At 43.3% G+C, this 72,089-nt stretch overlaps 1 protein-coding gene across 1 annotated transcript; it reads left to right on the top strand.

Moving 5' to 3' along the window:
- The first annotated feature begins 30,647 nt into the window (after window positions 1–30,647).
- Window positions 30,648–56,012, top strand: VGLL3 (vestigial like family member 3). The gene is made up of 3 exons (XM_066598528.1): window positions 30,648–30,943; window positions 47,714–47,960; window positions 55,210–56,012. The coding sequence occupies exons 1-3, from the start codon at window positions 30,842–30,844 to the stop codon at window positions 55,737–55,739; spliced, it is 879 nt and encodes a 292-aa protein (XP_066454625.1). The 5' UTR covers window positions 30,648–30,841; the 3' UTR covers window positions 55,740–56,012.
- The last annotated feature ends 16,077 nt before the right edge of the window (window positions 56,013–72,089 follow it).

The following is a 72,089-nucleotide window of genomic DNA, read 5'->3' as shown; positions in this document are numbered from 1 at the left end:
CGACATATGTTCGTGTAAATTCAGCCTTAAGTCCAGCTGATGTACGTGACCATCTGAGCCATTGGTTTCCAATGTATCCGTTCAGATGGGCGAATATACGGTGCGTAAAAACGACGAGCCATAAAAAATGGAACATACGCGACCGAAATATGCACCGACGCATGTACATTGAGCAAAAAAGATAGTTCTGGAACTATCTTTTGGCCAATATACGCCGGCGGTTCCCATAGACTCCTATGGGAGCAGGGCAAAAACAGGGAGGGGGAGGCTGCGAAAAGCTTACAGGTGCCTCTATGTAGGCATTAGAAGTCATTCAGAGAATTTTCCGTGGTACAACATATTTTTTTGCTAAAAACCACGCTCACTGTTGTGTGAATAGGACAGAAAACGCTAATTATCCTGGCAGAAAAAAAGTCCTTTCACGCAATTTTATGGCATCGGCGAAAAAACGTAAAAACGCCTATGCTCGTGTGAAAAAGCCCTAAGGCCAAAAACAGATATATGTCCATCCAGTTCAGCCTATTACCAGCCTATGTTGAGGAAGGAAAAATAAAAACCAATGAGGTAGAAGCCAATTTTCCCCATTTAAGGGAAAAAAAATTCCTTCCCGTCTCCAATCTGCCAATCAGAATAATCCCCGGATCATCAACCCTTACGAAGTTATTAATGATTCTAACATAATATAATGTATCGCTCAAGAAAGCGCCCATGCAAGAGAAAGGAGTGGTGTAGAAGCTAAAGAAAGACATTATTAAGGGGCTGTAACAGCAAAGCTATGCAACCGGCCCGCTGATATGAGGACATGACAGGCACTCTTTAACAGCATGCAGACGGCAAACATTGCTCCTTTTTTAAGACTCTATGCAATTAACATAGTATTTAAAGGGCTTGTCTGAGATTTTTACTATTGATGACTAGAGATGAGCGAGCGTACTCGCTAAGGCAAACTACTCAAGCGAGTAGTGCCTTATGCGAGTACCTGCTCGCTTGTCTCAAAAGATTCAGGTGGAGGCGGGGGAGAGCGGTGAGTTGCGGGAGTGAGAGGGGGGTGGGCGGGGGAGAGTGAGAGAGAGATCTCCCCCCTTCCTCCTTGCTCTTCCCCGCCGCAAATCTTTTCAGACGAGCGGGCAGGTACTCACATAAGGCACTACTCGCTCGAGTAGTTTGCCTTAGCGAGTACGCTCGCTCATCTCTATTGATGACCTCATCATAGCTCATCAATAGTTGACCAGCAAGGATCTGCTGCTCAAGATCCCTTTCAGTCAGCTGATCCCCAGGGCAGCTGTCAGTATGAATAGTACTAGAAACAGATAATGCTGTGAAAATTGCAGCAGCCCAATTTGTACTACAGGCACAGCTTCAATGGGAGCTGTGCCTGCACTACCAAACCAGGCCACTGCAATACCCACAGCACTATCTGCTTCCATTGCTATCTGTACTGAGAGCTGCCTTGGGGATCAGCTGACTGTAAGGGATCTTGAGCAGCAGATCCTTGCTGGTCAACTATTGATGAGCTATGATGAGGTCCATTGACTTGAATAAAAATTCTGCATCTGAAATAATGAGCGCTGGCCACTGCACAGCAATGGAGCAGCGGCTCAACTCTGATGCCAGTGTATCCTGACTGTGACAGTGGGTGCTGTCTGGAAAACCCTTGTAAGGTATAGTGGGATACATGCTGATTTCAATGGTGTGTCACTAATAACAATCTTTTCAGCTGTTTTCAAAAGAGGCCAATACATAACCCAACAGGAGTCCAGTGATGTTTATTGATATTCACGTTAATGATATTCATGACTTTCCCCTTCCAGCTGTGAATTGAAGGGTCTCTCCATATGTAAGACCTGTTAAGGCCCATTTAGACACAACGATTATCACTCAGCAGATGACTTTTGAGCAATAAGCGTTGTGTGCCTTTAAGCGCAAGGTGATCGCTGAAACATTGAGCGATCACTTTGCGCTCTGAGCGAAAGATGCAGAAAACAAGCGAGGCCACTTGTCTTCTGCATCCAGCTGTACCCCAGGCGCTCCAAGCGGGGTATGCAGAACACAGCTGCACCGCTGTGTTCTGCATACCCCGGCTGTTCACGGAGCGCTCAGCTGGTATACAGATGTGCGCTCCGTGTGGAGAATGAAGAACACAACTGGACCGCTCTGTTTTTTATACCTCACCTGTGTTCAGGGAGCCGGATACAGCTGAAACAATAGTATCAGCTGTATCCCGCTGTGAACTCCTGATAAGGTTGATTGTTCTCTTTAGGCACGCTGAAAGACAACGATCAGTGACAAGTTAATGAAATCTGCACAATGTCAGCGCAGTTACACTCAACGATTATCGCTCAAAAGCCGGCTTTTGAGCGAATTTTGAGTGATAATTCTTGTGTCTAAATGAGCCTTAAGTCAGCAGCCGGGGTGGGGGAGGATGGGGCATGCATACACTCATATAAGTGAATGCCATCAGCCTCCTCTTGGGCTATGAGCTGCACACTTTCAAAAACCAGCTAAATAATGAACTTGACATCACAAGCCGGAGAAGAGGCAGTGGTGGTCAGCCAAGCACTGCAGCCTCTTGAATAACCTGGTATTATCATATCCATAACGAACTGTACAATACCCCAGGCGCTCCGAGCGGGGTATGAAGGGGTATGAAGAACACAGCGGTGCAGCTGTGTTCTGCATACCCCAGGTGCTCCGAGCGGGGTATGCAGAACACAGCTGCACCGCTGTGTTCTTCATACCCCGGCTGTTCACGGAGCGCTCAGCTGGTATACAGATGTGCGCTCCATGCGCTCCGCTTAAGTCAGCAGCCGGGGTGGAGGAAGGGTGGGGCATGCATACACTCATGTAAGTGAATGCCATCAGCCTCCTCTTGGGCTATGAGCTGCACACTTTCAAAAACCAGCTAAATAATGAACTTGACATCACAAGCCGGAGAAGAGGCCGTGGTGGTCAGCCAAGCACTGCAGCCTCTTGAATAACCTGGTATTATCATATCCATAACGAACTGTACAATAAATTGAACACATTCTTTATACTGCATGGCAAAGACTGTAAAACAAAAAAAAATCAACCTTAGGGCTTATTCAGACGACCGTATATCGGCTGGGTTTTCACGCCGAGCCGATATACGGTGTTTTTGTCTGCAGGGGGGAGGATGGAAGAGCCAGGAGCAGGAACTGAGCTCCCGCCCCTTCCCCACCCTCTCTCCGCCTCTTCCCCACCCTCTCTCCGCCCCTCACTACTATTTGCAATGGGAGGGGCAGGAGAGGGGCGGAGCTAAGTGGTGGAACTTAGCTCTGCCCCCGCCCCACCTCCTCGCATTGCAAATAGTGAGAGGGGGCAGGAGCTCAGTTCCTGCTCCTGGCTCTTCCATCCTCCTCCCTCTGCAGACAAGGACACTGTATATCGGCTCCGTGTGAAAACCCAGCTGATATACGGTCATCTGAATAAGCCCTAAAAAACAGAGGCAAAATGCCTCTTTTATTTGCTTCTCAAAAAGAATATGTACCCCAAAATGGTACCAATAAAAACTACAGTTAAATATGCAAAAAATAAAGCCCTCACAGAGCTCTGTCCATGGAAAAATAAAAAAGTTATGGGACTTAATGCAGCAACATAGAAAAAGATTTAGGAAAAAAAGGGTTTTTATTTTGCCAAAGTGACAAAACATAAAAAAAAATTATAATAATTTTGATATAGTCGTAATCGTACCGACCTGCAGAAAACATGTTTCCTGTCATTTATGTTTTATAATTAAGGACTTATTCACATGGACATATATTGTCCGGGTCTCCACACCCGGCATATATATGTTGCCCCTCTCTGCAAGGGGAGGAGACGGGCGGAAGTAATGCCACTCTTTCCAATGAGAGGGGTGTGACAGGGCAGAGTTAAGCTCCGCCCATCCCACACTCCTATTGCAACCAGTGGTGAGAGGAGAAGAGGGGACAGAAGCTCAGCACACTAGCTCCCGCCCTGTTCCGCCTCCTCCTCTTGCACAGTGCCAGCGTATATCGGCCCAGGCGTGAAAACCCAGCTGATATACGTCCCTGTGAATAAGCCCTAATGCTGTATGAAAAGAAAAAAAAAGCAATGGCAGAATTGATGTGTTTTCTTTACCTGCTCTAAAAAATAACGTTACTAAAAGTATTACAAAACGTTATATTCACCCAGAAATGGGACCAATAAAAACTACCGCTCGCCATGCAAAAAACAAGCTCTGCACTGGCCATGTTGACGGACAAATAAAAGTTATGGCTTTTGAAAAGTGAAGATGAAAATCATGCGAAAATCGTAGCATCTTTTGGGCCAAAATAAGCCGTGTCCCTAAGCGGTATAATAATAATGTTACCATCTTGTGATTTCTGAGTAAGCCCTTAAAATCCACCGTGAACAGCCTGGGGGACGGTGATTACTCCACAATAATCGGAAATCAAATTAACCACAAAACATACTACTTAACACTCCTACACTGAAGTGCACTTAACAGGCAGAGATTGCGGTGTGTTGTGCCTTGTGAATGGGAGTAATGCAGAGCTCTTAGCTGCTGATCTATACGCCAGGACGATCAAAGAAGAAACATCCAATATTCTCCTTCTAAAAACAACTACGGAACTTAGAGCAAACCTGTCGCTAAATGGGTACACTATGATGTGCCCATCTATTTCATGTCCTTAACTAGAGGTTTTCCATGAGTGCTGCCCCTAAATAACTCTCAAAATGGGGACCTAATTGTCCATTTGAAAAAGCGGTTGTCCACGATGTTAAAGGGGTTGTCCCGCGCCGAGACGGGTTTTTTTTTTATTCAATAGGCCCCCTGTTCGGCGCGAGACAAACCCAATGCATGTGTTAAAAAAAAAACCGTTTAGTACTTACCCGAATCCCCGCGCTGCGGCGACTTCTTCCTTACCTTACCAAGATGGCCACCGGGATCTTCACCCACGATGCACCGCGGGTCTTCTCCCATGGTGCACCGTGGGCTCTGTGCGGTCCATTGCCGATTCCAGCCTCCTGATTGGCTGGAATCGGCACACGTGACGGGGCGGAGCTACGAGGACCAGCTCTCCGGCACGAGCGGCCCCATTCACCAGGGAGAAGACCGGACTGCGCAAGCGCGTCTAATCGAGCGATTAGACGCTGAAATTAGACGGAACCATGGAGACGGGGACGCTAGCAACGGAACAGGTAAGTGAATAACTTCTGTATGGCTCATAATTAATGCACAATGTACATTACAAAGTGCATTAATATGGCCATACAGAAGTGTATAACCCCACTTGCTTTCGCGGGACAACCCCTTTAACTCTTGATGACCTACCCTCAGAATCCCTTCTGCTCAACTGGTCCCTATGGCAGCTCTCAGTACAGACAGAGATAGAAGCAGATAGTGCTGTTGGTATTGCAGTGGCCTGGTTTGCTATTGCAGGCACAGCTCCCATTGAACTCAATGGGGACTGTGCCTGTAGTATCAAACTGGGCTGCTGTAATGTTTCAGAGTACTATCTGTTTGCAGCACTGTACATACTGAAAAATGGTTCATAGAACATAGTTTGATCAAAACGTGTGGGCCCATCTGTCATGTTCAGGCAAAACTTATTGGATGGGCCCTTAACTCTAAAATACACCTATCTCTGGTTCAGAGGCCTCCAATAGACCCAAAGAAAGCAGGATACCAGGTGTAACAGAGTAGCTTACAGGAACACTTTTGACACTTTCAGAATAGTTTTGTTTGCTTTTTCAGCAGAAAACAGAGAATAAATAGCACAAAATTATAGGTCTGTCTGTCTGCTTACATAAATCCACTGACTATCAATGCTGAGCCTCCCAACAAAACTCACCACCAAAGCCTAAGGCCTCTTTCACATGGGCAACAAAATTGCAAGATTTTGTAGTGATGCCATAGTACTACAAATCACATATATGTGAAGCCCATGCTTTTCAATGGGCTCTTTCACATGATGTTTTGTAGCCTGAAAGAACACATTGGAAACCATGGGCTTCACATACATGTGTTTTGTAATCTCATGATTTTGTAGCCCGTGTGAAAGAGACCTAACTGACAGTTTCTCTCAAGTCCCAGGAGCAAACAGAGGCACTATATTGTGAGCTATCTGCTCTTTTAAAGACCTGTTTCACACGGGCGACATAATTTTGCCATGAAAAAATCACTACAATATCCCATCGTTGGTTCGTGCGATATCGCTGCAGTTTCTCACGGCGCTGCATGCAAGGATTTTTAGGGTGGGGCTTGAAATATAAGCCCTACCCGAAAAAAAGTCCTAGCTGCATAAAATAATTAAAAAAAAAAAAGAATACATCATCTCTCATCTCCCTATGTGTCTCTGCTGAAGCTCCGGGAGACGTGCTTGAAGTCTCCTGCAGAGCTTCCTGGTCGGGACTTTGAAAATCCCCGCCTTTAGGAAGCTCTGCCTCTTATTGGTTCTCAATAGCTGGCTCTGATTGGCTGAGCCGTGTGGTTTTCAGAGGGAGGGCACTCCCTCTGGGATGTCATCAGCCCTATGCCATGAAATTATGGACTGCTGATGGATTGCATAATAGCTAAAAATATATAAGTAATACACTGCAGTACAGAAGTACTGCAGTATATTAACTGAGCTTCAAATTCTTTGCAGGGACTTCAAAAAAGGCACTTTTCACCTTTTTTGTTATAAACATATAAACAAAAAAAAACACTGTTGGTATTGTTAGATTTGAAATGAATCATACAATAAATTGAACACACTTTTTATCCTGCAAGCCAAAAGCTATTAAAAACAAGTAAATAAAGGAACCAGAATGGTTTTTTTTCTTTTCTGGTTCATTTCATCTCAATAAAAGTGATCAATAATAGAGATGAGCGAGCATACTCGCTAAGGCAAACTACTTGAGCGAGTAGTGCCTTATGTGAGTACTTACCTCTCTAAAGATTTGGGTGCCGGTGGGGGGCGGGGAGCGGCGGGGGAGAGTGGGAAGAAACGGGCGGGAGCTCTTTCTCTCACTCTATCCCCCCCGCTCACTCCCGCAACTCTCCCCTGGCTGGCACCCGAATCTTCTGAGACGAGCGGGCAGGTACTCGAATAAGGCACTACTCGCTCAAGTAGTTTGCCTTAGTGAGTATGCTCGCTCATCTCTAATCAAAAAGTTACCAAAATAATAGACATAAAAACTAAAGCTCGTCAACGCAAAAAACATGACCTCACAGAGCTCCATTGATGGAAAATGAAAAAAAAAAATGAGTCTTTAAATGTAGAGATGCATAAAAAAATACATGTAAAAGTTAAATTAGTAAAAGTTCTACAATTCAATATGTGTGCCCCAAAATGATATAAAAAAACTACAGCTTGCAATGTAACGAACAACGCATTTTCAAAAACTGTGTGGGGCCTAATGTGAGGGGAAGGCTACGCTCAACCTGCCACATTTACCATAATGTCCTCCAAAAACTGGTCTACATATAGTAGAAACCCCCTACTCCAGGCCAGATGATTAAAATGTATTAAAAAGGCTCTTAGCCCAGCGCAAAGTTGACTTAGGCCATCATATGACATGCCAATTTAGGTAAATGTATCCCAATGTGTCTTCTGACACTGAGCACAGTTAGCAGAGGGTAGAACAGGCCAACCTCCCTCATTTCTACTGTTCTGGAGTGGCTTTGGTTGGTTTTATTATGGAGGTTGTGTGGCTGTCGATGCTATTACAGAATTGATGCTGTCTCCATTATGAGGCTTTACGAATGATAATGTGATGAGGTCACAGTGGCTTTCACTGTTACGGGGCAACTGTGACCAGATCTGTGATGGCACACCGTGCCTGTGTCTGTTATGGAGGCACTGTGGCTCAAATATGATGGAAGCTCTGTAGCTGGATCTCTGATGGAGATAGTATAGCCAAACTTATAGGGGCAGTTGACATCCAAAAAGGGCTGATTGGAAAATAAAAAACACAGTCTAGCTATATGGAAAAGGTTATTAGTCACCTTCTCCCCGCAGTTCACAACACAATAAAATGACACGTAGATGCCAGTTGAGACTTTCTTCTGTAGAAAGGCGGGTGGTCGTTTTGTACTTTTCATGGCGCTATGTTAGATAGTCTTTCTAACCTTGAATAGGGCCAGCTAAGTGTACAGATGTAGCACAATTTCGCTTGACTCTTAACAAGTTATGATAACTTTCTGCATCACAGTTTATTTGTGCTTTCAATTGCCTTTCAATGGCTTTTACTGTGTTAGGATAATATACCAATAGCTTCTCAATGGCTTTGGATAATATAACTTGTTGCAGAATGTTATCACAGTCAAGTTAAACTTTGCTATATTTGTGTGGTTGCAGTACCACTTTTGCCCATCAGGTGGTGATAACATTCTGTGACTACCTAAATATGAGCGCCTTATACAATCTTCTATTGGGTTCTGAGCAAGATTTTTCGAAAAACGAAATTTACTGGACTGTGACATGTGATAATATTACAGCATTATGTCACAATGTATTAGCTCCTGACCGAAGCAGTCCCAGAACAGTCCCATCTAGGCACTATATTATACTTAAGCAGGTATATGTTATATTCCATTAGTACTTTATTCTCTGCTTCATAAATTCCGAATTTCAATACAGGGAAGCTTCAATTGTGAAACCATCGGGGTCTCTAAAGGGGGATTGGCCATTGAATCCACCAGGAAAGACCCAGAGCCAGATCTGGTCCTGGAGCCAATGACGGGGCAAAATTAAGTGCACTAAATAAAATAACAGTTATACTCACCTGTGTTGCTCCTTCCATTCCTGGCCTCTGGCCCGCACTGTTCACTTGCTGAGCTCTGGGTAGAGTGATTATGTGACAAGCACACATGAGGATGGGGTCTGTGAGGGGCATTATTACTGACTATGGGCCTATCAGGGGATTGTTACTGAATATTGGTCTATGAAGGACATTATCACTGAGTGGGGGCCTATGAGGGGATTATTACTCTATTGGGGAACTTTTACTGTTTTTGGGACACTGAAAGTGGTACGTACTGTGTTAGGCCTACAGAGCTTGAAAAAGTGGATACTATAACTGTGTGGGCCACCACAGGTGGCATTATTACTATCTGGAGCACTATGGATAATGAGATTATGTAGATTTCTGGAAAACAAAGCCAGTTGGCTGGAAAATTAAGGAGTCAAAGATGTCTGTCAATTCCGTAGAGACAAATTGTGTTCAGAAAAAGTCGTCATGATGGTCTGGGCTAGATGGAGAAGATAAAGTCCATAACTCCAGACAGTAACAGTGTCAACTGTGATCACTGGATGTAATGGTGCTATAATTATTTATACAGTCTGGACAGCACCTGTTTAGAGCTGGTATCTAGCAATATATGGTCACTGTGTAGGGGGGTAATAATGGTCTTTGTATAGTCTTTTGTTCAGTAACATTATGGTGGTATTATGTAGTCGCAATCTGGGGGTATTATTTGTCCCTCATTGGTGTTCTTACTAATCTTTGTAGTGGTCTTTATTCAGTGACAGTATGTTGGTATTATGTTGTCATGATCCGGCGGTATTATTTGGCCCTCATATAGTGTTGCTATTAGTAATACTGATCTTTGCAGTGGTCTTTATTCAGTAACTCTATGAGGGTATTAGTCACTGTGGTGGTTATACGTGTTCAAAGTCTGGTGGAATTATTTGGCCCTTATACAGTGTTATTATTGGTAATGTGGGTCTTGGGTTTTGTTCAGTGACAGTGGAGGTGATTATACAGGTCATGAAGATTAGGGCCTGCCGGCGCCGTAAAAACGCGTGAATGGGCGTACAAATCTAACGTTTGTGTTCCTGTTCAGACAGCACGGGCCTGGCGCATATATACCGAGCCAGCGTTGCCGTTGGGTAGGGGGAGACAGTTTAGCTCTGCCAATCTGTCTCCCCCTTTCCTTCCCTTCGCCCGCTCTCAGCAAGGGGAGGAGGTAGGAAGAGATGGAAGCTAGTGTGCTAAGCCCCCTCTACACCCTTTGCCGGCAGCCAACAATGGGAGGAGGTGGGATGCGGTGGGAGCTTAGCAACTGGCTGCGCCTCATCCCACATCCTTCCATTGCAAACAGCTGGCAAGGGGAGGAGAGGAGGAGAGAAGGGGGAGGGAGTTTAGCAGTCACGTTGCTAGACTCCCTCCCACCTCCCTTCTCCGGCAGCCGTCATTGGCTCCCATAGGAGTCTATGGCAGCGGCCGTAATCTGGCCGAGAAAGATAATTCCAGGACTATCTTTCCTGGCCGGCGTAAAAACGCCTGGTGCTATATTGGCCAGCTGGGTGCTTTTACGCTGCGGGAATACGCCTGTGTGCTCTGATGCATTGGAATCCAATGCATCAGATGGTAGCGGATATCGGTCGACAGTGAAAATGGGGCCCAATTTGCGTTCGTGTGAATCCAGCCTAAGGGCGCCCACCCACTGGCGTTTTTTTTACTGCGAAATTCGCAGTTTTTTTTTTTCTGCAGGGGGTCTATGGGACTTGTAATGTAAAAATCGCGATCGCGCAAAATCGCGATTTACCGCGATACCGCGATTTTGCGCGATCGCGATTTTAGCTTTGCATGTCCCATAGCCCAAAGACCCCTGCAGAAAAAAAAAAACGCTGCGAATTTCGCAGTAAAAAAACGCTAGTGGGTGGGCACCCTTACAGTGATATCGTGTATTTAAGTGTTTTTTTCCTTCACTCTTACAAAATAAACCAAAAATCTTTTTTTTAAAGTTACAATTTTTCTTTAGAATACATTTTATTAAAGGAGATGTCCCGCGGCAGCAAGTGGGTCTATACACTTCTGTATGGCCATAATAATGCACTTTGTAATGTACATTGTGCATTAATTATGAGCCATACAGAAGTTATAAAAAGTTTTATACTTACCTGCTCCGTTGCTGGCGTCCTCGTCTCCATGGTGCCGACTAATTTTCGCCCTCCGATGGCCAAATTAGCCGCGCTTGCGCAGTCCGGGTCTTCTCCTCTTCTCTATGGGGCTCCGTGTAGCTCCGTGTAGCTCCGCCCCGTCACGTGCCGATTCCAGCCAATCAGGAGGCTGGAATCGGCAATGGACCGCACAGAAGCCCTGCGGTCCATGAAGACAGAGGATCCCGGCGGCCATCTTCAGCAGGTGAGTATGAAGACGCCGGACCGCCGGGATTCAGGTAAGCGCTGTGCGGGTGGTTTTTTTAACCCCTGCATCGGGGTTGTCTCGCGCCGAACGGGGGGGGGGGTTTAAAAAAAAAAAAACCCGTTTCGGCGCGGGACATCTCCTTTAATGTTTATTCTGTTATTTATTTAGACCCACGAGGGGCGTCACCGTGTGATCTTTGGTATACTCAGCATAGCTAAGAATTATTCTCTGTAGTCTAAGGGCTCATTCACACGGGCATCAAAATCACATAGAAGATAGCTGCACAAAAAAAATCGCAGCAGCAGCCCCGACGTCCTACATCTCCTCGGGGTTCCCTTCATCGTGGGGATGAAAAAATGACAAAGTGTCTCCATGTTATTGATGGGCCCAAACCAGCAGCAAGTAGACAGGAGTCAGGCCAGCCACAAAGGTGTTAGGGGGGGAGAAGCCTATGCAATGTGTGTAGCTCACTGCATGCAGTACATTGCAAAGTATAAAACATGTTAGGACTGGAGGATACATTAGAGGGGTTTTCCGGGCAAATACTATTGATGACTTATCAGTGGGATCGGTTAGCAATAGCTGATCAGCTAGATTCCGCCATTCAGCCGATCAGCTATTTGGGTGCCTGCTGCCAGCGCCACAACACAGGCTAAGGAGCGAAAGCAGATGACTCTGACCCCTGTGTAGTGGCCAGCATTGGTAACTGCAGGCGCAGCTCTCATTAGGCTGAGCCTTCAGCATAGCCTAATGGATGACTTTGCAGTTTTAGAGCTCAGTCACACAAGGGAATTTGCGCAGCTAACTTACACGCGCTGAAAAAAGTGACTATTTGAATCAATGCTTTCCTATGGAAATGTTCAAATAAAGGAATTTTAGCTGCGCCACAAAATTGCACTTAAAAAGAAAGGACATAAATCAGTGACTGAAATTCCCTGCTGTGCGAAAATATAGGTCTTAACCTATCTTTGCTGTGCAATACGCAGGAGCCTCAATAGACTCCTATGGGAGACTATGCAAGCCGACCAGCAAAGGGAGATGAAGGGATTCCCCTGCAGTGGAGATGCAGACACTCGGGGCAGAAAGCAATCAGTTAAATTGTGGTCAAGGAACAAGCCAAGGTCAGGACAGGCAGAATATGTGAAAGCTGGGTAAACAGGCACAAATCACCGAGAACCTATTGCTCAGGCACATTTCAGTGGGAGAGGGGGCTTTGAAAAAAATAGTAAAGTGTCTGGGTTGGTTGGGGATGAGAAAATTGAGTACATGCTGTGGCCCTTCAAGAAGCAGACCAAATGTATGCAAGAGGGGTAGATTTGGCAGCTGAACGGACACAGAAGCATCTGCTACGAATGGATGACAGAGGATACCAACGTCCACAACTGATGGAGGGGAGAGGTGAGGCAAGGGCAGCCATGGTCAGCAGCCATAGCAATGGAGAGTGTATAGAAAGGGCTCAGGAGCTGAACACACTCCATACACTGGTGGGTGTCCACTGTTTTCATTGCTGTATTGCAGTAGATTGTATAAATGACCAAAGGATTGCAAGTTCAAGCCCTCCCTGGGAAGTAAAAAATAAGTGCTTTTTGTTGTTGCTTTTTTAATTATTACAAAAAATAAAGAATATTGAAAATTAAAGCCTTCCTTTCTTTTCCTATTTTAGCATAAAAACAATACATATTTAATATCATCTAATAGGTTACCACATAGGTAAAAGTCAGATCTATTAAAATATTCCATTATTTATCCCGCCACACCGTGAACACCATCATAAAAAGAAAATTGTGCAAGAACAGTACTTTTTTGATCTTTCTGTCTTTAATAAAAAAAATGTAATAAAAGCGATTAAAGTCACATATACCCCAAAATGGTACTAACAGAAACTACAGGTCATCCCGCGAAAAAACAAACCTTTACACAGTGCCATTGGTGGAAAAACGAAAAAGTTATGGTAATCAGGAAATGGTGACTGAAAAAAAAAAAATATATGTAATGCAATAAAAGAAGAACTTTATAAATTTGTCAAGCCCTCAGATGGTTACGTTGCTGAAAAATAAAGAAATTCTGCTTTTTTGAAAGAAAACAAAAATTGAAAAAAGTGGGAGTGACGGGGTTAATTAGCAAACATATGTATGGGGGATGCATTTCCTTTAAGGTTGAACTTGTTCTTATGTCCTGATTACAGAATAAGTGACTCTTAAAACTCTTTTCGCCATCGTTCTCCGGGAAGTGAATCGCTCATCTCTGCTACACATCTCCGAACTGGTGAATCATTCCTCCCACATGTCAGCTATGGGGTCCCTGCTGTGTTCACCCCACCCAATGCTAGTGGGGGGTTTGCTGAAGTTGAAGACAGTTTAGATGACTTTTGTGTATCATTAGTTTTTTTTCCTTTTTTTTCTATTGCACCCCAGTTGGTATCAACGATGTAGCAGAGCTGAGTTTATCAATGTAGAAAAACTAATGCTGCTAATCCGCTTCTGGCTATGATCATATCACAATGTGTGTCTTTTCAAGGCTATGGATAAACCTATCAATTCATTCTTAATTTCCTATTTCACCTTCTGAGATATGGGAATATCTGCAAAGAAGGGGTAGGTGGTACCTGATGCCAGAGGTGGCGCTAACGAGTCACTCAGCTTTGGCCTAAGGGCTTAAACACATAAATCACGCCTGCAAAACGAGAAGAAACAAAAGCATTGATTTCAGTGGTTTGGTTTTCATTAGTGATATTCTCGCACATTAATAGTACGGGTAAGAAGTAGAGATGAGCGAGTATACTCGATAAGGCAAACTCCTCGAGCGATTAGGGCCTTATTCGAGTACCTTCTCACTCATCTCTAAAGATTCGGGTGCCGACAGGGGGTGGGGAGCGGCGGAGGAGAGCGGGAAGGAGCGGAGGGGAGATCTATCTCCCTCCACCCACTGCCCCCCGCTCACCGCCGCAACTCACCTGTCACCTGCGCCGGCAGCCGAATCTTTAGAGATGAGCGGGGAGATATCGGCTAAGGCACTACTCGCTCGAGGAGTTTGCCTTATCGAGTATACTCGCTCATCTCTAGTAAGAAAAGATAAGACTTGCCCTGCCTTCCCCACAAGTAGCATAACGTGACAAAGCGATGCCTTTGATTTCAATGACTTCGTTCAGAGGAACGCGCAAAATCTTCGTACGAAAAAAGATAGGACCTGTCTGTGTTACGCAGAAAGCTGTGGCAGATTAAAAAAGAGGGGAAATGGAGGGAGTTACCCTGCGTACAACGGAGGGAAAGAAGACAGCTGGCTCAATGTTGGCGTTGGTGGAAGGGTGTAACATGTGAGCGTGTGAATGGCCATTACGATCGCAAAAAATTATAGTATTGTTCGTGGCACATACATATCAGTCTGTTTCTTTTCATCTCCCAACCTCGTTCTTGCGCAAATATGATCTATAGCGGAGAATGTAGTTGTGTATGCACTCGTCTGAAACCTCCCTAAGGGCGCCCACCCACTGGCGTTTGCGATTTTCTTGCGTGAAAAACGCTGTGTTTTCGCTGCGTTTTCGCGGCTTTTCCATTGACTTTCATGGGTGCATTAGGAGAAAAATAAGGACACATATGCAACTGACAGTTCCTATGTTAAAAAACGCAACGCAACGCAACGCAAAACGCCAGTGGACAGGAACACATGTTATCTCTATGCCTGTGCAGGAAAAACGCAAAACGCAAAACCCAAACGCAGGTAAAAAAACGCAAGTGGGTGGGCGCCCTAAGGGTGACTACCCACTACAGTTTTTTTTTCCCTGCGAAATTCGCAGCGTTTTTTTTTTCTGCAGGGGTCTATGGGACTTGTAATGTTAAAATCGCGATCGCGCAAAATCGCAATTTACCGTGAAATTGTGATTTAGCGTGATTTTAACATTACAAGTCTCATAGACCCCTGCAGAAAAAAAATGCTGCGCATTTCGCAGGGAAAAAAAACTGTAGTGGGTAGTCACCCTAAGGCTGCATTTCCACGAACGTATATGGGCTCGGTTTTCACGCCGAGCCGATATACGTTGTCCTCGTGTGCAGGGGGGGGGAGGATGGAAGAGCCAGGAGCAGGAACTAAGCGTCCGCCCCCTCTCCGCCCCTCTGCACTATTTGCAATGGGGAGAGGCGGGGCTAATTATCAGCATTTAGCCCCGCCCCCGCCCCACCTCCTTTCATTGCAAATAGTGCAGAGGGGTAGAGAGGGGGCGGGAGCTCAGTTCCTGCTCCTGGCTCTTCCATCCTCCCCCCCCTGCACACGAGGACAACGTATATCGGCTCGGCGTGAAAACCGAGCCAATATACGTTCGTGGGAATGCACCCTAAGGCTGTATTTGCACAGGAGATTTTTTGGCACAACTTCTGTCTGAGTCTAAGATCGACAGACATGCAAAGAGAACGCATTCAGACCAGCAATTTTTCACTCAAACCGATAGTCCGAGTTTGAAAAAAATCGCTGCACGTCCTATTCTGGTCTGGTTCTCGGTCAAAGTATGATGAACTGCCAGTACCTCATAGACTTCTCCATCAGCCAACTGGGAAAGAATCTCCTCATGGTAAGAGGATATGTCCATCACCACTATGGTGTCCCCTTGTCCGCTGCGCGTATGGTGACAGAGACATCACCACCCAATTCCCTGAGTGCATCCAATTCAGAACTTCAAATTACAATTTTTTCTTTGACGACTATTATCATTCTTCAATTTCATTAGATCACACCGAACCATATGTTCAAAGGTCTCAATCGCATGGCTCGTGTTAGGAGGAATGAATAGACTCCTGTTGCGCAGTCCAACCTCCCTTGACGTGAATCCATCACGGGAGTTGGACTGCGCAACATTAACCCTTTGCAATCCAATTTTTGATTCAGGGTTTCCTAGGGGGCTTTCGTTTTCTGCCATTATACAATGGCGCCATCTGCTGGCTAGAGCCAGTACTGCAGTATGTGACACGCCGAAGGCCCCCAACAACAGAGCGGCCAGTAATATACAGTAAGAATACCCTGCCGGACGTCTTCCGACATAGGAGCTGTACAGCCTTCAATCAGAATGTCTTTAGATATCAGACAGTGGATTGGAAAGGGTTAAGGGGCTTTACCCCCACACGCATTACACCATCAGTCTCAATTTTATTCTGCTCAGAAAATAATTTTTTAAGTCTCAGGTTCCTGCAAAACCGTCTATGGTCAAGATCCAATTTGAACCAGTTTGGATCAGACACCGGACAATATGATTGATCCTTTGACAAGACATCGGTTTGTATAGAGGACAGTACCTTAGAGGAGATGTTAACCACAAGTGATCTAGCAATTAATGGGTCTTCAGTTGTGTTTCTGATCTCGTCAATCTCACTTGATCCCTTCTTCCTGGTTTTGTCATGTCTGCATCCTTCCCTTCTCTTGTGTCCTGGGCTAGATGTCTCCCCCTTTTTGCTTGAGGAGGACGTGCTCCTAAAAAAGAAGAAGAAGCACCTTTGTCACGATTTGTGCCTACCACAGATTCAACCGTGGAGTCAGATGTCATAGTCCAGGATCCCACTCGTTGCGCTGGTTTGCGTCGTAGTTGGTTCCTCCTATTTTCATATCTGGTCCGCTGTTGCTGTGGATGTTTGTTGGATGTCTGCCAATTAAACATTTGCCCATTCCTATAATCATCTAGATCTCATTGCCATTTAGACCTTTTTATTTTTTCTGTATCCTCTTTGAATTTCCTTAGGTCATCTTCAGCTTTTTTTACCAATAGGTGATCCAATCTTCCTTGGGCATCAGGGCTCGCAGCTCCCTGATGGTTTAATGGTTAAATCCAACACCACAGTTACTTCCTTCTGTAGGAATTCTAGATTGAGAAGAATCATATCAAACACATATTTGTTAGTTATGCTGACAAATTTTAAACAAAAGTCCTCATCACCACTCATCAGGGTGGGCCTTATGTGAGGTCTCAGGCCACGTGGAATCCACTTAGCAGAAAAGTATTCCTTTAATGTTGTTGCATGGAAGCGTAAAGATGTAAGCTTTCTGTTAGACTGTTCATACTTGACTAGGGTATTACGGAGTCGCTGACTACTGTGACCTACCCCCTTTTCCCATTTCTCAAATAAACGTAGAATGACAACGCAACACCAAAATTGGATTAAATTATGGCCACAGCAGCCACATTTATTTACAACATAACATAAACATAAATAACCATTCTAACTGAAGATAACCCTGGGGAGGGATCCCAAGGAGCCCTACCACCTAACTGCCGCCTCACACCAAAAAACTGTCACCCGTCGCATTTTCGGACTCAGGCAACATTATTTCCCTACCACTGCACCTGCCGCGAGTCGACGGACTCGGGGGCCCGCCACTCACCATCTCGCCTCAAGTCGCCTCATCCTGACTCCGAGGCCAGCTAGCCATAACCTGGCTAACCCCTCCCACAAACACTGCGAGGCGCCGCCCTGCGACTACCAGAGGCGACAGTACTAACCAAACGATTCAAGGAGGGGAAGGGAAGTTATCCAGCTCCCTGCTACCCCCCTCTACCCCGTTTTGCTGACTCCAAGGGACCCCTCCTGCTGCCATGATGATTCGCACCCCCCACCACCCCCTTCCCTCAAGGGCGGGCTGGTGGGACACTTCCACGGCTCTGCTCCAACTGCTTTTCTTTTGAAAATCCGACTCCTCCCCCCACCTTATTTGCCGCTCTTTTTACATTCCCCCACTAACGCCCCCTTTCTTTCCCAGTGTTCTCTACTTCACTTAACCCCTTCACTCCCCGCTAACCTTGTCATGTCTGCCTCCCGCCTACAACCTTCCAATTTTCCGGCTATGGCAATTCTTTCTCTGTAGGGCAAAAATATACTTCTAAAAAAGAAGTTCCTTAGAGGATGCGCTCACCGTCCTCATCAGTATAGGCAGTATAGGCAAAAAACATGGACTTGTCTGATGCTTCCTTACGATGTGCGCGCTGGTTGAAGTCACAGCAGTCCAATCAAGTAAAGCTATCCAGCAACACCACCAATTTACCGTACACAATGGGGAAGCTTCTGCAGTGCCCGCTGGCCGTCTGAACCCTGACTCCAAGAGGGATTCCAAATACTTGTAGGCGATGAAGAAGTTTTGTAAGCAGCATACAGTAAGCTTCCCCATTGTGTACGGTAAATATGTAGTGCTGCTGGATACCTTTACTTCATCCCACCTACCCATGTGAATGTGGCCTCAGGCTATGTCTATGTAGGAGATTATGCCGCCAATCCACATGGGATCTGCGCCAATTCCACGCATATTCTATATCGAATCCATGGAAAATCTGCATCAAGAACACTTGGTCAATGGATTCCAATTAAAATCCACATTGTGATCTATATGGCGCGGATTTGAATTCATGGATCCTTGTTATGGATTCTTTATGGATCAAACTGGATCTTCTACATGCACCACTGATCGCAGCTAATCCACATGTGGATGCGTATCTACAGAGATGCAAATCTGCGGCAGAGATCGGCACATAAGGGCGGCTTCAGGCGAACATATGCGCAAATACTCTTGTCTTAGCGCATATTTGGGCAGTATCTGAGGCTGGTTTGCACTTATGCCTGCGAACTTTACCATACCTATGTGCGCAGGCCGGACATGATCACATGGGCGCCTTGATTTAAATGGCTAGAAACCCTAATGCGTGCTTTTCCCGGCGGGTTTGCCCAGCGCATTGTGCATCCTGTAGCGTATTGCACGTGCATTTGTGCACCTCCCATAGACTTTTATGGGAACCCTCGGTGCGCAAATATGCAGAAAAGTAGGACATGTCCTATTGTCTGCGTATGCAAAAATCAGTGCAAATACGTTTGTCTGCAGGATCCCCACCTTTGCAGATTTCTGCCACAGTTTTCGGCCGTTGATTTCATCCATCTGAACGCACCTGTAGGCCTCTTTCACGTCAGACAAAAATCGCGACCAACTGAAGCATTGGCGATGCGGCCAGCCGGACAATGCATCGCCCATGTAAAAGAGGTCTTAGGGCTTCTTCTTATGAGCGTGTTTTAGTCCTGCTATGCGGTAATGATTATCACGGCCGCATAAAGAGAGGAGTAGACGCTCAGGGCGGATTCAGACGAGCGCACTTTTGTCCCTTTTTAGTACCGTGATAGTCACACCCATGTATCGGAACAAAACCAAATCCTTGATCTCTGTGGGCTTTCAGTGCTTTTGTTTTCACCACCTCTTCTCCCGGCCATGATTTGTACCACGTGCAAGAAGGATCGGGCGGCCCTTTTCTTCCCGCGATTATTTTCAAACTCCTGTGCTCTGACGCGGAGTTTGAACTGTCGCCAAGGGGAAGGGATTCCCTTCGTTGAGGCGCAACTACACTCCGTGCCGGTGAGCCTAGTTGCGCCAACGGCAGTCTGGATAGGCTCTCATGTGAAGAAGCTCTAAAAATTGGGCTGAACTTGCAAGGAAATGGAACACGTTGATTTCAATGGTTCTTTTTACATTAACGTTTTTTTTACCCGGATGTTTTAAGTTAAAAAAAAGCGCCAGCCTGTCCTCCCATCTCCGGTCGGTTCTCAGACGAGAATTGCCCACTCAAGTCAATGGGTGCATCAAAAAAATCGGATTGCACTTGCATGATGAGGATGTGATGCATGTTTAACACATGGGGACTATAAAAAAGGCACCGAACCAGGAAGTGAAAAGGGCGCAAAAAAATAGGTGGCCACCTTCAGTTCTATTAAACGTGAGGCAAAAACGAACGTCACTTGTGCATGCAAAAAGCAAAAATGCATGAAAAACCCATGACAAGTTCACCAAAAACAGCCCTCATCCATGTATAAAGGCAAGCTTAGCTACACTTCAAAGGGCGGACTCAAAGGACACATTTGCGCATGTAATTGATTTCAATGAGGTCATCCTCACTTTTCGTCTTTGCGCATGCGAAATAGAGCGCAGCATGCTCTATTATAGGACGCATGTTCGCACAAAAGGCATGGCACAATGCATGGGTACCCTGTCCGTGTGCCGCATGATGTGCGGGAGGCTCATCTGTATCTTCTATTCTCATCCGAGACTCACAAGAAAATAGAACATACTGTGATTCTTCCTTCTCGTAGCATCGCTGAGAGTAAAATCGCCCCGTAAAGACATCTGTTGCAAATAATGGGTTACATTTCCGTATGAGTTTCGTGCATCTCGCAGTGCCCAAAGCTCGCAGGATTCACTCGCCCGTATGAAAGCACCCTTTGGGCATCTTCAGATGAGCGTGTTATATGCGTTTTTGCGCAAGAGAAAATCCAACACACATTTTCACGGACACAAAAAAATAGGATTTGCTCTATTTCCTGAATATTTGCACCCCAAAGAGCCCATAGAAGTCTATAAGAACTGCACAAACACGCACATCTGCCCACATGGGTATGCGCTAAACGCTGTGCATACTCGCGATTACTGGCATCTCGTTAAGCTAATTAGACATTTAAATCAGCGCGGGGTGATTCCCACACCCATGTGAATGAGCGCTGCCTGCAGGCACCTGCGTAAAATACAATCATCAAAGAAATTGCGCAGGAGCGAGCGTATTACTAAATATGTTAGAAAAAGCCCAAAAGGCTTACTCACGCGAGTGCGTTCGCGCATGCAAAGTATCTGTGCACAGTGCGGGAGAAGAGACGTACAGTTACAAGCCCCGATATGCGGGTGATAGCACAAATAGTTACACTATTATGAGCGTATTTATGCCTACGCCGATGGGAAGGAGCCCTTAAAGACGCATTGCTGCCTGCTACATCTATCTGAACCAAACTAGAGCTAACATGAGGGTGGATACATTGGGATGTCACGCGACCAACTCAGCTCTGCTATACAGAGTGCCAGGCTTTCTTTTATTCAGGCACAGATTTTGAAGTTTGCTGTCACAGCCCTTCGTCTCACCCTCATAGATTGTAAAATCTTGTGTCCCCTACTTCCTTCTTAGATTGAAAGCTCTTGTGTCCTCCTATTGCATCATAGACTGTAAACTCTTGTGTCTCCATATTTCCTGATGGATTGTAAGCTCTTGTGTCCCCCTAGTTCCTCATAGACTGTAAGCTCTTGTGTCCTCCTTCTTTCCTCATAGACTATAAGCTCTTGTGTCCCCCCTATCTCCTCATAGATTGTAAGCTCTTGTGACCCCCCCTATTTCTTCATAGACTGTAAGCTCTTGTGACCCCCCCCCCTATTTCTTCATAGACTGTAAGCTCTTGTGTCCCCCTATTCCCTCATAGACTGTAAGCTCTTGTGCCCCCCTATTCCCTCATAGACTGTAAGCTCTTGTGTCCCCCTATTTCCTCGTAGACTGTAAGCTCTTGTGTCCCCCTATTTCTTCATAGACTGTAAGCTCTTGTGTCCCCCTATTCCCTCATAGACTGTAAGCTCTTGTGTCCCCCTATTTCCTCGTAGACTGTAAGCTCTTGTGTCCCCCTATTTCTTCATAGACTGTAAGCTCTTGTGTCCCCCTATTGCCTCATAGACTGTAAGCTCCAGTGTCCCCCTATTCCCTCATAGACTGTAAGCTCTTGTGTCCCCCTATTTCCTCATAGATTGTAAGCTCTTGTGTCCCCCACTATTTCATCCTCAAAGGCTGTAAGCTCTTGTGTCCCCTCTATTTACACATGGAATATAAGCTCTTGTGTCCTCCCTATTCCCTCATAGATTGTAAGCTCTTGTGTCCCCCTATTTCATTATAGATTGTAAGCTCCTGTGTTCCCCCTATTTCCTCATAGACTGTAAGCTCTTGTGTCCCCCTATTTCTTCATAAATTGTAAGCTCTTGTGTCCCCATATTACTTCATAGATTGTAAGCTCTTGTGTCCCCTCTATTTTCACATGGAATATAAGCTCTTGTGTCCCCCCTATTCCCTCATAGATTGTAAGCTCTTGTGTCCCCCTATTTCATTATAGATTGTAAGCTCTTGTGTTCCCCCTATTTCCTCATAGACTGTAAGCTCTTGTGTCCCCCCCCCTATATCCTCACAGACTGTAAGCTCTTGTGTCTCCCCCCCCTATTTCCTCATAGACTGTAAGCTCTTGTGTCCCCCCCCCTATTTCCTCACAGACTGTAAGCTCTTGTGTTCCCCTATTTCCTCATAGACTGTAAGCTCTTGTGTCCCCCTATTTCCTCATAGACTGTAAGCTCTTGTGTCCCCCTATTTCCTCATAGACTGTAAGCTCTTGTGTCCCCCTATTTCCTCATAGACTGTAAGCTCTTGTGTCCCCCTATTTCCTCATAGACTGTAAGCTCTTGTGTCCCCCTATTCCCTCATAGATTGTAAGCTCTTGTGTTCCCCTATTCCCTCATAGACTGTAAGCTCTTGTGCCCCCTTTTTCCTCATAGACTGTAAGCTCTTGTGTCCCCCTATTTCCTCATAGACTGTAAGCTCTTGTGTCCCCCTCCTATTTCCTCATAGATTGTAAGCTCTTGTGTCCCCCTATTTCTTCATAAATTGTAAGCTCTTGTGTCCCCCTATTTCCTCATAGACTGTAAGCTCTTGTGTCCCCCTCCTATTTCCTCATAGATTGTAAGCTCTTGTGTCCCCCTATTTCTTCATAAATTGTAAGCTCTTGTGTCCTGCTATTTCCTCATAGACTGTAAACTCTTGTGTCCCCCTATTTCCTCATAGACTGTAAGCTCTTGTGTCCCCCTATTTCCTCATAGACTGTAAGCTCTTGTGTCCCCCTATTTCCTCATAGACTGTAAGCTCCAGTGTCCCCCTATTCCCTCATAGACTGTAAGCTCTTGTGTCCCCCTATTTCCTCATAGACTGTAAGCTCTTGTGTCCCCCTATTTCCTCATAGATTGTCAGCTCTTGTGTCCCCCTATCTCCTCATAGACTGTAAGCTCTTGTGTCCCCCTATTTCCTCATAGATTGTAAGCTCTTGTGTCCCCCTATCTCCTCATAGACTGTAAGCTCTTCTGTCCCCCTATTTCCTCATAGACTGTAAGCTCTTGTGTCCCCCTATCTCCTCATAGACTGTAAGCTCTTGTGTCCCCCTATTTCCTCATAGATTGTAAGCTCTTGTGTCCCCCTATTTCCTCATAGACTGTAAGCTCTTGTGTCCCCCTATTTCCTCATAGATTGTAAGCTCTTGTGTCCCCCTATTTCCTCATAGACTGTAAGCTCTTGTGTCCCCCTATTCCCTCATAGACTGTAAGCTCTTGTGTCACCCCTATTTCCTCATAGACTGTAAGCTCTTGTGTCCCCCTATTTCTTCATAAACTGTAAGCTCTTGTGTCCCCCACTATTTCATCCTCAAAGGCTGTAAGCTCTTGTGTCCCCTCTATTTACACATGGAATATAAGCTCTTGTGTCCTCCCTATTCCCTCATAGATTGTAAGCTCTTGCGTCCCCCCTATTTCTTCATAAATTGTAAGCTCTTGTGTCCCCCCTATTTCATCATAGACTGTAAGCTCTTGTGTCCCCCCTATTTCCTCATAGACTGTAAGCTCTTGTGCCCCCTATTTCCTCATAGACTGTAAGCTCTTGTGTCCCCCTATTTCCTCATAGACTGTAAGCTCTTGTGCCCCCTTTTTCCTCATAGACTGTAAGCTCTTGTGTCCCCCCTATTTCCTCATAGACTGTAAGCTCTTGTGTCCCCCTATTTCCTCATAGACTGTAAGCTCTTGTGTCCCCCTATTTCCTCATAGACTGTAAGCTCTTGTGTCCCCTCTATTCCCTCATAGACTGTAAGCTCTTGTGTCCCTCTATTCCCTCATAGACTGTAAGCTCGTGTGTCCCCCTATTTCCTCATAGACTGTAAGCTCGTGTGTCCCCCTATTTCCTCATAGACTGTAAGCTCTTGTGTCCCCCTATTTCCTCATAGACTGTAAGCTCTTGTGTCCCCCCTATTTCATCATAGACTGTAAGCTCTTGTGTCCCCCCTATTTCCTCATAGACTGTAAGCTCTTGTGCCCCCTATTTCCTCATAGACTGTAAGCTCTTGTGTCCCACTATTTCCTCATAGACTGTAAGCTCTTGTGTCCCCCTATTTCCTCATAGACTGTAAGCTCCAGTGTCCCCCTATTCCCTCATAGACTGTAAGCTCTTGTGTCCCCCTATTTCCTCATAGACTGTAAGCTCTTGTGTCCCCCTATTTCCTCATAGATTGTAAGCTCTTGTGTCCCCCTATCTCCTCATAGACTGTAAGCTCTTGTGTCCCCCTATTTCCTCATAGATTGTAAGCTCTTGTGTCCCCCTATTTCCTCATAGACTGTAAGCTCTTGTGTCCCCCTATTTCCTCATAGATTGTAAGCTCTTGTGTCCCCCTATTTCCTCATAGACTGTAAGCTCTTGTGTCCCCCTATTCCCTCATAGACTGTAAGCTCTTGTGTCACCCCTATTTCCTCATAGACTGTAAGCTCTTGTGTCCCCCTATTTCTTCATAAACTGTAAGCTCTTGTGTCCCCCACTATTTCATCCTCAAAGGCTGTAAGCTCTTGTGTCCCCTCTATTTACACATGGAATATAAGCTCTTGTGTCCTCCCTATTCCCTCATAGATTGTAAGCTCTTGCGTCCCCCCTATTTCTTCATAAATTGTAAGCTCTTGTGTCCCCCCTATTTCATCATAGACTGTAAGCTCTTGTGTCCCCCCTATTTCCTCATAGACTGTAAGCTCTTGTGCCCCCTATTTCCTCATAGACTGTAAGCTCTTGTGTCCCCCTATTTCCTCATAGACTGTAAGCTCTTGTGCCCCCTTTTTCCTCATAGACTGTAAGCTCTTGTGTCCCCCCTATTTCCTCATAGACTGTAAGCTCTTGTGTCCCCCTATTTCCTCATAGACTGTAAGCTCTTGTGTCCCCCTATTTCCTCATAGACTGTAAGCTCTTGTGTCCCCTCTATTCCCTCATAGACTGTAAGCTCTTGTGTCCCTCTATTCCCTCATAGACTGTAAGCTCGTGTGTCCCCCTATTTCCTCATAGACTGTAAGCTCGTGTGTCCCCCTATTTCCTCATAGACTGTAAGCTCTTGTGTCCCCCTATTTCCTCATAGACTGTAAGCTCTTGTGTCCCCCCTATTTCATCATAGACTGTAAGCTCTTGTGTCCCCCCTATTTCCTCATAGACTGTAAGCTCTTGTGCCCCCTATTTCCTCATAGACTGTAAGCTCTTGTGTCCCACTATTTCCTCATAGACTGTAAGCTCTTGTGTCCCCCTATTTCCTCATAGACTGTAAGATCTTGTGTCCTCCTATTTCCTCATAGACTGTAAGCTCTTGTGTCCCCCCTATTTCCTCATAGACTGTAAGCTCTTGTGTCCCCCTATTCCCTCATAGACTGTAAGCTCTTGTGTCCCTCTATTCCCTCATAGACTGTAAGCTCTTGTGTCCCCCTATTCCCTCATAGACTGTAAGCTCTTGTGTCCCTCTATTCCCTCATAGACTGTAAGCTCTTGTGTCCCCACTATCTCCTCATAGACTGTAAGCTCGTGTCCCCCCGGTTTCATCATAGACTGTAAGCTCGTGTGTCCCTCTATTTCCTCATAGACTGTAAGCTCTTGTGTCCCTCTATTTCTTCATAGATTGTAAGCTCTTGTGTCCCCCCTATTTCCTCATAGACTGTAAGCTCTTGTGTCCCTCTATTTCTTCATAGATTGTAAGCTCTTGTGTCCCCCCTATTTCCTCAGAGATTGTAAGCTCTTGTGTCCCCCCTATTTCCTCATAGACTGTAAGCTCTTGTGTCCCCCCTATTTCCTCATAGACTGTAAGCTCTTGTGTCCCCCCCTATTTCCTCATAGATTGTAAGCTCTTGTGTCCCCCCATTTCCTCATAGACTGTAAGCTCTTGTGTCCCCCCATTTCCTCATAGATTGTAAGCTCTTGTGTCCCCCCTATTTTCTCATAGACTGTAAGCTCTTGTGTCCCCCCTATTTCCTCATAGACTGTAAGCTCTTGTGTCCCCCTATTTCCTCATAGACTGTAAGCTCTTGTGCCCGCCCCATTTCCTCATAGACTGTAAGCTCTTGTGTCCTCCCTATTTCATCATAGACTGTAAGCTCTTGTGTCCCCCCTATTTCCTCATAGACTGTAAGCTCTTGTGTCCCCCTATTTCCTCATAGACTGTAAGCTCTTGTGCCCCCCTTTTTCCTCATAGACTGTAAGCTCTTGTGCCCCCTATTTCCTCATAGACTGTAAGCTCTTGTGTCCCCCTATTTCCTCATAGACTGTAAGCTCTTGTGCCCGCCCCATTTCCTCATAGACTGTAAGCTCTTGTGTCCTCCCTATTTCATCATAGACTGTAAGCTCTTGTGCCCGCCCCATTTTCTCATAGACTGTAAGCTCTTGTGTCCTCCCTATTTCATCATAGACTGTAAGCTCTTGTGTCCCCCCTATTTCCTCATAGACTGTAAGCTCTTGTGTCCCCCTATTTCCTCATAGACTGTAAGCTCTTGTGCCCCCCTTTTTCCTCATAGACTGTAAGCTCTTGTGCCCCCTATTTCCTCATAGACTGTAAGCTCTTGTGTCCCCCTATTTCCTCATAGACTGTAAGCTCTTGTGCCCGCCCCATTTCCTCATAGACTGTAAGCTCTTGTGTCCTCCCTATTTCATCATAGACTGTAAGCTCTTGTGCCCGCCCCATTTCCTCATAGACTGTAAGCTCTTGTGTCCTCCCTATTTCATCATAGACTGTAAGCTCTTGTGTCCCCCCTATTTCCTCATAGACTGTAAGCTCTTGTGTCCCCCTATTTCCTCATAGACTGTAAGCTCTTGTGCCCCCCTTTTTCCTCATAGACTGTAAGCTCTTGTGCCCCCTATTTCCTCATAGACTGTAAGCTCTTGTGTCCCCCTATTTCCTCATAGACTGTAAGCTCTTGTGCCCCCCTTTTTCCTCATAGACTGTAAGCTCTTGTGTCCCCCTATTTTCTCATAGACTGTAAGCTCTTGTGTCCCCCTATTTTCTCATAGACTGTAAGCTCTTGTGTCCTCCCTATTTCATCATAGACTGTAAGCTCTTGTGTCCCCCCTATTTCCTCATAGACTGTAAGCTCTTGTGTCCCCCTATTTCCTCATAGACTGTAAGCTCTTGTGCCCCCCTTTTTCCTCATAGACTGTAAGCTCTTGTGCCCCCTATTTCCTCATAGACTGTAAGCTCTTGTGTCCCCCTATTTCCTCATAGACTGTAAGCTCTTGTGCCCGCCCCATTTCCTCATAGACTGTAAGCTCTTGTGTCCTCCCTATTTCATCATAGACTGTAAGCTCTTGTGCCCGCCCCATTTCCTCATAGACTGTAAGCTCTTGTGTCCTCCCTATTTCATCATAGACTGTAAGCTCTTGTGTCCCCCCTATTTCCTCATAGACTGTAAGCTCTTGTGTCCCCCTATTTCCTCATAGACTGTAAGCTCTTGTGCCCCCCTTTTTCCTCATAGACTGTAAGCTCTTGTGCCCCCTATTTCCTCATAGACTGTAAGCTCTTGTGTCCCCCTATTTCCTCATAGACTGTAAGCTCTTGTGCCCCCCTTTTTCCTCATAGACTGTAAGCTCTTGTGTCCCCCTATTTTCTCATAGACTGTAAGCTCTTGTGTCCCCCTATTTCCTCATAGACTGTAAGCTCTTGTGTCCTCCTATTTCCTCATAGACTGTAAGCTCTTGTGTCCCCCCTATTTCCTCATAGACTGTAAGCTCTTGTGTCCCCCTATTTCCTCATAGATTGTAAGCTCTTGTGTCCCCCTATTCCCTCATAGACTGTAAGCTCTTGTGTCCCTCTATTCCCTCATAGACTTTAAGCTCGTGTGTCCCCCTATTTCCTCATAGACTGTAAGCTCTTGTGTCCCCCTATTTCTTCATAGATTGTAAGCTCTTGTGTCCCCCCTATTTCCTCAGAGATTGTAAGCTCTTGTGTCCCCCCTATTTCCTCATAGACTGTAAGCTCTTGTGTCCCCCCCTATTTCCTCATAGACTGTAAGCTCTTGTGTCCCCCCCTATTTCCTCATAGATTGTAAGCTCTTGTGTCCCCCCATTTCCTCATAGACTGTAAGCTCTTGTGTCCCCCCTATTTTCTCATAGACTGTAAGCTCTTGTGTCCCCCCCTATTTCCTCATAGATTGTAAGCTCTTGTGTCCCCCCATTTCCTCATAGATTGTAAGCTCTTGTGTCCCCCCTATTTTCTCATAGACTGTAAGCTCTTGTGTCCCCCCTATTTCCTCATAGACTGTAAGCTCTTGTGTCCCCCTATTTCCTCATAGACTGTAAGCTCTTGTGCCCGCCCCATTTCCTCATAGACTGTAAGCTCTTGTGTCCCGCGTAGTTCCTCATAGATTGCAAGCTCTTGTGTCCCCCTAACTCCTCATAGACTGTAAGCTCTTGTGTCCCCTATTTCCTCATAGATTGTAAGCTCTTGTGTCCCGCGTAGTTCCTCATAGATTGTAAGCTCTTGTGTCCCCCCTATTTTCTCATAGACTGTAAGCTCTTGTGTCCCCCCAATTTCCTCATAGACTGTAAGCTCTTGTGTCCCCCTATTTCCTCATAGACTGTAAGCTCTTGTGCCCGCCCCATTTCCTCATAGACTGTAAGCTCTTGTGTCCCGCGTAGTTCCTCATAGATTGCAAGCTCTTGTGTCCCCCTAACTCCTCATAGACTGTAAGCTCTTGTGTCCCCTATTTCCTCATAGATTGTAAGCTCTTGTGTCCCGCGTAGTTCCTCATAGACTGTAAGCTCTTGTGAGCAGGGCCCTCACCCCTGTTGTTTGAATGTTAATCAGTTTGTTACTCTTCATTATCTGTTTCTTTAAATGTTCCCTCTAACGTGCAGCTGAATGTGTTGCCTTATAGATATATACATTATTATTACTATATTTATAAATACAGTGACCCCTCTCTACATCGCGGTTCCATGATTGCGTATTCAGTGCATCGCGGATTTTAGATTGACCATCTGTTCCATCAAAGGGATAGAAAACCAGAAACAATTATTTCCATTGTATTTCCCACTGCCTTCATCAGAGGTTTTAGGGCTCTCAGCAGAGATGAGCGAGCATGCTCGTTTAAGCATGCTGCTCGATCGAGTATCGGTATAGCCGAGTAACTGCTTACTCGACCGAGCAGCATGCGGGGTGGCGCGGGCTGGGGCCAGTGTAGGAGAGAGGGAGAAAGAGGTCTCTCTCTTCCCCCCGGATCCCACCCCTGCCCCCCTGCGCTACCCCGCATGCTGCTCGTTCGAGTAAGCAGTTACTTGGCTATACCGATACTCGATCGAGCAGCATGCTTAAACGAGCATGCTCGCTCATCTCTAGCTCTCAGTTCATATCTGTTCCGTCACGTTTCTGTAGTTTTTTTTTTTTTGTCACAAGGACTATAACGTATTCTGCTGCGCTATTTTTCCATTAAAGATGGTAATCTGGCGAACAGCCGCCTTTCGTTTTATTTATTCTTTTTTACATTGCTGTCAACGGAGAATGGATGAAAATGAAAAGCGACTTCCATTTATATTTGATGATTGCTCTGTTTAGCGGATCGGTTTTTGCTTTTGGCGCCTGCAGAGTGCGAAACCAGAAATAATCATTTAAACTGCAAAAGGATTAGTTAAAACGGATGCAAACGAGCAGCAAACGGATACTGGCATTTGGATTGCAAAACAAATCATCTGTCAGCTGGCGCGGACGTATCCGCCCACTTCTTGTCATCTCCGAACTTCATTCATTCAAAAATACGTTCCGACCGCCATATTAGGTAGATCCACCTAAGGAATCCATAAAAGGACACCGACCTTAATTTCCATTTCAGTTCAGCGTCTGTTCCTTGAACCTGTTCATGAGATTGCAGCCGCCTCCGTAAGGCTAGTTTCACATGGGCAATCGCGGTTTTGCTGCGAGAAAAGAGCAGCAAAATCACGTCTTTGTTCCCGCGATTTTTGAGTGTCAGCGATGCTTTTTCTTGAGAATAATCTCGCATTGCTGCCGCAAACGAAAAAATTGTGCGATTTTTTTTTTTTTCATTGCGAAAGTCGATAGGACTTTCTAATATTCAAAAACACATTGCATAAAAAGCGGACGTTTTTCGTGCGTTGTAATGCGATAAATAGGAGGCTCCATGGGGAAACATGGGCATAAAAAAGAAAAACGCACACCATAGAAGGATAGGGCTTGACGCAATTTTTTTTTTCTCGCAACATCGCATCAGTGAAAACATCGCTAATGTGAAGGAAACCATTGAAGATCATCGATTTCATAATTCTGCTTTTATACTCGCTCCTGCATTGCGCGGAAATTGCGTAATTTTATCTCACATGTGAAGGAGCCCTTAAAGACAGAAACCTGAAAGCGGACGTGAAGCGAGCCTAATCTGTGAAGCATGGACGTACAGGCACAGATAGATGGCACAGCCACACTGCGCCAGTCTGAGAGCTCCGGGAAACTTCATCCTGAATCATCAAGTGAGCACTAAGAATCCTCCTCTCCTCCCCGGCAGCCAATCACAGCACAGCACAATGTCAAACTTTCCTCCAGTGAGATGCCCAGAGAGCGGTCCCTGCCCCCAGCCCTATGCAGTCCTGCAGATGAGCCCAGTCCTGGGTGTAGAGAGCCAAGCTGCCTATTGGCCGCTGTGTGGCATGTCTATTGTGTGCATGCTAATGCAGCTGCCTGTATCTTCATCCTGCTGCTCTATAAGGGACGTATGGAGAAAGCATCCAGGAGCAAGGAATATGCCAAACCCCCTTGCCCACTCCTAGGATAAGACTTACTGAGGGGGGCACCTGACTGGAGGTCCTGCAATGAGTTGTCTGGATGTTATGTACCATCATCAAGTGTATGGCATGCACCAGTATCTGCCTGGCACGGCGGCTTGTACACCAGCGTATTATCACCACCAACAGGTGAGTCTTGTTCCTGTCTAATATCTGTATACTTGGACGTATAATATTAACGAAACTTCGCAGCGGTTTATCTTCACATCAGAAAGTATTAGGAAGATGCATGGAAGTGATGTAGCAGGGTTGAGTTTGTCATGCGGCACAAGTCAGTGTGATATGGTATAAAATTATTGGTGGTCCTACGTGGGACCGTACTAAACCAATGCAGTTTTCTGAGACAGTTGTCACAATGCACAAATACAGATGTAGCAATCGTTAAGGTGACTGACACATTGTGACAACTCAGTTTACAGCATTGTAGTACATGGTAGTTATCATAACTGGTTAAGGGTCTAGTTAACATTTGGTACATTTATGATGAAGTACCAAAAAGTTAAAGGACAAATCCATCTCTGCTACTCCTATATTCTGTATAACTAACAAACATATCCGGGACGAACCGCGTGCAATGTACATGAAATAATAGGAAAGTATGAACATAATAACATGAAATTCAGACTCTCTGACTGAGGGCTAGTCGGCGGAGGGTCCTGGGGCAATAAATAGTGTCCAGCACTGCTACACATGCATAATAGTGTCAGCTGATGATCACACTGTCCATATGACAGTACACAGCTCTCCTGAAGAGTAAATGGACTAGACTAAACACCAATGCATCTATCTATCTATCTATCTATCAATCTATCCCATATATCTATCTATCTATCGCATATCGATCTATCTATCTCCTATCTATCCATCTCATATCTATCTCATATCTATCTATTTATCTATCTATCTATCTATCTATCTATCTATCTATCTATCTATCTATCTATCTATCTCATATCTATCTATCTATCTATCTATCTATCTATCTATCTATCTATCTCATATCTATCTATCTATCTATCTCACATCTATCTATCTCATATCTATCTATCGCATATCTATCTATCCATCTAATATCTGTCTATCTATCTATCTATCTATCTATCTATCTATCTACCCATCATATCTATTTACCGTATATATCTGTCTAATATCCATCAATCTGTCTATCTAGCTGTATATCCATCTCATATCTATTCATCTATCTATCTAACATCTATCTATCGCAAGTCTATTTACCTCATATCTATCCATCTAATATCTATTTGTCTATCCATCTAATATCTATCTATCTAATATCTATATATCTTATATCCAGCTATCTAACTCATATCCATCTATCTATCTATCTATCTATCTATCTATCTATCTATCTATCTATCTATCTATCTATCTATCTCATATCTATCTATCTATCTCATATCTATCTATCTATTTATCTATCTCCTATCTATCTATCTATCTATCTATCTATCTCATATCTATCTATCTATCTCATATCTATCTATCTATCTATCTATCTCATATCTATCTATCTATCGCATATCGATCTATCTATCTCTATCTATCTATCTCATATCTATCTATCTATCTATCGCATATCGATCTATCTATCTATCTCTATCTATCTATCTCATATCTATCTATTTCATATCTATTTATCTATCTATCTATCTATCCATCTCATATCTATCTATTTATCTATCTATCTATCTATCTATCTATCTCATATCTATCTATCTATCTCATATCAATCTATCTATCTCATATCTATCTATCTATCTCATATCTATCTATCTATCTATCTATCTATCTATCTATCTATCCCCTATCTATCTATCTATCTATCTATCTCATATCTATCTATCTGTCTATCTATCTATCTATCTATCTATCTCATATCTATCTATCCATCTATCCCCTATCTATCTATCTATCTATCTATCTATCTATCTATCTATCTCATATCTATCTATCTGTCTATCTATCTATCTATCTATCTATCTATCTCATATCTATCTATCCATCTATCTCCTATCTATCTATCTATCTATCTATCTATCTCATATCTATCTATCTATCCATCCATCTATCTCCTATCTATCTATCTATCTATCTATCTATCTATCTATCTATCATCTATCTATCTATCTATCTCATATCTATCTATCTATCTATCTATCTCATATCTATCTATCTATCTATCTATCTATCTATCTATCTATCTATCTATCTATCTATCTATCCTATCGTGAATTGAGGGTTCTCACCATGACCGGGAGTTTCCTCCATGTGCTGGAATGTAAAGTTCAGCAGATATAACAGCAGCTGGCAACGCCATGCTCTATACACTGGGAGGCTCTGTAGTGTGCATAAAGTGCATGTCCCAACTTAAGTCATCAGATTCTTACATGTCAATATTCAGTATTAATTTATTAGATACTAAATAAAAACAAAAATGAGAAAATGTAACATAATAGAGATCAGATCATTCATATTCTACATGTGCAGTATTAATAATATAACCTTGATAATATGGGAAACACATTTATACATTAGATCGAGATGAGATAGATAGGAGATAGATAGATAGATAGATAGATATGAGATAGATATGAGATAGATAGATAGATATGAGAGATAGATAGATAGATAGATAGATAGATATGAGATAGATAGATAGATAGATAGATAGATAGATAGATAGATAGATATGAGATAGATATGAGATAGATAGATAGATATGAGATAGATAGATAGATGGAGAGATAGATAGATATGAGATATATATGAGATAGATAGATATTAGATGGATAGACAGATAGATATGCAATAGATAGATATGAGATAGATAAATAGATAGATGGATATGAGTTAGATAGCTGGATATAAGATATATAGATATTAGATAGATAGATATTAGATGGATAGACAAATAGATATTAGATGGATAGATATGAGGTAAATAGACTTGCGATAGATAGATGTTAGATAGATAGATGAATAGATATGAGATGGATATACAGCTAGATAGACAGATTGATGGATATTAGACAGATATATACGGTAAATAGATATGATGGGTAGATAGATAGATAGATAGATAGATAGATAGACAGATATTAGATGGATAGATAGATATGCGATAGATAGATATGAGATAGATAGATGTGAGATAGATAGATAGATAGATATGAGATAGATAGATAGATAGATATGAGATAGATAGATAGATAGATATGAGATATATATGAGATAGATAGATATTAGATGGATAGACAAATAGATATAAGATAGATAGATAGATATTAGATGGATAGAGAGATAGATAGATATGAGATATATATGAGATAGATAGATATTAGATGGATAGACAGATAGATATGCAATAGATAGATATGAGATAGATAAATAGATAGATGGATATGAGTTAGATAGCTGGATATAAGATATATAGATATTAGATAGATAGATATTAGATGGATAGACAAATAGATATTAGATGGATAGATATGAGGTAAATAGACTTGCGATAGATAGATGTTAGATAGATAGATGAATAGATATGAGATGGATAGACAGCTAGATAGACAGATTGATGGATATTAGACAGATATATACGGTAAATAGATATGATGGGTAGATAGATAGATAGATAGATAGATAGATAGATAGATAGACAGATATTAGATGGATAGATAGATATGCGATAGATAGATATGAGATAGATAGATGTGAGATAGATAGATAGATAGATTTGCAATTGATATGAGATAGATAGATAGATAGATAGATGGATAGATAGATATGAGATAGATAGATGGATAGATAGATATGAGATAGATATGAGATAGATAGATAGATAGATAGATAGATATGAGATCCGTATTTATGATGCTTTTCATGTGCTGAGAAAAAAAATGCGAAAAAGTGCAAGTGATGCCACGTTTGTCACCTACCCACAGAAAACAGGGCGCACAAAAACCCCTGCAGTGAATACGGATGCTGATGTGTGTTTGCTGCGGGGGTTTTATGCATCCATATCATTAAATGGGCGAAGTTGGTCTACGAATACGGACAAAACAGGACATGCTGCAATTGATCTGCCTAAAAAGCGTATGTCTGAAAACACCAATTTAATTGACTGGGCCCGAATGTTATCTGTACTCAGGCAATAAAGAATACGGACTGAATACGGACAGAAAATACACCCGTGTGGATAGGTCCTGAGGCAATCAGCCTTATGAACAACGGTTACATATAATACTGAATAAAGTAAAATGACTCCATTGTGCAGCCTCCACATACACTGTATCTCATGCAATTGTAGGGTTTGACATTGAGATGTAGCAGAGCTGAATGTGTTCTCTGACTCTTACTAGTGCTGTAAGTTTCTCCATAACCCAAACTCCTCTCTGCTGCTCCCTCAGTGTTTACTCACTAAATTTCTAAACCCGTCAACTTTTTAGAGTTCGAAAAAGCAAAATGACGGAGCGGTCCATGTAATAATAAGGACTTTGTTAGTTTTCCCAGTGCCTCTATGTAGCCGTGGGGATAGAATGTGGCTACAAGAAATGTCTTCTCTTATCAGCCTGACAGCAGACTAGAAGCATGCAGCGAGCGTGGGTGTGAGGTGGGGCCTGCCGGACTTGGCTCAGACATGGCGGTCATTAGAGACTCCAGAATTCTGCTGTTGCATTCCATAAAGTTTTATCATTATTAAGCACGAAGATCATTCTCTACATGGGAAGTGTCTCCGAGAGAAGGAACCTCGCCAGCAAGAGGGAAGGAGTTCGGAGCTATTCTGGCACCGCACACAACTACAGGAATATTTGGCGTAGTGGATATAGTTACAATACAGTTAGAAAGGCTTTTGACTATGTTTGTGCACCCTGTAGCATTTTACAGATGTAGCAATCCATAGCATGACCGGCGCATCATGATAGGCCATAACTTGGTGACCGGTGGGGGTCTCACTGCTGAGACCCTTGTTCATCTCGAAAATGGGACTCCCATGTCGCCCGTCCTCCTCATTGTGGGGTTATTGCATCCCCCATAGTGAGGAGGAGACTGAATGGAGCACTGATCATACTAGCGTTCCATGCACTGTCATTGGGACTGCGGAGATGCCCAAGCGACACCCGCTCAGGTATTTCCATCATCCCCATGCTTGGCCAGCGTTCCATTCACAGTGCAAGCGACCCCCACAGTGACAGTTAGAGCAGGTCACGGCAGTCCTGTTCTGGAGATTGGCAGGGGTCTTAGAGTTGGGGCCCCCACCGATCTTGCAAGCTATCCTATGGATAGGGGGTAACTTGCAATTTAGGTACTTACTGCTTGAGAGGGAGACAATGGGGTATATTGATCCATATATGTGGTTGGATGATGGTTTGGACTGTCTGCTTTTCTTTTATGGGCAAGATCTGTCAAAATGAATCAAGTCCATAAAATGGGCTGCTCGCGCTTCTGGTTGATATCTGAATAGTATCTCCTATACTGATTTGAGTCCATTTCTGGTTGGCCCATTTTAAGAAAACTTACTGAATGCCCCTCCTCACAGGTCCCACTGAGCTCCTTGGCCCTGAAGGTCATGTTGTCTTGCAGACACGGAAAAGAGTTAAGGGGACAAACAGTAGTCTCAGAAGGGGGTATAAACCAGCACCCGGTGGGTACTTCATTATTAATTTTTTGTATACAATGGTTCTTCCTAATTATATCATTTTAACCCCTTCCCAATAGTATAACATGGAGATACATCATATGGTTTTGGCAGAGGGGGGTCTGGAGTTGGCTCAAGTGCCAAGCTCCTTATATACCGGGCAATCAGGCAATGCCCGTGATTGGAGCTAGTCAGTGTTGATCGTGCCATCTAAAGCCCCTTTCACATCTGCACTGGGGGCCCCGCTCAAAGCTCCAGCGCTGATCTGGCATGAGATCCCAGGCAAAATAGCGCAGCATGCCATTCTATTACGTCCGGGATGTTACTAGTATTCCTTTATGATAGCTAGATAATGCAGTAGAGTGACGCATTCCATTGTAATTACATGTACAAATGACATCTTTAAAAAGGAACTATGAGGGAGATGTATCTAGACTGACAGAGGAAACTGGGCTTTTTGTCTGTAGCAACCAATCAGAGCTCAGCTTTCATTTCTCAAGCACTTTGCAACATCTGCGGTAGATGTATGGCGCATGTGTACAGAGTTTGTATGGAGCTAAGCCTTGTGAGTGCGTGCTGCAAAATAAAGCTGGCACCTGGTCTTAGCAGGTAGCATCAGAGATATCTGGGTTAAGGCAGCAGAAATGCAGTCCTAAGCTCTCACTCACGACCTGAGGGTTGCTAGTTCAATCCCCATGTGGCTTAGGTAGCTGGCTCAAAGTTGACTTTAGCCTTCCATCCTTCCATGTTCGGTAAAATGAGTTCCCAGCTTGGTGGGGGGTAATAAATAAAATTACCTGAAAGCACTGCAGAATAAGTTGGCGCTATACAAATAACAAGATTTATTCATTTATATCTCCAATCCCAGGCGCTGACTCTTTAAATGCTGTGATCAGTGCTGCGTAAGGCATTTAAATGGCTTGACAGAGTGAAGGGATCCCTGTATGCCCCTGTTAGCCCCCTGTGCCAAGATTTGTGGGGTGCTGTTTAGTTGCAATGACAATCTGGCTCCCAGTATAATAAACTGCAATATAGAAGTATTTCACTATATTGTGCAAGCAATCAGATGATCACAAGTTTATGTCCCCTAGTGAAACTAAAAAAAATAGTTAAATAAAGATTTTTATTTTAAACTATTACAAAAATATTTTAAAAAGTTAAAAAAAACCCTCTTCAAATTTTTAGTGTAAGAAAAAAAACTAAGCATATTTGGTATTGTGGTTATACTGTCTCCAAGAAAAAGTGGTATAAAAAGCAACCATAAAGTCATATGTACCCAAAAATGGTGTCAATAGAAACTATAGCTCAACCTGCAGAAAATAAACCCTCACACAGCCCTATCAACAGAAAAAAAAGTTACGGGTGTCAGAAAGCAATTTTTAATCATCCTGCAAAAAACAACAAGCCCTCATATGGCTATTTTATTAGAAAATTAAAAAGTTCAACTTTTTTTTTTTTAAAGTTGGGAGAAAAAGTAAGAAAAAAACAAAAATGGCTCAAGAGGTTTACCTACTCTGAATAAATGAAAGCTGTGATGTGATTGGTTGCTGAGGGCAACAAGGTTTTATTTTAAGCAATTTATATTTTCACTAAACTGCTGTAGAACGCAAAAATAAATTTTTTCCTGAATTAAAAATTTTTCTACACAAGCATTTAACTTTTAGGGTTCTTGCAAACTTGCGTTTTTTTGCGCGTTTTTTTCACGCGAATGTCAATGGGACTTTCTTATGTTAAAAACGCATAGCACAAAAATCACAAAGCACAAACTTGGTTTTTGAAAGTCCCATTGACAATCGTGTAAAAAAAAAACTGCGATATCGCATGAAAAAATGCGCAAGAAAAATGCAAGTGTGCAAGAGCCCTTATTCACATTGCAGGAATGAAATACATTCATTTATACAGCCGCGTGAGATATTGTGTGTAAATGTGGCTTAGGGCTTATTCAGATGATTGTATATTGGCCGGGTTTTCACGCTCAACTGATATACGCTGTCCGTCTCTGCAAAGGTGGTGGGGGGGCGGGATGGGACGGGAGCGTGTGCATTGAGCTCCTGCCAGCTCTCTGCCCCTCGCAACTGTTTGCAATGGGAAGGGCGGGATGGGGCAGAGCTGAGTTCCACCCCGTCCCGCCCCTCCCATTGCAAACAGTGGCGAGGGGCAGAGAGGGGGCGGGAGCTCAATAAACACAGCTCCTGTCCCATCCCGCCTCCTCCCCTTGCAGAGAGGTGCAGCGTATATCGGTTGGGCGTGAAAACCCGACCGATATACGATTGTCTGAGAGTGCGAATACTTGGTGAAATATTCTGTAACTGTCTTCATTTTCCACTCTTTGGATCTGGTTTTGTGACCTGTGCTGCAGCCATTATCTACCGGACTTGTTTAATCTTCAGAGTAGGTACAGAGGGAAACCATACTTGTGGGCTTATAGGCATGAACATAGACATGAATGAAGATGGGAAGGTGGGAAAGTTCTCGAGCCAGTATCTTTGTAAGACTTTCTGCAGTTGACGTTCATGTTGTATTGGCTATTCGTATAGTTACCCCTATTAATCACATCAAGCTATGGCTAGTTCTTCCTGCTTACCTCTTTCAAGCCCCAAGGCATCTTGGTCTTTGTCCAATAGTGACCAGAATGGACCCACATTTGCCAACTAAGGTCTAGAGTAAAGGCAGTGATCTCCCGTCTTACCTGCTGTGCATTGGTCTTTAATAACTGTTCATATTCTGATCGTATCTCCCTACAACTAACATCTTCTCAACTAAAGTCAACTCACAAATTAAATTCTTCATGCTTACCTCTTTTCAACCCCAAGACATCTTTTTTTGTCCAACAGTAATCAGAATTGACCCAAATTTACAAATGAAGACTTGCCTAGAAAAGAAAACAAATCTTGCTAGGCTTACCAACTGTGTGTTGATCATTCATAAGTATCCATATTATGATCATATTCCCCTACTAGTCACATCCCGTCAAACAGTGGGGGAGGTAAGTATAACACCCGGACTGAGTGGGTCATCTACATTCAGCCCATAAGCTTTAGCCTATAGGGCTTAAAGTAGGTGACAAAGTTTCTTTAAATGGGCCCTCTATTGCAGGGTCCAGATTTGCTACCCAGGAGAGGTATGCTCTTTAAAATGACCCTTGGGCCAATTCTCCACCTCCTTGTTTGCTACCAATGCAGTTCATCTATGGAGGGGGTCTCACTACTCGGTAGCAGAAGGGATGGTGTAATTAGAGCTGGGGCCCCCTTTCTCTGAGGCAGGGGCATCAAACTCATTTTCACCGAGTTCAACATCAGCATCACAGTTGTCTTCAAAGGGCCAATTGTAATTTTAAGACTGTATAATAAGAGTGACCCCCATAGTGGTCCGAATAGTAATAGGGTCCCCCATAGTTGCCCCAGTAGTGGGTAACCCACATAGTGAGCCAAGTAATAAAAGTGACCCCTGTAGCGGCCCCAATAATAATAGTGACCCTCACAGTGGCACAAGTAGTAATAAGGGCCCCCATAGTGGCCCCAGTGGTAAGTGACCCCCATAGTAACTCCAGTAATACTAGTTACCCCTATAGTGGCCGCAGAACTAATAGTGACCCAGGTAGTAATAGAGTCACCCATAGTAATAATATGGTCCCCATAGTGGCCCCACTAGTGATAGTGATCCCTCACTGTGGCACTAATAGTATTAGTGACCTCTTATTGTGGCCCCAGTAGTAAGTGGGCTAGTAGTAAGTGGTAAGTAAAACCCAGGCTTTTATTCTGACAGTGACCAGAATGGACCCACATTTACAAATCAAGTCTAGTCTAAAATAACAAAATCCCTGGCCTTATCTTCAGTGTATTGGCCATTTCTAAAAGTGCTTTTATAGGGGATAACCTGTCGAACGCTAGATGGCAAACAGGCCATCCCAGCTAAAATTGTTCCTGTGCTTTTACATAGAAATGACCATCACTAGGGAATGGAGGTGGAATGGGCTGGGGCTGTCCCGGCCACCTTCATTCACACTAAACCGGCAGTCATTCATAAATGAAGACTGCCTGTTTACATGCACCGATTAATTATTTGCTTTTCGATATGCAGAAACTGAATGATATCCCTTGTGCATCCATTTTCACCGAACGATAATCTTTTGGATTCTCGTTGGATAGCGGGGTTTCTCTGTTCCTTGCTGTTAGAGTAGGAGCCTGGCTGTTAGTAGTCAGGTCCTTCTACTGCCTTAAAAACATGTAAGTGAAAGTTTAAAGCCCATTAGTGAGGTTAGTAAAAGCCATACTGCAGCAGTCATGAAGGGGTTAATGATGTATGTCTGGTGTGATATTTAAGTAAATCGAGCCCTCCGATGGAGCAAAATCATTTAACCATTTGCTGTTAAGTAAAGTTCTTTTAAAAATGTGATAAAGTAGTTGACTCCTTATCAAATTTACCTTAAGTATGAATATAAGGAGAGCATCGGCGCGCCACGCGGGGAGTAGTTTACTTTGCATTCAGCAATTCTTCGAGGGGCGAATACGTCATAGTGCAACATATTGCATCTGTAGTCCCACCCAAGGGTCATTACACCAAATTATCATTGTTTTCCTCCCATTTTTCATAACAGCAGTGACTTTTGCAGATTTGCAGCAGATCCTAGACTCTATTTTGTACTGCTGTATCCTCGGTCACTTACCAAGGACTTACCAGGGACTGACTATCAGACCCATGATGACTCCTCTCTTCTAGATTATTATCTGCCTGGCAGAAGGTAACGTGTAGGGAGTTTTCAAGAGGCGCTGTCATTCTCCTGCTGACCGCTGTCAGTCACCCCGGTCGTTGTCCCTTTTATATGCAGGTGTAGAGGAAGTCACCTCCTGTGCTCCGTCAATAAGGGGGCGGACAGGACTCACAATCTGTCCTGCTTAGAAGAAGAATGACTGTAGGTGGATGTTTAGGTCATTGCATATACATGCGGATGGGGGAGTTTTGATGTGTAAAGACAACTTGATTTTGTTCTTGTGTCCTTACATCTGTCATGTATGTAAACTAAACATCTAGGTGACGTATTTCTGGGTGGTTCCAAACTTTCTCTACCTCTTTTTATCTGTGACTTATTTTGAAGCAACCTTTAACCCCAGGGCGATATACGTAGGACAATAGAGATCTAACTACATCACATAAGATCATAAAAGCAAGAGCAATAAACATGGAATAAAAAGGCTCGTTCACGTCTGTCATTGGTCCAATTGATTTCAATACGTTTAAAAAAGCAGAAAGCAAATGGGAAGCTTTCAGTTTGATTTCTTTCCGTTTGGTTCTGTTTTTTTTTTTTAAACTAAATAAATAGTGCTACAACTGGAACGAAAAGACAGAAAGCACTAGTGCTGGTGTGAATGGGCCTTAATATCTCTCCCTCTAATATCTAGTTCATATCTATCTATCTATCTATCTATCTATCTATCTATCTCATATATATCTATCTACCTATCTATCTCATATCTATCTATCTCATTTCTATCTATCTCATATCTATCTATCTATCTATCTCATATCTATCTATCTATCTATATATCTCATATCTATCTATCTATCTGTCTCTCATATTTATCTATCTATCTATCTCATATCTATCTATCTATCTATCTATCTATCTCATATCTATCTATCTATCTATCTATCTATCTATCTCATATCTATCTATCTATCTATCTATCTATCTATCTATCTCATATCTATTTATCTATCTATCTATCTCTCTCTCTCATATCTATCATCTATCTATCTCGTATCTATCTATCTATCTCATATCTATCTATTTATCTATCTATCTATTTATCGATCTATCTATTTATCGATCTATCTATCTATCTAATTCATATCTATCTATCTATCACATATCTATCTATCTATCACATATCTATCTATCTCATATCTATCTATTAGAGTTGAGCGAACGTACTCGTTCGAGTATTAGCGTACTCGATGGTGCTCGTTACTCGAACGAGCATCACGCCGTGTTCGACCCCGTCCCAGTTTTTGCCTCCTCCCCACTGTGACGTGCCTGTTTTGGCCCCTCCCCGCCGCAACGCAGTGCCCGCGTCAATGGCAACTTTTTGGGCTGGGAGAGAGAGAGAGAGACCGAGAGACCAAGGAAAAAAAAAAAAAGAACTCGGGACCCTGCGTCCCACATACAAAAGTGTTCGAGTCTGCCATTGTAGCAAATGGAGTTTGTTACTTGAGTACAGCTCTCGAATTTTACGAAAAGCTCGACTCGAGTAACACGGACCCGAGCATTTGGGTGCTCGCTCATCTCTACTATCTATCTATCTATGTCATATCTATCTATCCCATATCTATCTATCTATCTATCTATCTATCTATCCATTATCTATTTATCTATCTATCTATCTATCTATCTATCCATTATCTATCTATCTATCTATCTATCTCCTATCTATCTATCTATCTATCTATCTATCGCATATCTATCTATCTATCCATCTATCTAACTCATATCTATCTCTCTATCTATCTATCTATCTATCTATCTATCTATCTATCTATCTATCCATCTATCTAACTCATATCTATCTATCTCATCTATCTATCTATCTATCTATCTATCTATCTATCTATCTATCTATCTATCTATCTATCTATCTATCTATCTATCTATCTATCTATCCATCTATCTAACTCATATCTATCTATCTATCTCATCTATCTATCTATCTATCTATCTATCTATCTATCTATCTATCTATCTATCTATCTATCTATCCATCTATGTTGTGTCTATTTGTCCCCATTCTTTTTATCTATCTATGCATCTCTCTCTCATCCACTGTTCACATAGAAAGACGTAATGGGATATAAGAATAATTTAAAAGTATAGTAATACAATATATAGTGAGGACTTCATCATGCCGCAGGACATTATTATGTACTTTTATGCACCAGGACAGCACACCGCTGCAGTGCCAATCACTGTACTCACTATGTGTATAGGCGATCTCTCAAGCATTAGCATCGGCTACTACCCATCAGGTCTGGTTCCTTTCCGTCATTATTATGCACGTGGCCTTTTATACTGCAGTTTCCCTGATTAGAAGTGTAAGGACCACCACTCCACAGGTCCTAGGATACATTCCGTGGACTGTTACCTCTGCCTGGGGACAGGGAAGGTTCGGTGCCGGCCGTATCCTCGTAGGCTCCTGCACATGGACTCACTTTGTTGTCCTGGAATGTAATTGAAATTATTTGGTAGCACATTGTGCCAGAACGCTGCGAGACGTCTGCGCGGCTGTTTATTTTTTTAGCATTCCAGGATTCTTCCTTAGTTGCTCTGATATGTCAGTGGTAGAAAAATGATCTAAAATGTATTTTTATCCTCCTTACAGTTGTTCCAGAACATGTTTCTACTGCAGTGAATGAATTGATTAGCTTTCCTGAGAGCTTTTTAGACTTTTTATAGCGTACATAGGATTACCACCTTTATCATCAAAAAACAGGGGCCAAGGTAAAAGGGGTGTGGCTTATCACAACCTATGGTGTTACCTCCCTTATTTTAATAGCTGCAACTAGTAATTGTGTTCGCTTCACTATCACCAATAGTAACGGTGTCTCCAGTAGAAATAGTGCCCCCAGAAGTGGCCCCCAATAGTAAAAGTACCCACAGTAGTAATAGTGTCCCCAGTAGTGGCCTCAATAGTAACAGTGCCCCTAATAGTAATAGGGTCCCCAGAAGTGGCCCCCAATAGTAAAAGTACCCACAGTAGTAATAGTGTCCCCAGTAGTGGCCTCAATAGTAACAGTGCCCCTAATAGTGATCCTAATACTAACAGTGCCCCCAATAGCAATAGTGTCCCCAGAAGTGGCCCCAATAGTACTAGTGCCTACAGTAGGAATAGTGTCGCCATTAGTTGCCCTAATACTAACAGTACCCCCAGAAGTGGCCCCCAATAGTAAAAGTACCTACAGTAGTAATAGTGTCCCCAGTAGTGGCCTCAATAGTAACAGTGCCCCCAATAGTGATCCTAATACTAACAGTGCCCCCAATAGCAATAGTGTCCCCAGAGGCGGCCCCAATAGTAATAGTGCCCACAGTAAGAATAGTGTCCCCATTAGTGGCCCTAATACTAACAGTACCCCTAGTAGTGGTCCCAATAGTAATAGCTGCCCCAGAAGTGGCCCCAATAGTAACAGTGCCCCTAATAGTAAGAGGGTCCCCAGAAGTAGCCCCAGTAGGAATAGTGGCTCTAGAAGTGACCACAATAGTAACAGTGCCCTGAGTAGTGCCCCCCAATAGTAATAGGGTACCCTCCCTGTGTCCTACCCATCCTGAACCTGTGGCCAGGCAACAACCCAGCACCATCCAGTATGTTACTCACTCTGTCTAGCTTCCGTCTGTTGTAATCTGAGGCTATGAATCCTGACCTCTTCTCCCGACTTCTGCGCTGCGTACAGGACATAGACGCCGGAGGAGAGCACAGGAGTCACAGTCTCTGATGGAAGCCATACAGGGGGAGTGACATCCTGGATGGTGCGGGGTTGCTGCCTGGCCTCTCAGCGGACATTTACTTCTTACCAGTCACTAATACATTCACTACAAAAAAAATACCAGCACCGGTGAATTATCGGCAAGGTGGCAATCCTAGGCGCACATTATGGCTTTCAGGAATCATTCCTCCAGTTGCTAGGGTCGGAATAGTGCTAGGAATAGAGCAGTAGAAGAGGAACGATTGGTTCACAGCATGATATGGTGAAGAGGAGTTTATATGGAGCAGAGAACAGCCCTGAAGCCTGAGGAGGCCTAAAGGTCCTTCTACCACATATAGAGTTGCCAGCTTTTTCGCCAAATATGAAGTTTATTGGTGTGGTTTAGGAGCATTGCTTTACACAACATATGATTTTACCTCCATTGTTCCACCTGGGAACACATGAAAAACCTGTCAGCTTGCTGTTACCATTCTGCTATTGGGGTGTTATGCTCTAAGGAACCAAGTACTAAGCCTTTGAGCTACTCATGCCTCCTATTACAGTTACTATTTAATAGTGAGATACCAGCTTTACACAGTGATAGTGATTACAGTGCAGTTACCTCCAGTGCTAGTGATTACAGTGCAGTTACCCCTATTGATCGCAGGTAGCGTCTTCTCTGATTGGAATCTGTTTTCGTTCTTTCTATTTAGCTCCAGACTGCCATGAAAACTTTTTCCAGCCATGACTCATCTCTGCAATGCACACTGCACTCAGTCCTGCTGCTAACCCCAATGAACCTTTTACCGTGTTTCCCAGAAAATAAGACAGTGTCTTATTTTAATTTTTTGTTCAAAAAAGTTTAACTTTTTTACATGTATAGCTGCCTGGACACTATTTAAATTGACTTTTTAAATTACCTGTTAGCAGAACTTAATTTTGGAGTAGGGCTTATATTTCAAGCATCCTCAAAAAGCCTGAAAAATCATTTTGCATCCTCAAAAATTTGTGAAAATCATGCTATGTCTTATTTTTAGGCTATGTCTTATTTTCAGGGAAACAGGGTAGTAACCATAGAATCACAGAACAATTGAATCGTAGAGTAGGAAGGGACCTCCAGGCTTAGCTGGTCCAACCCTCCGCCCTTTCCTACAATATTAGTGCTCCCCTCTGTGGACCCCACATAGTAACAGCGCTCTCCTTATTTTGGTCTCCACTTAGTAACATTGCTCCCCTCTGTGGTCCCCACTTAACGGCAATTAATCGTGCTGCTAAAGAATTATCACCAGAATCAGCTGTTGGGCTGATCGTTTACTATTACGTAAAAGGACATATTTATTAGAGATGGCTCATGGTAAATGGAGAACACCATTATCAATTTTGCACTAGGATTTAGGAGCTTGACGTTAAAGGGGTTGTCAAAAGTTTTAAAAACATGGCTGCTTTCATTCAAACACAGTAGAGAATAGGGGTCACGGAGAGCGCCAACAACTATGTATAATACCACAATGATGCTCGTGTGGTAACTCACCTGGTGCAAGGCATATCACCCTCAGGTGGTTATGCCTGCACCTAACATCCTGGTGTGCTCGTAAGAATTATTTTATCCAGGGTATACCAAAAAACAGATTAAGCAAGAAGAACGATCCAAAACTTTCTGGAGAGCTGCGGGTCACAGTATAACTCCGTTCCTCCTAAGAGGTCGGATAAGTCAAAAGAAACTACAGAAAAAACTATAGACCTGCGCAGGTCTATAGTTTTTTCTGTAGATTCAAACACAGTGCCACTCTTGTCCATAGGGTTGTATGTGGTATTGCAGCTCAGCTCCATCGAAGTGAATGGGAGCTGTGCTGCAATACCAGACATAACCCACGGACAAGTGTGGCACTGTGTTTAGAAGAGAGTAGCCATATTTTTCTAACTATGGACAACCCCTTTAAGCCTACTCTGCTTTATATACCTTGGGTCCCCTTAGAAGCTACCAACAGCCAAAAATCATGTGTGCAGAAGATCAGTGCAAAATCATCATGCCAGCCAGCTTGTCTTCACAGACCTGGAGTACAATCAACCATTTGTTTTCTTTCCTACTTAACGAATGTTCTCAATAGTTTGTGATGGGCTGACCATTTGGGCATTTGGTCAATGTTTAAAGGGGTTGTCTGGTTACTGTGCTAAAATAAGAAAAGGAAGTGTTATTACCCGTCCTCTGCCGCTGTAATTCAGCACTGCAGCCCTACTGTTAGCCGGGTGTTTGTTGTGATAGATGATGTCACCGGCCATAAGGTAACAGTTGCAGCCAATCAGAGGCTGCAGTGTCACAGCTTGTTCTCCTCACTTACATAAGGAGCGCCATGATGATAGGTATTTGGCAGCAAACACTGGAACCATGGCAGGGCTGCAGCGCTGGAATGTGATGGCAGGGAACAGGTAAGTACTGCTCCTCTTATTTTAGCACAGAGGGCACTAAAAGGAGCATGTTGTCCGGTAACCGGACAATCCCTTTAAGGCCCCGTATTCTGAGGGTGCCCATAGATTCTTGGGCAGTTAGTGTAGGGCCTGTAAATTAAATGAAAGTGAAAGGTGCTCTTCAAATGCATTTTTGTAACCCAAATCAAGTTTTCTATGACTATAGGGATTAGTAAGAAGCCAATGGCCTTTAACTCTCAGGGGTCAACATTGGTCTCAGTCTTCCCTTGCCGATATTAGGTGCTTTAATTGTGCAAACAAGGTGACCATGATTACAATCTTTCTGACAGTATCCGTTTGTGGCTTCTCTTCTTTTTTTCTCGCAGAAGAAGACTGGTGCCTACAATAAGATGCAGGAAGCCTTAGAGATGTCCGTCCCAACCAAGCAAGAAGAAGATGAAAAGGACCAGCCGGCTGAAATGGAATATCTGAACTCACGTTGTGTCCTCTTGACCTACTTTCATGGAGACATCGGTGCAGTCGTCGATGAACATTTCTCTAGGGCCTTGAGTCAAATAAGCAACTTCAATCCAGAAAACTCAGCCTCAAAGTGCAAAACAGGAATGAGTCGAGGTAAACTGAAATCTGTTACCGTTATCAAAGTTAATGCTTTATGTAGAATTATACATTGTTATCGGACCACACCGATACCGATCTGATGACCTCGTTGCCAGGTGCCAAATTGGTAGATATGGAAGCCCGTGATGAAAAGATTTGCTAGTAATTATCTATCAATAGCATGAAATCACTCCATGTTATGTCAAGACACTTCTCCAGTGAGAATCTCAATGAAATTCTACTTTATTATGAACATTACCAACTCTTATACAGAAAGAAGAAGGCGTATACAAAAGTTACTTGGTACAAAGATTAGTGTTACATAGGTTAGTGTTACGTAGGTGACAAAGCTGATTGATCACAAGACTTATTGACATCTACCAAATAGTCTCAAAGCTCTTAAGGCTCGTCTCAGATATACAAATTACCTAAGTCAGGATATTGCTGTTGCACTAGACAATATTTCTGCAATAGTTGTTTGTCTTCTCTGTTAACATAGCTTAGCCTTATTTAATTTGTCTGTTGACTTCTTATCTTAAAATCCTAGTTCCCCGGCACTACAAAGTATAGGTTTTAGTCTTCTATTTAAGGGTCAATAGTCCAATACAAGGTAAGAAACATACACTTATTGCATTCTGAAACTTAACACTTTATATTCCATGACAACATAAACTAAATTCAGCATTAAAATTAATCTTTTCCCCAACAGCATAACCTAAACATGCATTGTGCAGTAGCGAGGGGTTAATTACATGGTCTTGGGAACCAGGCCCCTTCTATGCTCAGTGGGTGTTAGCTGGTTCCGCTGGCAGTAAAAGTAAAAAAGTTAAATTGTACTATAAAAAATGCAACTCATCTTGCAAAATAAAAGCCCTCCTACAGCTAGGCTTTTCATAGACGGCACCGTCAACAAGTGAGTAAAAGCTTTGGATGAACTGCACAAAATTGATCAAAATATCATTATTGTGAGCTAAATTTTATTGAAAATATATAGAACATCCCACAACTCCTCGAACTTTTCCAACTTCGAACAACTTTTTAGGTCTATCCCTTTATAACATTTACTATGGCCTTTGCTTTGTTACAGTAGCTTATTTTCATGCTAAGAAATCTCAATGCCAACCTAAATTTATAAATTTATCTAATTATATGGGTTATCTGGGAGAAAAAAAATCTACACAGCTGCTCAGTGTACTGTAACAACATTAAAAAACAGGCTTTCTAAAAAAAAAAAAAAACAATCAAGGGGTTTCGCCCTCCCAGAGCTTTACATCCACTAAGGGAAATCACCCGGCTCACTGGCTAGAACTTGCCTCAACCTCATCCCTTCCCATTCATATTTCACTAGAAAAAAAGTTTTAGGGGCTCTGACTTCCTGTATTTTTTCTGGTCTTCAAAATTAGTGCAATCAAAAGAACAGGTTTTAGGTAACATCACCAGCAGGTCAATTAACTCCTTTCCACTGCAGCCATTTTTCTTCTTTTTGTTCTTATTTTTGCATCCCCCCTTTCAAAAAATCTAAACTTTTCTATTTTCCCGGTGACAAAGCTACATGAGGGCTTGATTTTTGTGGGGCGAGTTATATTTTTCAATGGTAACATTTAACATAACATATAGAGATGAGCGAGCACCCAAATGCTCGGGTCCGCGTTATTCGAGTCGAGCTTTTCGTAAAATTCGAGAGCTCTACTCGAATAATGAACCCCATTGACTACAATGGGAGACTCGAGCATTTTTGTATGTGGAACGCAGGGTCCCGAGCTTTTTTTTTTTTTTTCTTGGTTCGTCTCTCTCTCTCTCTCTCTCCCTTCCCCTTCCCCTCCCTGCCAGACCAAAAATTTTCAAATGATGAGCGCTGCGTCTTGGCAGGGAGGGGCCAAAACAGGCACGTCACAGCGGGGAGGAGCCAAAAGCTGGGGCGGGGTCGAATGCCATTTGATGCTCGTTCGAGTATCGAGCACCATCAAGTACGCTAATACTCGAACGAGCATCAAGCTCGCCAGAGTATGTTCGCTCAACTCTAATAACATACCATATGATTAGAGATGAGCGAGTATACTCGCTAAGGCACATTACTCGAGCGAGTAGTGCCTTAGCCGAATATCTCCCCGCTCGTCTCTAAAGATTCGGGGGCCGGCGCGGGTGACAGGTGAGTTGCGGCGGTGAGCAGGGGGGAGCGAGGGGGAGAGAGGGAGACAGAGAGATCTCCCCTTCGTTCCTCCCTGCTCTCCCCCGCCGGCCCCCGAATCTTTAGAGACGAGCGGGGAGATACTCGGCTAAGGCACTACTCGCTCGAGTAATGTGCCTTAGCGAGTATAGTCGCTCATCTCTACATATGATGTATTGGAAAACTTTTGAAAATTGGGCTGTAGTGGAAAAATAAGCAATATTACCATTTTTTTTGGGGGGGGGGGCTGTTTTATGAAGTTGTGTTATCTTTCATCTGTGGATCAATTCAATTATGGCAATGTCAAATTCATATACATTTTTATGTTGTACTAATTAAAAAATGCCTTTCAAAAAAAAAAACCAAATGCGTTTGATTGCCATATTCTGACCCTGCATTACGTTTTTAAATTTTCCAACAATAGAGCTGTGTAAGGGTTCATTATTTAGGGGCTGACCTTTTGTCTTTATTGGTACCACTTAAAGGTACATATGATTTTTTTTGGTCTTGTTATTCTTGGAAATGGTATGGCTAAAAGAGCGCAGTTCTGGTATTCTGTATTTTATTTTCTGATGGCGTCCAATGTGCTGGATAAATTAGGCTATTAACTGGACTCTTAAGAATGTGGTAGTGCCAATTTTTTAATCTATGTATATATTTATGTGATAATAGGGAAAAGGCTTTTTTTAAACATTTTATTTTTTTAAATGACTAATAATTTAATCTTTTACCTTTTTTGTCAAGTAGTGAACATTTGATAATTTATACAATATACTGAAATATTTCAGTATTGCATTATACTGTATTTCTGCAGGCACTAAAGAACTGACAGTTACATCTAAACTCTGATCGCTTCAGCTAATTTCTATCTCTCTCTGAACCAGACAGACAACACCCACTGTGTATAGAGCAGGCTCGGATCCTGGGTCTTCTCCATACAATGACACAGGACATTCCTCGTACATGTATGGCACATGTTGGAAAGGGGTTAAAGTCAGGTAGTGGTTGAACAATTCATGGGAACAAAGAATGACCAATTGCCTTTGATGCCTATTGCTGTTCGGCAAAATGTCCCTCTAACACAAACAATAGCCCCCCGGACTAAATGATATATTAAAAAATAAAAGACCTTCATAAGGCCGAGTCAAATTTCAACCTCATAATTTTTTGAATATTGCGCATAGAGCAGCTTTAACCCTTTGCAATCCAATTTTGGATTCAGGGTTTCCTAGGGGGCTTTCTCTTTCTGCCATTATACAATGGCGCCATCTGCTGGCTGTAGCCAGTACTGCAGTATGGAACATGCTGGAGAGGCCCCCGACAACAGAGCGGCCAGTAATCTACAGTAAGAATACCCTGCCAGACGTTTTCCGACATCGGAGCTGTACAGCCTTCAATCAGAATGTCTTTAGACGTCAGACAGTGGATTGGAAAAGGTTAACTTTCTTGCAACATTCATTCATTCTGTCAATCATATAGAAATTTTTTGCAAAGCTTGGGTCATCCTGTTCGTGACCTAAACTGGCTTGAGAAACTCATGTTTTCTTCATCACCGCACTGTAAAACAATGTCTGGTATTTACTCTCTCTTATTGCTTCAAGACTCTGTGCAGACGCCATACTATGTGAGGGATGGGGAGAATGAGCTCAATATTAGATTTACTTCAACTGAGACTGAATGCTTGCTTACATGGATTCTCATGGATTATCAAACTGAATCCAAATACAAGAGGGGGGTTTAGTGAGGAGGAGAGGGGGACACAAAACCCCCATTTTTATGAGCTTCGGGGGTCTCAGCAGTGAGACCTCCACCAATCAGACTTTTATTACATGTCCTGTAGAATAACCCATTTAAACAGCAAACCCTTACCCCCAACCAAGGAGTATTTTCTAAGACCAACTTTATGACTACTGTCTTGTAGTTTCTTTAGCTATGACACAATAATTAGCCAAAATATTGTACCTGTCACTGATGTGCTTCCCATGATTCAGGGAATGATCCTAACTTTGGAAATTGCTGAAGCGTAATGACTAACAGCCATATAATATGACTCTCCTCACATTCCCCTCCCAGCGGTCACAGTCATTGGTATCCTTGATTTTGTTTGTGCGGTAGACACCAATCTATTCCCCTGGTTGTCAGATCTGCCTGTGAGGTATGTGTGCTTCGCCTAGCTCTTAAAGGGCAGCTTGTGCAATCAGCTTTCCCATCCCCATCGAATCCTGATGCTTCATGGGTTATATAAGGCACTTGCCCCCACTGGAAGGTGCCTGTGCAATGGTTCTATGAAAGTGTTCCTATTTCCTGTTTGACTCTTGGTTTTTAACCTTACCTGCGTACCTAGCTTTTCCAAATTCTGAATGTCCTAACCTGACCCCGATCTTTAAATATGAATTGCCTGTTTGCCACCTGCTATACCTTTCTGCCTGTTTCACCATATTGCTTGAACTCTGACTTTTCTGACCTTGGCCTTTAATATTGACTCTGTCCCTGCCTGTCCATCCGGTACCTTGCTCCAGTGTCGCTGACTTGCCAGCTGTCACTGCACCCAGACTACTCCTGAGAGAATGGTCTAGAGACCCTGCAGTGAAGACCACATCCTTCAAAAAGGGGTAGCCCAAAGTGAAATCGGTCATGGTAGAGTGGGTTCACGGGAGTAATCAAAAGTCAAATTGGTGAGTTATATAGTGTCACCATGTATAACAAACATATCTCATACTTGGGTATATGAAAACCAAATTTTAGACTCTTGACCTTGAGTGTTAGTTCGAAAAATGCCCTAAAAGAAGTAGATGGCCTAGAAACACAAACAGTAACACAAAGTTCCATGATTCCTAATACCCTTTTCTGTCAGACATGTAAAAGAAAATCTAAACCAGGCATCAGAAACTGTTCCCATGGGACGTTCCCTCTTAAAATAGCTGACATTTTACTTATAATTAGAAAAATGAGTAATCTTAGCCCCGAACAAGGGAACAAACTCCAGCAAACTATTATTCAGTAGACAAATTTATCCATTCTCGAATCTGCTGCTTCCCTTTTTTCAGTCTTTACTATAAAAGGCATTTTAGGATGTCACGGAATTGCTTAATCAATTATATCATCCCTTTTTGAGGACTCTTAGCGTTTTTGCTCATCGTAGACGTCGTTGTAGTATGTAAAGTTTACATTTACCCAATTAGGATAAAATAATGAGAATGCTTTAATGGGAATGAAATGAGAGGAATCCTAAGGGTGAGTTAGGGGAATGCTAATTTATACAGAGCTAAAAAATTTGTTTTTTTGACCCTTCCTTGCTGCTTGCTCCTTCTCGACTCGAGAAACCATAAAAAAAGAATATGGTAACTAGTGACGAACAAAGCTTTAAAAATTTGATTTGGCTGGTTTGATGAAAGTTTGGTCCAGTTCGAATTAGTTTAATCCAAACTGAAACTTCACTAATACCCCCTAAAATCCTTGTATAAGAGCCATAAAAGCCCTGTATAACACACGTGGGTCATCTAAAAGCATATCTAAGTACTTTGAGATGTTTTAAGGCAAAATGAATGAAGAAAGAGAAGAAAAAAGACAATGAAGGAAAAAGAAGGAAGAAGAAAAAGGAAAAAGAAGGAAAAGAAGGGCAATAAAAAAAAATGAAGAAAAAGAAGGAAAAAAGGAAACAGAAAAAGGATAAAATATTCTTTTCCTTTTTCCTTATTCATCTTTTTCCTGCCTCTTCTCCCTTTTATTACATTTCCTTCTACTCCTTCTTTTTCGTAATTTTTCCTTCTTCTTCTTTTAGTGGGTTCAGTCAAGATAAACCACCTGAGGTTTAGGTTCTCGTTGAATCAAACTTTTAGCAAAGTTCGTTCCGAAACAAGGTTCTACTATTTCAATTCGCTCAACACTAACTGTAATCATCATGACTGTTCTAAGTGGAGACCACCATGTGTGGTAATCTTAGAACTTAGAGGAGCATATAGAGCATAGTCCTTAAACAGTGGCTCAGGGAAGCTCGCTAGGGAAATCCTAAGTAACTGGCCATATTAACTGCAGTTGATATTATTGCAGACATGTCCTAAAGCACCAAACGGAACCAATTCAGATAGTATAATGCTAGTGTTACATCTCACACTGGCATATTTCTAGTTTATCAACAGTTAAATTAGGGCTATCTGGTCACTTTGGCATCGACACACATGACACATCCAAAGAGCACACTATGGCTCTGCTACATCGCATCCCAAAGTAAGTGAATGTCCTCGCATTGTGTCTCCAAGTTACCATAACTTTAAAATTGCAAGAAGTCCATCAGCTTTGGATTTATTGAGATTGTTGGGTTGCAGTTGTGGCAACTTGCAAAATGCATTGGCCTCACATTCACTTTAATTGGGATACGATGTAGGAGGGCCATAGTGCACTCTTTGGCCACTTGACATCTGTCACAACCAAACTTGCCATGTGGTGTTAGTGTAAAAAATGTCTTTCCTCCACATGGAATTGAATATACGGTTCTCAATCAAAGTTGAGTGTGGTTTACGAGGTACAAAAGGTTGGGGACCTCCGATATAGGATCAACAGGGTTTCCTAGAACATGGTACCGGTTGGTTAAAGGGATTGTCGTGTCAGATACAACCCCCTTCAGAATGTGGGTGAATAGCTGATGGTCACGGGTTTCACTCCTGACACCCCCAGCCAGAGAGTCAAGCATAGCCCCTTTAGTGTCCTCTGCAGGGGAAATGTAATATTACGGGACAGCCTAGTAATAGAAGGATGCCGCAAAGTCCACCCATTCTGGGTCACAGAGGGGGGTCTTGAGCAAGATACCCCTATATATGGCATTTATATGCCCTAATAGGGCATATGAACAAGGACTGCCTTTGTCATACAACTCCTTTACCCCAAAGTATAGTTGATTCTCATATGGGTTTCTATTTGACATACATATAGCTGGGGGTTGGGGTATATTTTCTATGTCACCCATTATGGATAAGTTTTACTTTTATAGTGCTTTATGTATGTATTACATGTTATGATGTATCAGTATGAACAATGAATGTTTCTATAGCAGTTGTCTATAATTATTCATTGATTTTTTATCCTATTCTTCACTTTCAGAGAGTCCGTCAGTTTCGTGTCAAAGGACTAGTTTACCTCCGTCATTGTGGACAAGCTCATATCAATCATCACCACCAGCTTCCTTGAGTGGAGCTCATCCAGACTTTACAACAACAGCCACTGGCAATTTTTCCCCACCAGACCCAGGCAGCTGGTCTGGAGATAACATGCATCAGACTATCCCACATCCTCCACCGGAATCTTGGCATTATCCATTGGCTTCACCAACAAGTTCTTCATATGCACACATGCATGATGTTTACATGTATCACCACCATGCACATCCGCATATGCATCACCACCATCACCATCATCATCATCACCCTGGCGCCCATCTAGATCCACGATATGGACCTCTTCTGATGCCCTCAGTGCGATCGGCCAGGATTCCTGCACCACAATGTGATGTAGTAGCTAAAACAGAACCAAATACAACAATGGCTACGACACCTTGGGCCGGGGCCTTCCATGGCACTGTGGACATTGTACCGAGTTTTGGCTTTGAGACAGGCAACAGCTTTCCAGCTTAAATATTCATGCTTCTAGGCATGTCTTAAGGGCAGCGCAACTGCAAAAGAGGTGAAAAGGTGAAATCCAGGATATCAACACGCTTCTCCTTGGAGACAACCCGTCTTAATAGACCGAAAAGGACCTTATGATTGTATTTTCTAATGCAAAGCCAAATACAGTTTCCATGTTGATGTTATGTATGTCGTCTACCTGTTTTTGGATCTTGACCAAAGCCTTATGTGAATAATTCCAAAAATAGTTCAGTTTTATATTAAATATCAATGATTTCTTAATCTGTTTCCCTTTGCTTGCTCCTATTTCTGCGTGTGGGCTGTATTCATGCTTTTACGATTCCTGCGGTTAAATGATTGAATCCAGATCACTCCGGGTGAGCTAAATAAGCAGCGATTTAATCGACTTTATGATAAAAAAAACAAACAGGTGTGACAATTTTTTGCAGATCCTGTGAACTACCATTCATACGCAGTATAGGAGAAATATAAAGAAACTAGAAATAAAGCCCTTAATGCAAAAAATAGTCCCCCACGCTCTAGAAAACTGTTGTCGGTCGTTACTTTTATTTTTCACGAAATGTTAAAATACAAAATGCGGAAATGTCTGCAGAATGATAATCTCAGGGCAAGAGTTGTGGAAACCTTCTGTGTGTTGCTCCACGGTTTTTAGACTTTTTGTATTTTTCACAGTTTCACATATTTTTTCTTTAACCAAACCGTGTGAAAATGTGCTACAGATTTGCTACGGATTTCACAATTTGCATTACAAATTTAAAATCTGCAGCACATGTCAATTCCACTGCAGATTTCATGCAGAACTTTTCCGCCTTGTGTGGATGAGATTAGTTAGAATTTCTTCCTCTTGGCTACTGTAAAGGTTGCAGATTTTTCCTAAGCTCTGGGCTGAGACAAGGTGATTCGGTGCCCTAGGTAGATTAGGCAAATTGAACCCCGCCCTCCAATTCCTAAAATCAATTGAAAAAAAAACACCTAGATCTCTTAATGAAAAAGATTTAAACGCATCTTAAAGGAAATGTATACAGGCAGTATCAATATTTAATCCAGTGACTCACTTGACTTTTCTTCTCCATTTGGCCCAGACCGATTTCCCCTGGAGACTGCGGAGTTTGCTTTTGATACATCTTTGGCCAAGGGTACAGCTATAGTTGGTGTAGAAGTAAAAGTTGAACTTGGGACACGGGGCCTGAAGGCTCCTCTATCATAAGAGAAGATACCAGTCTTATAAATGATACATGGTAGCTGGGGTGGCCTGTTGCAGATTTTCCACTGCCCCCCAAATCAGACCCATAATTAAAGGGGTTGTCCCGCGCCGAAACGGGTTTTTTTTTTTTTAACCCCCCCCCCCCCCCCCCCCGTTCGGCGCGAGACAACCCTGATGCAGGGGTTAAAAAAACAAACCGGGTAGTACTTACCCGAATCCCGGCGGTCCGGCGTCTTCATACTCACCTGCTGAAGATGGCCGCCGGGATCCTCTCTCTCTGTGGACCGCAGGGCTTCTGTGCGGTCCATTGCGGATTCCAGCCTCCTGATTGGCTGGAATCGGCACGTGACGGGGCGGAGCTACACGGAGCCGGCATTCTGCACGAGCGGCCCCATTGAAGACAGCAGAAGACCCGGACTGCGCAAGCGCGGATAATTTGGCCATTAGAGGCCGAAAATTAGTCGGCACCATGGAGACGAGGACGCCAGCAACGGAGCAGGTAAGTATAAAACTTTTGATAACTTCTGTATGGCTCATAATTAATGCACGATATACATTACAAAGTGCATTAATATGGCCATACAGAAGTGTATAACCCCACTTGCTGCCGCGGGACAACCCCTTTAATCCAGCCTCATTATCCAGCCAGTCGCAACTGAGATCACATGACTATTTGTGGAGAAAGAGGCCAAGAGATTAGGACAGAGAGAAATAACTAACCAAGGTAACACTAGCCCGCTTATATATACTGGGGGAATAGCTAAATCATAAATAAATAGAAAAAAATCACCGGACTGGCCCTTTAATGAAAAAGATGTTTATGGCTTCTGGTCATTAACCCCTTTCTGATGTGCGCACATCAGGTGTCATTGTATAAAGCAGGATCAGGTGCTGAGTCCACTACATACATAGTGGGAAACAGCCATCCTTGAAATCGCAGCTGCTGGCCTGTTAAATGCCCTGTCAATTCTGACAGCCGCATATAAATGCCTTGATCAGTGGTTGGGGGTCCTTAATGCCTCCCCTACCCACGAGCAACGTGCCCACTGGATGTCATGGCAGCCTGAGGCCTTCAGAAGGCCCCCTGGGCTGCCATGAGTGAGCTGATCAAAATGCTGCATAATGTAATACTAAAGTATTGCATTATACTGTATAAGCAATCAGGCGGTCATCAGTTGAAGTCCCTTATATGGACTGTATAAAAGAAAGCTTTATTATTAGAAAAATATAAAGGAATTAAAACTTTTACCCCCCTTTTCCCAGTCATCATATTAAAAACAATTGGTATTGCCATGTTTATAAAAGTCCTATTTATTAAATATCACATTGTTAATCCCACAAGGATCCTGGGAGTTCAAGGGTCCAACAAGTTCCATATAAAATGGTTAGATTCTGTAATGTATTCCTATGTATGGTCAGTATAATACTAGTATCCCAAGCTAGAAGTATAAGAGCATGTGTTACATGTGTGGGCAAATGAGCATCGGGCCCACACGAACGTGACCAAAGGACGGGGATTTGGAACAACTGTCCCTGTGCTGAAGAGAAGATGGCGAGACCCTACCTAACATGCAGAGAGATCGCCTCAATAAAGGTGGCCCCATGCTGGAACCTCAGCCCTGGCTCTCCCAGAATAGGTAGTACATGGAACCAGGACAAGTACGAACAAGCCAAATGCACAAACTCACTTACCACACAACCTCGCACGCTAAAGCTGATGATAACGCTGAATATAAAAGCGAGGGATTAGTTCGTACATTGGCCAATGAACTTAAGCTGCAAGACCCCAACAAGGCTCCTCGTGTCTTGCAGTCCCGACTCTAACAAAACACTAAACAGGCAGCACAGGACACTACACACACAGCAAGTTGCAAGCTGACATGACACAAACACAGTCAGACAAGGCTGAGGAAATACAGCTTCCTCTTGCAAAAGGGCAGGAGTATATATACACCCAAACCCAGGGGATGGGTGTCCAGAACCACTATACCCAGCCAGCTCAATTAACCCTCACCTGTTTAGGTGTGCTCCTGGAACCCTGTAGAACAAAAAATTCCAGCAGCACAGCCTAACAGCATGGCTCTAGTCTGCAGCACAAGAATCACCTACCATATGGTAATTGCTCAGGTTGTACAGTAGTTGCAAGATATAAATTCTTTCTCAAGCGTAAAACAGCAGGAAATAAGGATATTAGTTAATTCATCAATTGCAGAACTATGGGCATTACATACGTGGTACAGTCTACATGCCCCAAACTTTATGTGGCAAAGACATGGCAAGAGTTTAGAAAAAGTATATCTAAATATCTCAGTTGTATGCAAATAAATAGTAATACCTCATAGAATCCTAGACTAATAGAGTTGGAAGGGACCTCCAGGGTCATCGGGTCCAACCATCTGCTCAGTGCAGGATTCACTAAGTCATCCCAGACAGATGTCTGTCCAGCCTTTGTTTGAACAGTTCCATTGAAGGAGAACTCACCACCTCCGGTGGTAACCTGTTCCACTCAATGATCACCCTCACTGTCTAATATCTGATCTGTGCCTCCTCTCTTTCAGTTTCATCCTATTGCTTCTAGTCTTTCCTTTTGCAAATGAGAATAGGGCTGATCCCTCTGCACTGTGACAGCCCAGTAGCAAGACATGTCAATAGTCACAATGGTGGCAATGGCAATTACCTTAGATTCTGGGGATTATGCCAACTAAAATTCAGACCATGTAGAGACAAACTGAATAGGTACCCTCTATAAGAGGAGACCAAGGGGATTTATAGACTTCAAAGTATGAGCCTGAATGTCCTTATTGTAGGTTTTACATATTTTGCCTTCTTATAACTATGCGCATTTTAGGGTAAAAGTAATGATATACATCTATATAGCCTTTTACCATCACTATGAACAATAGTGTTTACATAGCTACTGCTAGACTCCACTGATGACCCCCATATATGCATAGGGACATATGTCTATTATATCACCCCAGCTGGGAGCACTTATCTATACTATAAACTATGGGAACTAGATGCTATGGTTTAACAGCCCCTATATTCTCAGAATGCAAGTACCCCAAATTTGGCATATGTATTATATATGATAGAAATTTTATAGTGAATATGCTCCTTTTCATCACCTCCAAACTTACTGCGTTGCATATATGTACCTGGTTTATATACTAACACTTCTAAGTACTAATTCTGTGCTAATATTGCACTACTAACTGATAGTTGAGTGATTTTTGTTCTGCATCCTACATTAGAAGTAATGGGCATGCGCCAGAGTACATGCCAGGTGCATGCGCAGCAAATGGGGGAGGTTATCGCAACTATCTAGTTGCAAGCGCCTGTTTGCTCTTGGCGCTAGCAATGATAGTGCTGTCGCCTTGCTATCAGAGCGCTGTGATTGGTACATTGACCTGCTCTTTAGAAGGTACATGGATCCATCCATCAAGGACTTTGAACCCTGTTAGCTGTGGAACATCTCATGGAGTTATGGCCTCTACTTTGGATTGGCTGTACATACACTATGGGTACCTTCTCATGTCTATTTAATTGTTGGGTGTGATCGTTAGATAGTCCCTTTCCCCGGAGGACACCACTTCCCGTGGTAAAACATGTTGGGAGTTGGATGGTGGGGCTGTGTTGATATTTTAACTTCAGGAATTGATGAGAGTTGTAGTACATATTATCTAGGTGATTCTTGTGCCACATGCAGAGGCGTAACTATAGAGGATGCAGGGGATGCGGTTGCACCCGGGCCCAGAAGCCTTAGGGGGCCCATTCTCCATATAGGGAACCCAGTACTATGAGTAAAGCATTATAGCTGGGGGCCCTGTTACAAGTTTTGCATCGGGGCCCAGGAGCTTCAAGTTATGCCTCTGGCCACATGCTTAAAATGTTAGTTTGGGATACTAACTAACTATACATATGAATACATTATGGAATCTGACCATTCTTTATGGAACTTCTTAGATAATTGAACTCCCAGCGTCCTTGGGATTTCATTTCATACAGATTTATGTTTTATGTTAGGGTAGGCATAAGTTTGGGCATTTGTTACCTCACAGGTATATTTGGTATAAACTTTTTGGCCAATATCACAGGGGCAGAGGAGTCAAGAATAATTATGACATTTGTCACTGAAGAGATTCCTAAAATGTATCCTTTAATGTAATTCTTTATAATTCGGATTCCAAACAAACAAACATATATGAGAATAAATGTGTAAATATCCCCCCCACCTTCCGTTTGTTCCTAGTGGCTTATTAGAACCACCAGATCAGACCATTAAATCTATAGCGTAGACAACCTCTACCCGCTTCCCTATTGACGTAGTTATGGGGTAAATGGGTGGGTTTGTGCAATATCACCTCCCAACCTCTTAGTTGATACCCTCAGAAAATATCAATTGTTCTAGGGACCTATTCCAACCATATCGTAAGTGGGAAGGTGGTGTTAGCACTGGTGCATGGAATCCCCCTCTGGGGTAAAATGCTAGAACTGGGGTTTGTTCTCAAAATAGAATGGAAATATATAGATGCCAGACTAGATGTCAGAACTGCATCCCAATCGTTAGGGGTACAGCCTAATCCAGAGCAAGCGTTTGTTGTCCAACACTACTAATGGATCATGTTGGAACATAAAGGATTTTATTTATTTAGTGTTCACTGACCAACGTCCAAAAATGTGCCGGATTATCAGGTGTTCATGTCTTTCATGATAGACAGAAATGTCTCTACATAGCTATCCAACAATTAAATTGATGCTGTCATTGGTTATTGTAGAGTTCAATGGTGTATATAGATACATAGGCTGGTTCTTAATTTATATAGGTTCATAGACTGATAGCTATCTAGCGCTATTTTGAGAACAAACCCCAGTTCTAGCATTTACCCCAGAGGGGGATTCCATGCACCAGTGCTAACACCACCTAAACACTATATCATTGGAATAGGCCCCGAGAACAATTTATTTTTTATGAGGGTATCAGCTAGGAATCTCCTCAATGACAAATGTTAAAATTTTTGGTCAGATATGAGATGGTTAGATAGATAGATAGATAGATAGATATGAGATAGATCTTTAGTGGCCTTGCATGTATGCATGCATTTGTCTCATGCCTATGTGTTGTCACTGTCTTTTTTGTTGTATGAACATGATGTGTATTGCATAGCTGCAGCACTGACTGGGTTAACTGTCTGGTATGTGAGATGTCTGGAAAATGTATCTTGTTGTTTGTCATGTGATCGTGCTATGTATATATGAGTGCAAGGTGTTTTGCAAGGAGTTCTGTTCAGGTCTTGCAAGAGTGAGGAGTGTTGAGGATATGCAAGGGAGCCACACAGACACCTTCAGTACTGTGTGGGATGAAATGGAAGAGGCTGAAAGGTATCCTGAGCGTTCCCTGGGCCTGCTTTACCCAGGAGATGCCAGTGGTATAATGCAGTGAGGCGTGCCTGTCTGCCAAATGTGAGGGCGAACCAGTAGAGAGCTGGTGTGAGTGAAGGTGTTTGTACTGGAAATAGAACCCTGCAGATAACTTGGACTGTGGATTCTTCTGATATCCTGTGATTTCCTCCCTGTCGCACCACTTTGTGATTTTGCACGGTTTTCCTGCTGGCGTGAGTTTATGCCTTTTATTGGACTGTACAGTTATTGTTTAAGTAAACGAGCACTGCCGACCATTCCTGGCTTTGCTCCTTAAAAGTTTCCCTGTGCCTGTGGACCACTTATTTCATCACCTGGATTCACAGCGGAGTAAGGAACGGTGGCGTCATGAGTGACAGGACTGTTTAAGGTAAACCACATTTTTGGGCTACCCCCGTGAAAGCCCCCCTAGCGGTAACTTGGATGGGTCCTGTGCTACCCTCAGAGGTGGAGATGGTGGAGCCCCGTCACAAGGCTCAACTCAACCCCGCTGTCTCCTTGGCTGTGGGCTAGCTCCTCGGACGCTGCAGATAGAACGATAGATATGAGATAGATAGATAGATAGACAGATAGATAGATATGAGATAGATAGATAGATAGGAGATAGATAGATGATAGATGGATAGATAGGAGATAGATAGATATGAGATAGATAGATAGAAATTAGATAGATAGATAGATAGATAGATAGATAGATAGATAGATAGATAGATAGGAGATAGATAGATGATAGATGGATAGATAGGAGATAGATAGATAGAAATGAGATAGATAGATAGATAGATAGATAGATAGATAGATAGATAGATAGATAGATAGATAGATGATAGATGGATAGATAGGAGATAGATATAACTCTAGTAGATTTGATGTTATTGGCAGCAGTACGTTCATTTTGTATATAGGGATCTGCATTTCTCCATGCTGGTTCAGTAAGTCTAGAGGTTTCCTTGAGGAAAGGGATGACTTGTGACTCTCAGTCTTCATTGTAACATCTTATAAATCTTCATGAATGATTACAGAACTGATGATGAATTTTGCTCTTTATTTCCTCTCATCCCTCCTCATATATAATGAAGCATTTCTGAGTTCGGAGCAGAATTCACAGGATGCAGAGTAAACTCTCACCAGAGACTGTGAGGATAAGCAAAGTTCGGAGCTGTAAATCTGCGCAGGCCGTGCTGTAGGTAGATTTGCTGAGCGATGCACTTAAGTTTTTGCACCTCGGGAAACTCACATTCTGTAATAATTACAGTCTGCAAGACGTCTCTCAACAGGAAGATGCAAATTACTACGCTGGAATTTATGGATGGCTGTAGGATTGTAACAAGCAGGTTAGCAGATGGTTCATCAGACGAGGCAGAGGACGCTCCTATTATTATACATGATTCGAGGATTTCCCAGGTTGGCTTTTAACTATTACACTTTTCAATTAATTAGCAAAATAGATTTGCATGCTGTAGAAATGCGATATATTAGTTAACAGAGCCTAGGACAAAGGATAACCATTAAAGGGGCTGTTCCAGGATTTAAAGGGACGTTGTTACTATGTCCTATGAGCCCTCTAAGCTAAAGTTATGGGATCACAGGGGCTGAGTTGCTGAGTCTGCGGACGCCATTCTCACATTCACCTTCTTCTCTGTCCTCTGACTGTCCGCCTGCACAGATGCCACTTGTATGCAGTGGACTTATGAGCGCACATATTGTAGATAGTCCTGTTATTATGAGCGCACATACCGTAGATAGTCCTGTTATTATGAGCACACATACCGTAGAAAGTCCACTGCATACAACAAGCAGTGGCATTGTGGGTGGACAGCGGGGAACGCGGAGGAAGCTGAGCATAGCAGTCACAACCCCAGGCACAGTGTCCTACCTCCTATGAGCCAAAGCTTTAGTTTATGGCGCTCGTAGGAGGTCACAGAGTCTCTTTAAATTTATTGCCTATCCATAGTATAAGAAATAAGTAGTTGATCAGTAATAGGTCCGATTGCTAGGACCCCCGCTGTTCAAGGTCCAGTAAGCAGTCCATCAATTATAGGAGTCCAGTAGATGGTTTTACAAATTATAGGAGTCCAGTAGGTGGTATAAACAAATTATAGGAGTCCAGTAGGTGGTCTTACAAATAATAGGAGTCCAGTGGGTGGTCTTACAAATTATAGGAGTCCAGTGGATGGTCTTACCAAATATAGGAATTCAGTGCAGGTTCTATAAATGATAAGAGTCCAGTACGCAGTCCTATAAGTCAGTATATAAAATATGACCTGTTGGGGGTCCATAATGACTAGAGTTGGAGACCCGTGTTATAAGTTATAGAAATCAAGTGGACAGTCAAAGTGAAATTAGACCCAGTGCAGCATAGAACCATGACAGCCTTTTCTTCGATCAGTTTCGGTGTGAATTCACATCAGAATAGAAAAATTCAGTGATCTGAGACATTCCAACTAGGTCTGGTAATTAGTACTAATCTAACTGCGGCCAGGACTTCTCTCACAAGCTTGTGGGGTTTTCTTATATAATGATATGGAGAGTATAATGAGAATGACGTTCTCGAGGAAGAACCTCCAATGAAATGGGATCTTGTGGACAGAAGCAACTCGTCGCTGAAAGGGGTCAGGGGAGGATGTCAAGAATCGTTCTACCCAACAAGTGGTGTATGGTTAAACAAGTTGGAGCTGAATACAACATTGATGCTCCATATAACGTGTCCGAAAAATAAGCAACTCGTTACTCCTTATCATGAATGGGCTATAACAGCAGACAACCAATTCAAGAAACTCAAAGGTGAGACTCCAACGGGAAAAAAGAGCTCAAAAATTGGATCACTGAGCAGTGGAAAAACATCGCCAGGTCAGATGAATCCAAATTTATGCTGATGGAAGTTAAGAATTTGGCGCAAGCAGCATCAATCGATGACCCCTTCCTGTCAGCTGGTCAGAACATGTCAGGACCGCCAAGTAATTTGTGGCTCTACAAGAAGCACCCTGTCCACAGGGGCCGATATTCATGCAGAATGATTTCCTGACTTAGTGGAATCTACACCATGATGAGTTGCTGAAGGCCAAAGGAGGTCCAACAGGCTACTAGATGGGGTCTCCAATAAAGTGACTATTTGATGTATCCATTTCTCATTGTATTTAGATGTGCCTCGGGATGAGCTGCGCTGCAGGATGACCAGTGAATATATGAATATTAATGAGCCACATCGGACTCACCTCTGCTCTTAGCGGCAAATTTTGAAATGTAAGTTATCAATAACTGCTCTAGGGCTCTTTCACACGGCTGTAAGCGTTTCTATGTGTGCCCGCCGGCGCTGTAAAAATGCGTGAAAGGGGGCACAAATCTAACGTTTGTGCGCCCGTTCAGATGGCACGGACCCCGGCGCATACACGCCGGGCTCGCACTGCCGTTGGGCCTCCCCCTCGCCGGTTCACCTCCTCTCTCCTCCCGTCCGGCTGTTTGCAATGGGAGGGGGCGGGACAGGGGCAGAGCTAAGCTCCCGCCCCCTCCCCGCAGCAAGCAATGGGAGGGGCGGGATGGAGCTTAGCCCCGCCCCAGCTTAACCCCCTCTCATTGCAATCATCCAGAGGGGAGGAGAGAAGAGGGAGAGAGTTTAGCAGTCATGCTGCTGAACTCCCTCCCACCTCCCTTCTTTGGACGCTGTCATTGGCTCCCATAGGAGTTCATGCAGCGGCCGATGTATTCCGGCCCAAAAAACAGTTCCACGACTATCTTCGTGGCCCATCGTGAAAGCGCTCGGCGCTATATCGGCCCCACCGGACGCTTTCACGCCACGGAAATACGGCATGTGATCTGATGCATTGGAATCCATGCTCATGGGGAAGAGGCCTCAGGGTCTCATTAGAAGTTTATTGGGGGTATGCAAATGCGTGTGCAATATGCAAGGGGATGTGTAAAATACTGCGCAGTTTTGCTGGGTAAAGAACACATCTGGAACTCACTAGGCTAAATAGCCATTTAAATTGGGGCGTGCTAGCTTGCTGCACGCAAAAAGGAGAGTAGAATACGCCGACATGCACACAAAAAAATCTCATTTATAGCGCAAATATGTTACACTGAGGTGTGCGCAATTGTGCATATGCTCACGTGAAGCCGCCTTTACAGTAGAAAATCCCCAGCATTTATTTCCCTCTGCATGTGAACAGGATTTGTTATATTCCCATTTACTTTAATAGTAAACACTTCCACTACGCTTTCTCCACAGCCTTTCCTCAGTGTGTGAAATTATCTAAAGGGATTGTCCCACTTCTAGTTGTTCTGCTACAGGAAGCAGACATCTCTGTACATTGCACAGTGGCCAGGGTTGGTACTGCAAGCTGAGTCCCATTCACTTTAACAGGACTCAACCTGCAATACCAATCCAGGCCACTGTGCAATGTACGGAGCTCTTCGCTTCCTGCAGCATTGCTGCTAGAAGTAGAATAACCCTTTTAAACATTTGGTAAAAGTGACAGACCTCTGAAATCAGTGTCTTCCCTTTAACTTATTTAATTCCATTTCTCTGCATGTGCATTACACAAAGCACGTGGTCTCAGGTCTACATCAACAGATCGTGTTCAAATCAGACCAATGAACACCATAAATTGTGACTCTCCTTATGAGGATGATATTTGTTATATGAACCAGCTGTGTACATGCCGATGCAGCGCTAACATATTTCCCTGAATCTATCCCATGTGTAAGCGTGTCCATATATAAGTGAACTCTAAATAAACCCTCGTTCGGCTTGTTTACATCGCCTCGCCCTTCATTTTAACTTGAAATCCTATTTGTACAATACCAATCACAACGCCATACGGCCATTAAACTCCTCAAGCACATGGATAGCGCAATATTCACAGCACAGACCATTATTGTAAATACGCGACATTCCTTTCCTAAAGGGCCGGTGCATGTTTTGGCCACAATATACCCAATAAAGCCGTAAAAAATGTTAAAACATTGCACATGGAGGTTTATTATCAATAAAAATGTAATCTAAAGTGTATTATGGAGAAATATTTACTGTGTGTACCACTTTAATAAATCATCTGTAACTTATTTGGGGTGAATACTTTCAGTTCTAATTCTCCAAGAGTTATTCCTCCTTGTGTAAATATATCAGCCGCTTTTAATTTTTGATTTTCACTCACAGAGTCCGAGGCGTAGCGTTTCTCCTTATGGAGAGCATTATGAGGGTTGAGGGAGTCCTATGGGCCATGCAATGCTTCCTGGGAAAAACCTATGTAAATGAGTAATGCAGTAATACCCCCACAGCATCACCTATTATAAGGTAGCTACTAGAGATGAGCGAATATACTTGTTTCTAGTAATTACTCGATCGAGCACCGCGATTTTCGAGTACTTCTGTACTTGGGTGAAAAGATTCGGGGGGGGGGGAGGCGTGGCGGAGCGGGGGGTAGCAGTAGGGAACAGGGGGGAGCCCTCTCTCCCTCTCCCACTCCCCGCTGCAACCCCCACTCACCCACGGCGTCCCCCGAATCTTTTCGCCCGAGTACGGAAAATCGTGACGCTCGGGCGAAAAAGGGGCGTGGCCGAGTAGGTTCGCTCATCTCTAGTAGCTACCTATGAGTAAATATACGATCTTCTAACAGGCCTTGTAACACAACCAGGAATGTAAGCCAAACCTGTATACCCAGGTGTAGACAGATGTTTTGTAGCCCTCATCCATGCCTAGTAGAGTTCTGGTTGGTTGGGTGAGGGGCCATCAATGTGAGTCCAGGGGTGTAATGTTTCTCCGTGTGTTGAGTCTTATGGACTATGCAAATGAAGGATGGAATAATCTTCCACGGTGCCACCTATTGGTAGGTACCGTTAGCTCCCCTATGAGTCATAGTAACATAGTATGTAAGGCCGAATGAAGACAATGTCCATCTAGTCCAGCTTGCAATATGACTATGTAAGCCAAACAAGAATACCCATGTGCCGAGGGCTGTTTCTGGGTTCTTGCCCCTCATCAGTGATCAGTAGGGTTCTGGTTGGCTGAGTGCAAGCCATTGACATGAGTCCAGAAGGTTAATGTTGATGGCCTTTCACCAAGCCAATGAAAACCCTACTGTGTTCTGATGAGGAGCAAGAAGTCTGGAACAGCTATGTGCACATGACGGGTATTCCGGTTTGGCTTGTAGCCCTAGTCATGGTTCACGGATTGTTAAAAGGTTGAATGTAAATTAAAAAGGTACCTCCCAATAGGTGGCGCTGTGGAGGCAATATTCCATCGCTCTTTACCATCGAGAGAATTTTTGATGTCACTTTTCCGGCAGCGTTTACTCCCTCCTCAAGTTTAAAATGTAACAAATGTATCTTATGTGGCATGATATTGATACATTTTTTGCATGTTTAAATAAATCTAGAGATGCGGAATCACTCTGTACCCCCCCAACCCCCACCCCCGGCTACTGGAGTGCGATTGTGACAGATTTTGTCACTTTTTAAAGAGTCACAATTGTTGAATCAGCCTAAAAACCTCCTTTTACTCAAACTCCCCCCCTCCTTTTCCAGACACTTTCGAAAAGTGGAGTGAGGGGCGGAACGGAATGTCTGTTCTTTTAGGTGCAAATCCATTTTGAATTTATCTAAAATAATTTACACGAAAAAAAGCGATACTGACGGCAAAATTCTGGAGTAACATCAGCAACAAATGTGCCACAAAATATTTATTCATCTGAGGCCTCGTTTACACGAACGTCATTTCAATGCAGAGTAGGCGCGTCAAAAAACTGTGTCTAAAAGAACCAATGGTTTCCTATCGGTTTTGTTAGCTGAACGATTTTTCATGCGCCTAAAAAAATCGCATGTCAAAAGATTTTTTTCACACCGATATTTCTCTCGCGTCAAAACATAGGACTTGTCCTATCTTTTGATGGCAAAACACTGGTGGCTCCATAAAAACTCCTGAGGGAGTCTATGAGAGCTGCCAGCAAAGGGGGGGAGGAAGTTTAGCAGCGGCTAGCGCTGCTAAACAATGTCAGGCGCCTCTAGTAAAGGCATTTAAGTCATTAAAGTTATTTTGCCGAGCGAGGGATTTTGGGGCTGCGGCGTCACTGCACTGCAAGATGCCGCAGCCATTCATGAAAAATCGTGAAAGATAACCGTGACTTGGTCGCGGCTATTCTTCATCCATGCGATTTTAAGCTCCGATAGTCGCAATATTTTAACCCGGCCCATCACATTTGCTATAATCTATGCCAGAAGCTGGCGTAAATTATACCAAAAATGAACACATCTCTTAATACATTTGACCCTCATAGCTGGACACAGTTTTTACTTAGGGCTCACTCACATTAGTGTATTTTGCATGAGTATTATGCACATATTTTTTATGCGTGTAATACGCAGTGCTGAGACGCCATAGATTTGCATTGTGGTATTCAAACATGCATTTGCAGCAATAAAACCTGCAGCATATCTGCGACGTATGAACGTGTCCTTATCCCCCTCCTGTTCCATGGTGTAAGCTTAGCCAGGGCCATTTGCAGTGGGAGCCAGCGGTGACTGACAGTCGGCATCCCCTTGCAACAGCAGGGATCAGTGAGAACACTGACTCCCGCTGTTAACCCCCCTACATGCTGCAATCAATGTTGATCGTGGCATGTAAAGGGTTCACAGGAGTGTGCTCCTTTTATGGCGTCATTAGCCCTCTGCCAGGTGTTCACCGAGGGCTGATGGGTTGCCATGGCAATCAGACACCATAAAGCCAGATGTCAAACAATGCGATCCATGGCTTGTAATCACTATGATTAGCTATAATGCATTGCAGTAAGAAGTAATGCAATGTATTATCACTACGATCAAAGCATAACAGGTTCAAGTCGTCTAGGGGATGTAAAAATGTAGAACAAAATTAAATTAGTGTTAAAATAAAAAAATAACATAAAAATAGTTTAAAAAATCGTTCCTTGCGCATTTTCTTCTTTTTGTTTAACAAAATTAAATTTAAAAAAACAATTTTGACATTTGTAACGACCTTTGCAATAAATTGAACACACTTTTAATCCTGCACGGCAAATGCTGTTAAAAAAAACTCAGCCAAAATGCTTCTTTTGTTCATTTCAACTCCCAAAAAATGCAATAAAAGTGACCAAAACAGCCATATATACTTCACAATAGTACCACTAAACTACAGTTCGAGGCACAAAGAACAAGCCCCCATACGGCCATGTCGATGGTAAACAAGGTATGGCTTTTGAAAAGTGGAGATGAAAATCCCTCCCCCCAAATTGATACATTCTTAGGTCCAAAATAGGTAGTGTCACTAAGGGGTTAAAGGGATTTTTGATCTTGTCATGTCCAGATACTTTGTGGGACTCCCACCGATGGCCGGCCCTGTGGAGAGGAGGGCACATCCATACAGTCACCTGCAGGGCAAGAGCAAGAAGGTTTTCTTCTATCTTCAGCTGCATCTCTGAGTTCTACATTTTTGTCTCCTCCACTCTATTTCCTGACCACAATAAATACCGTGGTCATGTGACTGTACTGTAAGTCATATCGGTCAGAGTTTGGGATGATTTCGCCATTAAGGGAGAGTAATACTTGCACTCGTGCCGGGTGAGATGGACATCTGGAGAGAATTCTTCACAGCTGAAGTTTCCCCCAAGGCAAAATCTATCACTTCATTGGGGGCTTTTTTCTTGCATAATGTAATTTATAAAACATCTTGTACAAAGTGTAATCACTGCAAGTGTTCATAAAAGTGCAGATCCATCGCGTAAGGGCTTGTTCACATCTGCGCTATTAATTCCGTTTTCCTGCTCAGTCATAGCAGCAGGTAAATGAAATCTATGGGCAAGACAGATATGACCTATGACGGATGCAAACAGCGCTGGATGAACCCGGTTGATTATAATGGGTGGCTCTACCATCTCCTCCCCTGAGGGTAGCATGGGACCCAACCAAGTTACTGCTGGGGAAAGTCACAGGGAAAGGTAGTTGAAAATTACCTTGAGTCTCCTTTATCATTCGTGACGCCATCGTTCAGAGTTTGTTTGGGCATAAGAGGGGAATCAAAGTACAGTCTCTGGAAAAGAGTCCAATAACTACTGGAGTCTTTTAACACCAAGTCACTTTTTTATAGTGAACGGTGGGCTCTTCATATTCGGATCCCGTAATGAAACCCGTTGGTGTGGCGTTTGTGCTCCATGACCGGATTCCCACAGAAGAGCACAGAGGGGGACTTTTGTTCACCAAGGCTTTTACCTCAGAGTCCTCTGCAGTACTGTCCTCTGGGTCCATTGATGGCTCAGAACAGTTGGGTCCTGATGCAGATAAGTCCTCCGGACATGCATTTTTCTCCGCCGGTTTCCAAAGTGCCGCAGGGTCAGGAAGCTGCTGCTTAGATCCCAGTGTCGCAGGAACAACATATGGTGGCCCTCTTGGACAAAATTAGAGTCCCCATATTCTCGGATGAACGGTAGAAGGTGCACAGGCAGAACATCCTTGACCTCCTGGTTGTCGCTGTGGATCAGGATTCATGGGGGGTATCGGCTTTCCACAAATCCATCCCCCGCTCGGTATCTCTGAAAACTCCAGAGCTGTTCTCTCGTCGGAGGAGTAGCAGAAAAAGACGTACTCTCAGGAGCAATAGGGTCCACACTGGATGGCTCTTTCAGGCAGTCCTCAGGAAGGAGTGAAGCAGGCGAAGATGAAGGTACCAATCCAACTAGTTTGGGCTCGTCAAAACAGTAGAAGCGGAG

The sequence above is a fragment of the Eleutherodactylus coqui genome, chromosome 4 (assembly GCF_035609145.1).
Source record: "Eleutherodactylus coqui strain aEleCoq1 chromosome 4, aEleCoq1.hap1, whole genome shotgun sequence".
Classification (NCBI taxonomy): Eukaryota; Metazoa; Chordata; class Amphibia; order Anura; family Eleutherodactylidae; genus Eleutherodactylus; species Eleutherodactylus coqui.
Note: the sequence above shows the minus strand (reverse complement) of the source record. Positions and strands in the feature narration are given on the sequence as shown.

What these genes read in the sequence shown, in the direction of transcription:
- VGLL3 (XM_066598528.1), top strand. Translation starts at nt 30,842, where the DNA reads ATGAGTTGTCTGGATGTTATGTACCATCATCAAGTGTATGGCATGCAC. An exon ending in CGTATTATCACCACCAACAG is followed by an intron (nt 30,944 to 47,713) that starts GTGAGTCTTGTT and finishes TTTTTCTCGCAG; the next exon opens with AAGAAGACTGGTGCCTACAA. An exon ending in CAAAACAGGAATGAGTCGAG is followed by an intron (nt 47,961 to 55,209) that starts GTAAACTGAAAT and finishes CTTCACTTTCAG; the next exon opens with AGAGTCCGTCAGTTTCGTGT.